Genomic DNA, 72,089 nt, shown 5'->3' with positions numbered 1-72,089 from the left:
CACAATCATTGTCAAATTGATCTGAACTCCCTTGGTTTTGTTGACCTCTTTGTCTTCTTTTGTTCACTAGCATGTTGACACCCTCCATAGCATTTACTTGGCGCGGATTTTGAACTTGTTGCAACTGTGTCTTTGCTAATTGGTTCATTGTAGTTGTCAGCTCTACTATAGCCTGCCATGGTCATGTAGCTCTTTGTGCAAGTGAGTGACCGTGGGTTGACCCTGTGGCACATTGGCTTTACTTTGCCAATCGGAGGACGTGTCAGCCATCTCGTCAAGAATGTCACAAACCTCATCATACGACAGCTTCATGAAATTGTTCCCAGCAAGTTGGTTCACTATGCACTAGTTTGTTATGTTAATGCCCCGATAGAAAGTTTGTTGGATCATCGCCTCAGCCATATCATTGTTGGGACATTCCTTTACCATGGTTCTATATCACTCCCAAATCTCATGTAATGGTTCGGTGGGCTCCTGCTTCAAGGCTAAGATCTCATCTCTTAATGCTGCCATATGCCCCGGTGAGAAAAACTTTACAATGAACTTATCCGCCAACTCATCCCAAGTAGTGATGGAATGGTTGGGAAGTCGCTCAAGCCAATCCAATGCCTTCCCTCTAAGTGAGAACGGGAATAGTCTCAACCGAAGTGCATCCTCAGACACATTAGTTGCTTGCTCCCCCAACAGGTATCCACGAAACCCTTGAGATGTTTGTAAGCATTATGATTGGAAGCGCCCCTGAAATACCCACACTGCTTCAGCAATGTCAGCATCACATTGGTAATTTGAAAATGCCTGCCCGGATCCGGGGTGGGACAATTGTACTTGCATATCCTTAGTTGGGAAGCACTCAAGGAGCCACTCTTGGAGGTGGCGGGGGAGGGTCTGGAATATTATCATTGGCCTAGTGGCCTCGCCTTTGTCCTTGAGGTACAATAGGAACCTCATCATCAACATTGTCATGTACCTCCTCCCCGACGGAAGATCTCAAAGAGGTGGGTTATTTGCTGCCATTTTGTACCTGAAGTTGTGACACACATAAATTAGTAACAAAGAAGGAAAGAATAATACTACACAAAACTATTTAGATAGATAGCCAAAACTGTTAGCTCCACGGCAACGACGCCAAAAAGTGATCGGTGCCAACCCTGCACTACTACAAAGTAGCGAGAGTGGTCGAAGCAACTTTTACCCGAGAAGGTCGGGATCGATTTCCATAGGGAGATAGAAATGGGAATTGAGTTTCTATCTAAATTGGAGATGCGTAATTGCTCTTAATTGCACTTTTAATCATAGTTCGTTTTGCTATTACTTCTAAATTTATAATAATAAGATGCTAAATTAAGCTAAGTTAAGCTAAGAGTAAGATACTTGAAGGGTTGTCTAAATAGTTAAAAGGGACTAGGGAAGTGACTTTCTCCTAGGTGGATACTTGACGGATTCTCGAGTCTAAGGCTAGGTTGTCATGTTGGGGATTACGATATAACCAATGCACTGAGCTTCTCACTCTATACCTCTCGGTAGTATGAGTGATTTTGCCCTAATTGACTTTCTCAAGACCAATTGGGTATGATAATTTGTGCAAGCAATTTAGGTTCAAGTCGGGTATTAATCTCTAGGTTTAACCCTTTAATTGGGGATATTAATCTCTTGAATACGCCCTAATTTTTTGTTGGACTAATTTTTCTAGACTCAAGTTCTCTTTCTCAAGAAGAACCCAAGTCAAATAGGCATAAATTAGTGTTTGCAACCACTGATTCAACATTGAAACCATAAATTAGTCCAAATATCAAACACCCATAGACATTCAAGCCTTAAAACACAAGACCCATCAAATACCCACACTAGGGTTGAGCCACAATCCTAGCTAATGGGTTTAGCTACTCATGATAATAGAAGAAAACAAAGAAATAGATGAAGAAAAACCCATAATATTTAATTACAAGCTAAAACTTGAAGATTCAATGATAAAACTACTCCAAAATTACTCAAAATAGTTAAGAACTACTGGTCACGAGCGCAACCCAACGTTAAAATACAACTGATGACCTAAAAATGGGAAAAGAAACTATTGATACTAGGTTGAATTTTCTGGACAAAAATACCCCTACGGGGGTAGTGCGGTCCGCACAAAATCGAGTGCGGCCGCACTGAGGCTTCTTGGCTTTAAACTCTACTCTCTGAACTTGGCCACCGCGGGCCGCACAAAATGCACCACGGCAGTGGTGGCTTCTATTGCGGTCCGCACAAAAAGTACTGCGACCTCACTGGCAATGATTCCCCAAATTGGCAACTCTCTGAACTCCAGCTTTGCGGACCGCACAATATTGAGTGCGGCCGCGATGAAGCCAATGCGGTCCGCATAAACTGCTTTGCGGATGCATTGCTTGAGTGTCTGAAATGAGCACCTCTCTGAACTTCCTCACTGTGGACCACACAGAATGGAGTGCGGCCGCATTGGACCTGTTGCACTGTGCTTGGACTTGTTCTTGGCACTTGTGCATGTTTCACTCCTTTTTGAGCTTGTTTTGATGAATTGTCACCTTGTTGACCAAATCCTGCAAACAAGTACAACATGTAAGCCTTTGGAACTATTTTGTACACATTTTTAATGAAAACTCAAGTAAGAAGAAGTGTAAAATGCATCATAATCCCTAGTTATCACTCGCACCTGCGCCTTCTTGTCTGCATCTGTGCTATGCAGGTGCGTGAAATCCTTCACTCCTGCGACCCTGACCTTCTTGGCCTTGCTGCACTTGCGACCTTCCTCTCTGCTTCTGCGGGCTTGTACCTACGATGAAAATTCTGCAGGTGCGAATACACAAGCTGAGTCCAAACTTCAGCAGTTTTCAAACTTCAAAACTTGTTCCGTTAACCACCCGAAATCAATCCGAGACCCCCAGGACCTCAACCAAATATACCAACAAGTCTTATAACCCAATACGAACTTAGTCGAATCCTCAAATCACCTCCAACGACATTGAAAACATGAACTACACACGGATTCAAGTATAAAGAACTTTGAAATTTCCAAATTCTACAAACAATGTCAAAACATATCAAATCATGTCCGATTGACCCCAAGTTTTGCACACAAGTCATAAATGACACCACGGATGTAGCCTAACTTCCGAAAATCCAACCCGACCCTGATATCAAAAAGTCCACTCCTGGTCAAATTTGCCAAAAATTTAATTTTTGCCAATTCAAGCCTAATTTTAATACGGACCTCCAAATCACATTCCGGGCGTGCTCCTAGGTCTAAAATCACCTAACGGAGCTGACGGAACCATCATAATTCACATCCGAGGTCATTTATACATAAGTCAACATCCGATCAACTTTTCCTACTTAAGCTTCCAAATAAGAGACTAAGTGTCTCAATTCCTTCCGAAATCACTTCGGACTCGAACCAACTAACCTCGGTAAGTATAATACAGATTTAAAACATAAATAAAGCAGAAAATTAGGAAAACGGGGCTACAACTCTCGAAACGACCGGTCGGATCATTACACTATAAGTGACCAAATAACTAATATCCAAAGTTCTAACTTCCAAACCTATTTGACTACTCATATCGAAACTAAATTAGTTCTAACATCTTGAGTAGCAAGCCACAAGGCATTCTAATGATCTCTAGTAGTAAGCCACACAGTATTGGATATCTTTTCTCTCATATGATTTAGATTAATCTTGTTAGATACTAATATTCTAATAAGCTCTATTTTTGAGTCCCAACTTGATTAGTATATTTTCACTCGTATAATTTATATTTATCTTGTCTTTGCTTAATTTATTTTACGCTACCATTGAATAGCCGAATGACTGAGACAGTTTCAAAAAGTCTTATTTGGTTATACAAAATGGAATAACCGAAAAATTTGTATGGTATAAATTTTATAAAATAACCGGCTGAACCGAACCATTGACACCCCTAAGGTTAACCCATGAGATTATAATCTCACTTCTATATGGGATAATTGATCCTATTTTTTTTATGTAAGTTTTATCGTGATATAAGTTAATGCTTTCAATCAAACGCGAAATATCAAATTCTATACCGAGATAACCCCTTAGGGGTGATTTTGGTATGATGGATAAGAAAAAATAATCATGGAATAAAAATTTACTACCACCTTATCTCTTGTTTGGTTACTAATTCTGGGATAAGTTATACCTGTTAGAGGATAAAATAATAATCCCAGGATAAGTTATTCCAGGATAAAACGGCAATTTAATAATCCTAGGATTAATATAATATAACAAATAGTCAATAAGAAATAATACAAGGATAACTAATCCCAACATAACTAATCTCAGTATAACTAACTCCAACCTAACTAATCCCAACTATCACGACCCAAAAAATACTATAGGCCGTGAGAGAGTCCAACGTCGCCGTTGGGCAAGCCAATGGTGGACTATCAAAATAATTATTTATTTTATTACTTTTGAACTCATAAATTTGTATTAAATAAGGAAATCTATGCATTAGAAATCATAAGTACATACAATTAGTAAAATATAAAATAAAAATGTGTCAATATTAAGCAAAACTACAAACAACTACAAAAACATCCCAAAATCCGGTGTCACAAGTGCAAGAGCATCCACTAGGAAGTATAATAATAATAATAATAATAATACAACATATTCCTGGAATATAAGATAGACAAGATAAAGTAAATAAATATGATGGAGACTCGGTGTGCTACGGATCGTAACATGGAATACAGCTCACCACAGTATGTGTCTAGCCTAACCCCGGAGAAGTAGTGATAAGGGGTCAATATCGATACTTACTGGTGGCCCAATAAATAAAATATGGGAATTATAAATAAGTATGAAATACAACAATATCAAATTCAAGTTAATTCAAATAGTTGTCTACGGGAGATAAACTCCGCATATGCAGAAGCAAAGGAAAAGCGTCGATCGAAACTCGAAGCTTTCAAAATCATTGGGAATCGAAATTGAAGTCTTCCTTTTCATTCAATCTAACAATTTTTTAAAAAAATTCTTATTGAACCAGGAGATCTTCTCTATCCATCTATACTTTTTCGGCTATTTTGAAAATCATTTTCGATTTTAGGGTTTCAGATCTCCTCTATTTTCTATAGGTCTATTCAATTTTGAGTTCTTTTTGTAAAATTAATTGTTATTATCTCTTAATTTCGTTTTTTCCTTGATTTCTCTGGTTTTTTGAAAGAAAAACTGTCATCTTTTTTGATAATTTTGGCTTTATTGAACCTCAAAAATCTGATTTTCTCCCCCTTTCATTCTTTCTTCTTTTCCTCTTTTTTGCACTATTGTGTTAGACCAAATATCCCTCCACTATTTTTCCACCCTCCTTTTATCATGTTTTTCTCTTCTTTGCTTTTATTGGGGATCCACCAGTGGCAGCGGAGGCAACAACTTTTTTGGTTCTTGACTTTTGTTGTGTCTTTTAAGTAATACGTGGTGGCTATTGGAGACGAGCCAGGAGAGGGCGCGCAAACATAGGAGTGCTGCTAGGGTGAGTAGTAGTAAGGGGCTGTGGAAAGTTAGACGTGAACGAGCCAGGTGCTGGATTAGTGTCGTGTACATCAAGACGACTTCCAGGTTCTTTCTCGGGAGTTGGTACCTCCCATTTTCCTATTCTCCTTCCCCTTGCGTTAGTTAAATTGCTGCCTTTTTAGTTCGCATTAGTGTTAAGCTTTCTATTAGCTTCAACTTTTTTTCTCCTAGTCTGGTCCGTTTGCCTAGTGAGTGTGAGTGATTCTCCTTAGTCTATTGTAGGTATAGTGGTTGGAGTATGGGATGGTAGAGTAAGGTCATATCTTTGGGGAGGCCAGAGGGCAGGGTAGGGGTCAGGGGGTGGGACGAGAGGCAAGGGAGGTAAGGGGCACAAGGGTGCTTGTAGGTTGAGAATTGGGTCATGGAACATAGGTACATTGGCGGGTAAGTCTATAGAGCTGACGAAGATCCTACAGAAGAGGAAGGTCAATATAGCGTGTGTCCAAGAGACTCATTGGGTAGGTTCGAGGGCGAGGAATGCAGACGAGTATAAGCCGTGGTACTCTGGAGTCCTGAAGGGTAAGAATGGTGTAGGCATTCTGGTGGATATGGAAATTAGAGAGTTTGTGGTAGAGGTTAGGTGGGTGAATAATAGGTTAATGTCTATTAGGTTGGTGGTTGGAGAGTGCACCCTAAATGTCGTTAATGCGTATGCGCCGCAAGCAGACTTAGATGAGGAGATCAAAAGGCGCTTCTAGGAGGGGTTGGATGAGATTGTGCATAGTATTCCACCTACTGAGAGGTTATTTATAGGAGGGGATTTTAATGGTCATATTAGGTCGACTGAAAGCGGTTATGGCGAGGTGCATGGTGGATTCAGTTTTGGGGATAAGAACGCATGAGGAACTTCACTGTTGGATTTCCCAAGGGCGTTTGAGCTGGTGATTGCTAACTCTAGTTTCCCAAAGAGAGAGGAGCATTTTGTTACTTTTCAGAGCACGGTGGCGAAGACTCAGATTGACTATCTACTCCCTAGGACGCACGACAGAGGGTTGTGTAAGGATTTCAAGGTTATCCCAGATGAGACCAGTCGTGCCCCCTTTTTCTCGCGAAATTTGGTTTATGACATTTGGTGTGGGACAACTTGTTCCTTTTGGGAGCTGAGTTTTTGCAATTTTGAAGAGTCGCCACCTAATAATTTAAGGTGCATTAGGACACCAATGAGGTTCAATTCTAAGTTTCATTTGAATAACCAGAGATAGGGTAGCTTGAAATTATCCCAAGGGGAAGGTATTAGGCACCCCTCGGGATCCACTAGTGTGATTCCTGGCCAGACAGTTTATTGTGAATTTAGAAAATAGACAAGTATGGGCTCAAATATTAGGGGATTTAAACGTATAAAAATAAAGAAAAATTAAAAGAAGAGTTTTAAAAAAGGAATTTGCAAATAAAGGGAAAGGGGGTCCTAGGTTTATATTTAACATGGATCACATCAATGCGATACCTGCTATGACACTCCTCAAAAGAGGGGATACACGTGGTATGAGCGAACCGGTCAACATATTCATATCTACCCTTTCCACCCTGCTAAGGTATTAAAGTGTGGATTGGTCTCGATTACTATTGCATGCTATTACCCGTCACATTCCTATCAGTCCGAAGGAGCTTAGGACTACTATTCCTAAAGGGGAGAGATATTAGGCTGATTGGTTTCAAAGGGTAAAAATCTAAGACGACATACAAAACACATACTGCATGTTGTGGAAAGCATATAAATAGATAAAGGCCCATATACACCTCCTTAAAACAAAAAAAATACATGACTAGCATGACTTGCACATACTTTTTAGGTCTGATTAAAATACTAAAGATGAGGGGAGTTTCATTATTGAAGCAGATCTGTTTATTACATAACTCAGATAAGAAGTCCAAATCAGGCCTGCCTGCTGGTTGTAGCAATTAACAAAGGCGGATTCAGTTTTTTATGGTTATTACTCTAAGGCTTGCCTAAGTGTTTAGATGGGATCCTATAGGCATGATATCTAATTGGTTCAGAATGTGGCAAAAAAAGTAATAATTCAAAATGAATTGTTTGAAATCCTATATAGGCATGCTTGCTAAACCTCGTTAAAGAATAGATTATTTAAAACTGATTCAGAATAGGCTGATCTTAAATTGAACTAGTTTCAGATTCTGTAGGCGATGGTATCTACTATTGCTGATTTTAAACTATATGGACATGATATCTAATATTGAATGTGAATGGAAACGAACCAGATTTACTTGGGAATCCCTATAGGCATGATTTCTATATGTTACTGATTTCGATATTATGAACATGACACTTATTTATATCTGCTTAGAACCTAAAGCATGATATCTAAGTGGCATGCAGTATGTAAATAAGTCCTATAGGTAGGTTATCTAGGTGTGACATTGACCATGAAGAAATTGAGATAAACCCTACAGACGTGGTGTCTAAAAAATGCAGAATTGAACACAAAGAATTTAAAACAGTTATATAGGCATGCTTTCTACCCTTGAGCATACATAGCTACCCAACCCCTTTCACTAGCCAACCCCTAAATTTTTATTACATATTATTACAAACCAGAAATAATGAATTACATCAGAAAAGTACAAAGAAAAGTTACAACTAGAGGAAACCTGATTCTTGACTTCCTCTCTGAGTTATAGAATAAACCACCTCAAAATGCCATTGATCCAAAGCCTTTCTCGAACTTGAGTGTATTAGAGTTCCATAAGGGTCTCAATAGGACCCCGGGCAGTGCTCACACCCAAGTTACATAACCAAAATAGGGATGAGTGCAGTGTGGAAATGTCAGCCCTTATGTATCCAAGTTCAAAGGGAGCTCATAGGTCCCAAGGCAGGGCTCACGTAAGGAGGGCAAAACATAAGTTTAAGAAGATGGTGAAAGTGCAGAAACAGAGTTTCAAGAACTGAGGGAATAGAGGAGGGGAAAGGATGATAGGGAGACAACCATTAGCATTTTACAGAGTTAACAATTTCATACAGAGGGGTCAGGGGATTGGGAGTCCATTGCAATGAGCCTATACACTTAGGTATGGGATAACATTGGGCATGCACAACAATAGGAAGTGCTGACATGCATGTAACCCAATCACAACATATGAGATAAACATGAAGGTTATGATCCCAGGGGAATCAGGTTTGGGTCATGCACAACAATGTCCAATGTTGTCATGACCCAAACCAACCACAAGTATTAAACATATTGGGGTAGGGATTTAGGATTCACAAGTCATGATACATCAATTCAGAACAGGAAAAAAGGGAAGTTACAGCATGCTTTAATAATGGTACTGGGTTAAATACAAACAGTAGACAAGCAAGGATGAAAGAAACAATCAATAAGCATGTTATTATTGGTGTAGAAGCTTAATTAGAACATACTAGTAAGAAATGCAAATAAAGAGGAAAATAAACAAGTTTCCCACAGCCTAGCCTTGGCTTTCAACCGGCTAGGTAAGGCAGAAATATAGTAGTAACAAGGGAAAAAAAAAAGAGATTTAGTGGAGTGTGTGTTCGAACTCAAGTGTTTATGCCTTGTGTTCGTGTCCTTGAAAGAAAAGAAGTACAGGGTATTTATAGTTTTTTGAAAACGAGTAAGAGAGAGGTAATAAGCTACAAACATAGAAACAATCATAAATCAGAATCAATTATATAAGTTATTGCCTTTAATTAAGGGATCACTTGCTTAACGGGCAGTGACAGATTCAAAATAAGGAAGGAAATCAATTTGTCAGCAGGCTGACAGTTGCCATAAAAGAAGTAGTAAAACATTAAGTAAGCAATCGAGTCTAGGTACAGAAATACTCTAATTTTGGAAAGGATTCAGTAAGGCAAAACATGAAAAGAAATCAGTTAACCTTAACAGGCGAGTGAAATCAGAATTTCGCAAAGGAAAAGTTTGAAATCAGTCACAAGTTTGAAGATCAGTCAAAGAAGGAAACTCAACATATAAATGCATAAACACTATACATGCGAGGCCAAGCATGTTGGCAAAAGGAAATAACATACAATAGTAACACAAAATTCAATAGATAGCATCATTCGAAGCATGATAGTCTAGTAGGTCAAGTCACATTGAGCCAGTAGTGAAGAAAACATAGAATATCAAAGGCATGCGAAGATCTCACAGTAGTAGGTGAGGAAAACCCCCTTTTAATAATTAGGGTTTCAAGCATAATCGAGTTTTAGAGATGATAGAAAACCAGACTAAGAAGAATCACACAAAAGAATAAAAGGCTTTGAAATAAAGAACTTCAAATCGAGTCATGCACTTAAACGAACAGTCTCAGACTCAAAACCATAGAATTTTCAATAACAGTAGAGTTTTAAAAGAGGATAAATAAACAAATCAGACAAAACTCAAGCAAACAAGCATTCGTCTAATAAACAGTCAAAAGAAATTAGGGCTTTTAATATGCAAACTCAGGTAGAAGAACGATATGAGCAAACATAGCAAAACATGTCAAAAATCAGAGGAAAGTTTTGAAATAACTTAACATGAACCCTAATCGGAAAAGATAAGGGGTTTTGAAAGCAGAGTTTTAAAAAGAAACTTCGAGAAAAACGCTTAGAAGTCCAAAGCAAACATAGATCTGAAGCAGATCTAAGAGAAATCGAAAGAACCTTAGAGGTTAGGGTTTCAGAAGAACCCCAAGTGATGAGAAAGGCCTTGAAAACCATCGATCTAAGCAGGAGAGTCAAAAGTCTGACTCGAATAGCCATGGCTGGCCGGAGAAAGGTTAGAGATGACCGGAGAACAGTCATCGAGCAAATACTGGACAAAACCCTTTTAGGATATAGCCATGAGACCACATGAATGAACACGTAGGGGCCATGAGAGGTTGATACAGGTCTCTGATGACCTTGGAAGGCCATGGATTAGAGTGGATTAGGGTGGCGGCGACTAGGGTTTGATGTGGTTGTAGAGAGGATTTGGGAGATGAGGGGTTTCAGAGGCGGTAGATTATGAAGAATGAAAAGGGTTTGGGGGTCTTTGGTTTTAATTAGGAAAGGATTAATGGGAGTCGTTGATCTAAACGATCAACGACTGGGATTAGATGGGAGTCCGGGTGGGTCATTTAAATGGGTTGTGGGTCAGTTTGAATGGGAATTGGTTTAGGGTAATTGGGCTTCAAATTGGGTTCAATTGGGGTTCAAAATCGGGCTATAATTGAAATAAAATGGGGCTAACATTTAAATATCCAATTTTTCCTATTTGATTTATAAAAAATAGTAAAATATTTTTGTAAATAAATTAAAGGTACTAAAATGATTTATAGTACATAATTATCAAATTAAAAATACTGTACTTAATGTTAATAAATGTAAACGCAACTAAATCTTAAAAGAGGCTAATATTGCAATTATATGCAATTTGGCTTTAAAAATACTAAATAAATTTGTAAAAATATGCAAAAATTATCTTAGCTATATTTTGGCATAAATATGAGAATCCAATAAATGAATCACCAAAATGATAATTTTGGGAATTATTATTGGATTTTTTATGAACAAAATAGGAAAATAAATTGGTTGAAAATCTTTAAAAATTAAGGGAAAAAAATAAAGCATTTGGACATACTTATATATGCACACATATGATATTTTGAAAGTATTTTGCATATTAGAAAAATATATAGGGAAAAATTGGGTATCAACAAGACCCTCGGGATGCAGCATAGGCTCTTGGTGATGGACATCAGTATTATGATGAAGAGAAAGAAGAGGGCTACATGAGGTCAACCGAGGATTAGATTGGGATCCTTGACTAAGGATAAAGCTCAAGAGTTGGAAGAGAGGCTATCGGTTGTGGGAGCTCGGAGAAGCAGTGGGGATGCGATCGTTATGTGGTCAACAACGGTAGATTATATACGGGAGGCAGCGAGAGAGGTGTTGGGAGTCTTGAAGGGTTTTGTTGGCGGGCACAAAGGCACTGGTGGTGGAATGAAGTGGTCTAAGGTAAAATGGAAGCGAAGAAGGCGGCATACCTGAAGTTAGTAGAGAGCACATGCGAGGTTGAGAGGAATGCGAATAGGGAGAGGTATAAAGTAGCTAGGAAGAAGGCAAAACTGGTGGTCACGAAGGCTAAGACTGCGGCTTTTAGGCGTCTGTACGAGGATCTACGGGCCAAAGGTGAAGAGAAGAAGTTATTCTGGCTGGCTAAGGTGAGGGAGATGAAGGCGAGGGATTTGGATCAAGTGAGGTGAATTAGAGACGAGAACGGTAGAGTGTTATGGGAGAGGCCCAGATTAAGCGGAGACGGCAGACTTACTTTCATAAACTTCTAAATAAAGAAGGGGATCATGATATTGTGCTATGCGAGTTGGGGCATTCTGAGAGACACCGCGATTTTGGGTATTGTAGGCGCATCAAGGTTGGGGAGGTCATGGGAGCTATGCGTAAGATGAGCAGGGGCAGAGCTACCGGGCCCGACGAGATCCCGGTAGAATTTTAGAGGTGTGTGGGTAGAGCAGGTTTGGAGTGGCTGACAAGGTTATTTAATATCATTTTCAGTACAAAGAGGATGTCGGGCAAGTGGAGGTAGAGTACGGTAGTTCTGTTGTACAAGAACAAAGGTGACATCTAGAGTTGCAACAACTATAGAGGTATCAAACTATTGAGTCATACCATAAAAGTGTGGGAGAGGGTAGTAAAAGCGAGGGTGAGAAGGACGATGACTGCATTAGAAAACCAGTTCGGGTTCATGTCAGGTCATTCTACTACAGAAGTTATCCACCTTATTAGGAGGTTGGTGGAACAGTACAGGGATAGGAAAAAAGACCTTCACATGGTGTTTATTGATCTGGAGAAAGCGTACGATAGGGTTCCTAGGGAGGTCTTATGGAGCTGTTTAGAGGATAAAGGGGTCCCGATTGACTATATTAGGGTGATTAAGGACATGTATGATGGAGCTAATACTCGGTTTAGGTCAGTGGAAGGCGACTCCAAGCATTTCCCGGTTATTATGGGGTTATACAAAGTATCTGCGCTCAGCCCATTCTTGTTTGCTTTGGTGATGGATGCACTGACATGCCATGTTCAAGAAGAGGTACCATGGTGTATGTTACTCACTGATGACATTGTTCTGATTGACGAGATGCGGAGTGGCATTAATGATAGGCTGGAGGTTTGGAGACAAGCCCTTGAGTCAAAGGGTTTCAAGTTGAGTAGGACGAAGACAGAATATCTTGAGTTCAAGTTCAGTGCCGAGCCAAGGGAAGTGGGCGTGGACATGACGCTTGGATCGTAGGTCATTTCCAAGAGAGGCAATTTCAAGTACCTTGGGTCAGTTATCCATAGGGATGGGGAGATCGACGAGGATGTCACACACCGTATAGGGGTGGAGTGGATGAAATGGCAGTTAACATCTCGAGTCCTGTGTGACAAGAAAATGCCTCCGCTACTCAAAGGTACATTTTATAGGGAGGTGGTTAGGCTGACCATGTTGTATGGGGCTGAGTGTTGGCCAGTTAAGAATTCACATACCCAGAAGATGAAAGTAGTAAAAAATGAGGATGTTGAGGTGGATGTGCGGGCACACTAGGATGGATAAAATTAGGAATGAAGATATTTGGGAGAAGGTGGACGTGGATCCTATTGATGACAATATGCGGGAAGCGAGACTCAGATGGTTTGGGCACGTTTAGAGGAGGAGCTTGGATGCCCCGGTAAGGAGGTGCGAGCGGTTGGCATTGGTGGGTACGAGGAGAGGTAAAGGTCAGCCTAAGAAGTATTTAGGAGAGGTGATCAGGCGGGATGTGGCAAGACTTCAGATCTCTAAGGACATGGCACTCGATAGGAAGCTGTGGAGGTCTAGCAATAAGCTTGTGGGTTAGGAAGTAGTTAAGCATATTTGGTCTACTAGTGTGAGGCTAGGCTGATAGGATTTAGTCTTAGACTAGTAGTGGTCAGTGTTGTGTTTACACTACTCTTCCGTTTTCATAGTGTTGGGCCTTATTTACTGGTCATTATTCCTGCCTTTTATCTATTTGCTAGTTTTGTGGTGTTGTTTTTATTTCCATGATGATGTTGATATATTGTCTCTTTTTGTCTTTTCGTCTTCTTGAGTCGACGGTCTTTCAGAAACAACCTCTCTACCCCATCAGTAGAGGTAACGTCTGCGTACACACTACCCTTCTCAGACATCACTTGTGGGACTACACTGGGTCGTTGTTGTTGTGAAATACAACAATATCGATAGAATAAGAAACAGTAGTTAATGTGATCCTTTAAAAGTATCATTTTTAAAATTCCAAATACCACATGTCATCTCAAAAAAGAAGAATCATCACGTAAATATCCCATCTCAAGTCATAAAGGGAATATCATGTAATTTCCAAGCCTTAATCAAGAGGGTAATATCGTGGATACCGGACTCCTAGCAATTTCACGCATAAATTATGTCGTGGTCATACAGCCCGATCTAGAATAGTGTATACACAGCCGAGGGTCAACTGACGCGAATCATAGATGCATCTCAATATACTTCTAAGGCATTCAGCCCGATCCACAAGAAGGGAAGTAACTTATTGAATTATGGGCCACATGTTTGCAACACAAGAACAAGAGCATAAAGTGAACATGACTTTTAACATCTATCAAATATCTCACCAAACAACTCAAGTGATATAGATTGGCCTAGCATAATCCCAAATCATATTTCACTTATAAATTCAAGTATTTAAACTAGCAAATTGAGTTAAAATAATTTAAATATTACATGATAAAGTCCTAAGTCTACCCAGACATAAACATGATTTTAGCTACGTTCGAACTCTCATCACTTCATGCGTATGTAGCACCCACAACTAGTAGCACATAACAATTTAATACCTACAGGGTAGTTTCCCTCTCACAAGGTTAGACATGGGACTTACCTTGCTCCGAAATTCCATTATCGGATCCAACGCCTCCCTAACACGTCATACCAATGTCGAACGATCCAAAACTTATCAAACAACGTGCAAACCAATCAAAATATACCCAAAGGACTCTTAATTAATCAATTTATAATAATTCCCAACTCCACTCGAAAAGTCAACAAAGTCAACCTCCAAGCCCATATGCCCATATTCCAAACAATTTCGAAGATAAACATTACCTATAGCAACACGAACTATAACATATAATTTATTTCCAATTTCATGTCCATTTTTGAGGTCAAAATCAAAAAAACCATATGTAGGTTTTCTTCTAAAAATTTCACAATTTCTAGCAAATTCCATGTTAAAATCCATATAGAATCCATGTATTTAACTCGAAATAAGTAGGAATAAATTTGTCACGACCCTAAGTTCCGTATGTAGAATGTCGTGACGACACCTAGTCTCTAATACTAGGTAAGCCTAACAACATGCAGAATAATTGAAGTACAACTTAGAATCTCAAAACTTCCGCAATTTCATAAATAAAATCTATAATTCAATATGTACAACTCCCAAAACCTGGTGAAATATAAGTCACAAGATCTAAGTAATAGTGTTGAACAGTCCTATACATCACTGCCTATAAAACTGTAATAAAATAAGGAAGAACACGATAGAAGGGGACTTCGAGGCCTATGACACGGGCAAGTGTACCTTGAAGTCTCCAAGGCAACCTCAACTCACTAATGTCAGGACTGATAGAAAGTACCTGGATCTACACAAAAATATGTGCAACAGCGTAGTATGAGTACACCACAATAGTACCCAGTAAGTGTCAAGCATAACCTTAGTAGAGTAGTGATGAGGTCGTGTAACGACCCGGGCGGTCATTTCGAGAGTTGTAGCCCCATTCCACCATTTACTGCTTATTTGGTACTTTATAGCTGTTATGTGACTTATTGGAGTAGTCAGGCCGGGTCTAGAGAGATTTCGAAATGAATTGAGACACTTAGTCTCAAGGTTAGAAGCTTAAGTTGAAATGGTTAACCGGATGTTGACTTATTTGTAAATGACTCCAAAATGAATTTTTAATGGTTCCGTTAATTCCGTTGGGTGATTTTGGACTTAGGAGCATATCAGGGCTGTGATTCGGAGGTCTATAGTTGAATTAGGCTTAAAAGGGCGAAAGTTGGAAATTTGAGAAGTTTGACTAGGAGTGGACTTTTTGATATCGGGGTCAGATTTTAATTCTAAAAGTTAGAGTAGGTCCGTGGTCTCATTTTTGACTTGTGTGCAAAATTTGGGGTCAATCGGACGTTTGAGGGGACGTCCGCATTTGCGTGGGAGTCACTGCGTTCGGGTAGGGTAAATTTGAGGGGCAGGTTAGTTTGTTCTATGCGAACGCGAGAGGATGGCCGCATTCGCAAATAAGGCTTAACTGGGACGATTTAAATGTTCAAAACAAGAGTTTGAGTTCACAACATAAAAAATGATTTAGGAGCTTGGTGGAAGGCAATTTTTGGAGAAATTTTCACGTAGGTGTTTGGGGTAAGTGATTCTTACCTAGTTTTGGTTAAAGTCCTTGATTATGCCTTTGATTTTAACATTATATTAGTGATTTGGGGTGGAAAATTGGAGAAAAGTTCTTATACTAGAATTTGAGGTTTTGATCGAAATTTTGGTATCAGATTTGAGTAATTTTTGTATGTATGAACTCGTGGTCAAATGTGTGTTTGGATTTTGTGACTTTTACCCGATTCAGAGACGTAGGCCCGGGGGCCGACTTTTGAGTTGACTTTTTGACTTTTGATTTAAAGCTTAGTATTTTCTTATGGAATTGATTCCTTTAGCTCGTACTGATTGTATCGAATTGTTTGTGGCTATATTCGAGGTATTCAGAGGTCGTTTCACGAGGCAAAGGTGTGTTGGAGTAGAGATTTTCTCGGATTATTTTAAGTAATAGTTTTAAATTTGGCTCTGAGGGTATGAAACCCCATATTATGTGTCTTGTGATTGGTTCGGATGCAACGCACATGCTACGTGATGGCCGTCTGGGCGTGCACCGTAGGAATTCTACCTTGGTCTATTCCATGGAATTGTGAAGTTGAATAACCTGTTGTTAGATGTATTCTCTCCATGTGTTATAGGAATTTGACTAGAAAATTGTGTTAGAAATCATGTTTAGGCTATGTGTTGGTACGGTAGGGACCCACAAAGGCCGTGTTACCTGTTGAATTATATGCTAATTGCTGCTTATACTTAGTCTCAGTTTTACTTGCATATCATATATTAGTCTCTATTGTTCTTTGTTGATACATTATATCATTTCTATTTTGTGCTGATTTTCATGATTACTGAGAGCCTGAGATACTGGAGAGGTTGATGACTGAGTGAGGCCGATGGCCTAATTGTGAGGATATTTATACTATATCACGTGAGTTGTCTGTGCAACACGTGAGTTGTCCATGCGAATTCAGATATTGATACTATAGTACGTGAATTGTCCGTGCAAATTATAGTATTTGGGCTGAAGGAGCCCCTCCGGAGTCTGTACACACCCCCAGTAAGCGCAGGTACCTACTGAGTGCGAGTACCAAGTGTTGAGTAAATGGGAGGGCTGAGTAACTGTTGCCTTAAGAGGATGCATTTGATTTCATTATTGTTGCACTTAGCTGCCGTGTATCATTGTCTTGAAATTTATGAAAGGTATTACACTCTCTTCCACTTGAACTTGTCATGAAGTAACTGTTTTGACCTAAATTGTCGAACTTGAAAGCATGCCTAACTTCCTATGTTGAAATCAATATAATTGAACTATAGTTGTGAATCTCGTCACTACTTTCAATTCTTTATTTAGTCTTGTTACTTACTGAGTTGGTTGTACTCATGCATCCTGCACTTCGTGTGCAGATCGAGGTGTTTTCTGACACGGTGGTTGTTGATTCTCTACGCAGTTGATCCTTTGGAGATTTCAAGGTATCTTCCCGGTGTTCGCAGATCTTGTTTCTCCTTTCCTATCTTTCCGCTTATTGTATTTAGTTTCGGACTATCATAGACAGTATTTTCCCAGATTTATGATGTTTAGATGTTCATGTACTCCGTGATACCCCAATGTTGGGAATTTCCACATTATGTATTGGGTTTTCTATCCCGTTTATGAGAACTTTTATTATTTAAAACTATTTTACTCATTTTCAGTTAAACGTGTTGGAATATTTTGAAAGTCCACTTGTCTAGTATCACGTTAGGCGCCATCACGACAGGTTAGGATTTTGGGCCGTAACAGGTCAGGTCAAGGCCCTACTAGAGATAATAAAAAATAAAACGAAAGATATAACGATATAATGATAATGATAGTTTAAACGAAACAATAAGGAATTTACAGAAAGTTAACAATACAAAATCAAGATAGTTAATACAACACGGAAGGAAACAAGGATTTACATGTTAAGGGAACATATAACCAAGACAAATACATCAAATATAGAAAGATCAACAAGGGCCACTACCGAGGTACCGCCTCGTAGTCCCAAATCATAAAAGTAACTCACAGTTTTTCCTTATATCCCCGCGGGAGCCTTATACCCATACCTTATACCACCATATGCATATCAATATCACAATGCATCACAAATCGTACCTCAAGTGCCCAATATGACAATTTGCCAAAGAAACCAAACAATGACAGAATTTCACAAAAAGGAGCCCACGGCTCACCCAAGATGTACACAAAGTCTCAATTGAAATCACGGTCTTTGTAACTCAATACCAACTTTAACAACAAGATACTCCACGGTTGAATAATGCATACGAAATAAGAGAACAAGGATTTCAACCAAACAAGTAGAGCAATTAGCAAGTAAGAGATAAGACAAGTAGACATGTGAAATTAGACTAAAAATATGAAGACTACAACATGTTAAAGTAACTCAATTAAGGCATGAAAGGAATTTACATAACTAAAAACCAGTAATTTTCTACATTTAGCCCGTGTACACACTCGTCACCTTGCGTACATGGCTTTTACATATCACAATTATCACAAGTAACACCAAATCCTAAGGGGAAGTTCCCTCACACATAGTTAGGCAAGTCATTTACCTCAAACCACTCTAAATCAATCAACTAGAAGGCCTTTCCCTCGATTTTTCCAACTCCGAACTGCTCGAATCTAGCCAAAACAATTTCATAATGTAAATATAATTGTGGGAAACTAATTTAAATAATGAAATTACGATATTTGCAAAGAATAGAAAAATCTCCCCAAAAAGTCAACTCGGGCTCGCGTCTCGGAACCCGACTAAAATTATAAAATCTGAACCCAATCAATATCGAGTCCAACCATACAAGAATTATCCAAATCCGACCTCATTTTGCCTTTCAAAACCCAAAAACGTAGTCTAAGAAGTTCTACCACTTTTTCCCAATTTTTCCAACTCCAATCCTTAATTACATGACAATAATAATGATAGATTAGTGAAATTTAATCGAAATTGAGATAAGAATACTTACCCCAAAAATTCCTCTGAAAAACCCTCGAAATTTCGTCTCCCACCGAGCTCCCAAAATCCCAAAATGAAATAAGAATCAAAACCCTCAAAAATTCCCTTTTCTGCCCAGCAATTCTCGCTTCTGCGAGGCCTTAGCCGCATATGTGGCTCCGCACCTGTGGAATTTTCATTGCAGGTGTGTCCCTCACTTAGGCCCCTGAAAACTCGCTCTTGAGGACACCCTAAGCGCACTTGTGCTTGCGCTTCTGCGGAAGACCAGCCGCATTTGCGCATCCGCTTCTGCGCACCACTAACTGTACCTGCGTCCCAGCTGGCCATACTCACTTTCACTTCTGAGGCTCGAGGGCAGCTTCTGTAGTGCCGCACATGCAGTCAAAAGTGTGTAGGTGTGATTGCATCAGAACCAGCAATGGTTCAACAATCAACCAAGGTCCAAAATGATTTAATTCCGATTCGATCACATCCGGTTCCCCCGGGACCCCGTCCGAATATACCAACTAGTTTCAAATCACATAATGGACCTGCTGGAGGCCAAAAATCACATCAAACAACGTAAATTCTACGAATCGCAACCCAAATTCAAGCCTAAGCAATTATGAACTTCCAAATTTCGAAACTGATGCCGATTCATACCAAACAACTCCAATTGACCCAAAATTTTACACACAAGTTATAATTGACATTACAAACCTATTCCAACTTCTGAAATCGGGATCCTATCCCGATATCTATAAAAGTCCACTGATGTCGCCCAAGTTCACACCTCAAATTGGGGTTGTGAATTGGTCAGTGCAATTATAATTACCCAGCTAGGAGTCGGGATTGAATCCGCAGGGAGCATAGATAGGATTAGGGATATACTCGAACTAAGCGTATAATGTGTCCAAAATGCACTTCCACATACTTTATTATTTTTGACTACTTCTAAATTAAGCTATTGTTTGCAAATATAAAACTAGAGAATGATATTTTTGGTGTTGTTTTTCAAGTTTGTAAAAGATCTAGGGCTGTGACTTCCACCTAGGTGGTTGCCTAACGGGTTGTGGGCTTTAGAGCGAGTTTCGTTGGTCGGGGCGTAATATAGAAATCAACACGCAATTACCCACTCAATACCTCTCGGTAATAGAGTGGTTTTACCCAACTTGGCTTTCTCAAGTCCAAATGGGTAATTTAGAAAATAGTTGATAGATGCTCAAGTCGGATTTTACTATCTCTAGATTCAAAGCTTTAATTGGGACTATCAATTTCTTGAGTTCACCCCAATTTCTTGTTAGCCAAGTTTTTCTAGACTCAGTCTCTCTTTCTTAAGTAGAGACAAAGTCAAATAGGCTTGAATCAATATTTGCAACCATTAATTCTACAACTAAAGCAAGAACTAGGCTAAATATTATACACCCAACCATAAACAAGCCCTAAATCAAGCACCCATTAGGTACCCACACTAGGGTGGGGTCACAACCCTAGCTAGAAATTTAGCTACTCATAGATGAAAATGAAGAAATTAAAGAAGAAATGATAATTAAACTCATATTGCAAGATTAAAAGACAAAATCCTAATGTTTAATTACTAATGTAAGCTAAAGTTACTAAAACTAGTAAAGAAAAACGGCTACATATATTTTGGATATACAAAACTTAACCTAATTTCGTCAAAAAGACTATTTATACACAACTGGAAATTTCGGACAAAAATGCCTTTTCGGAGGTTCTGTGGCCGCACAATTCTATGTGCGGTCCGCACTTGTTCTTCAGCCTTAGCAGGAGCTTGGTCTACAGCCGTATAATTTGCATTTCACTTTTTTTGCGGTCCGCACAAAACTGAGTGCAGCCGCATAGGGCCCTTCTGCGGACCGCACAAAATTAAGTGCGGCTGCATAATAATTGTGCAGTTCACATATCCTTGAAGTTCGAACTGGGACTTCTCTGAACTTGAACTCTTTGGTGGCTTCTGTGGCCTCACAATAATTATGCGATCGGCAAATTACACTAGACCTTTGACAGGATACACTTCATCTTCTGTGGCTGCAGAGAGAATTCTGCGGTCCGCACATTATGTTTTTTTCCTGCTTTTTGCTCATGAGTTTACTTCACTCCTTTTTGAGTTGGATTTAATCTTTGTGGCTCATTTCCCAATGCTCCTACAATTAAGCATATTTTATCAGTTTTCAGGAATTCACTTAAGCACTTTTGGACCAAAACAAAACTAAAAAGGCGCTAATAAGTAGTCAAAATATCAACTTATTATCCACTCCAGGTGAAACTTCCCAAAAATCCTCCAATTTCCAACTTTTGCCAAATCACGCCGAAACGACCTACGGACCTCTAAATCAACATCCGGACATGCTCCAAAGACCAAAATCACCATACGGAGCTTTCGGTACCATCAAAACTCCATTCCGGAGTCGTCTTCACACAAGTCAAATTACGGTCAACTCCTACGATTTAAACCTCCAACTTAGGGACTATGTGTCCCATTTAACTTCGAAACTCACCCGAAACCAAAACTAAACACCCCGACAAGTTACATAACCACAACATAGAGGAAGCATAATTTAAGGGATCGGGGTTAGAATACTCAAAATGACCGGCCGAGTCATTACATCCTCCCCTATTAAAACAAACATTTGCCCTCGAACGAGTATAGAGACATACCTGAAGTAGTGAAAAGATGAGGATAACGGCTACACATATCATGCTCGGTCTCCCAAGTTGCCTCCTCGACTAGATCACCCCTCCAATGAACTTTAAACGAAGCAATGTTCTTCGACCTCAACTTTCAAACCTGCCTATCCAAAATGGCCACCGACTCCTCAACATAAGACATCCTTGTCCAATTGGAATTAGCTAAAGTCTAATACATGAGACGGATCGTCGTGATACTTAAAAAGCATAAAAACATGGAACACTGTATGAACTGGAGCTAGACTAGGTGGTAGTGCAAACCTGTAGACCATCTTGTCAAGAATCTCAAATGGTCCGATATACCTAGGGCTCAACTTGCCCTTCTTCCCGAACCTCATAACACCCTTCATGGGCGAAACCTGGAGCAAGAACCGCTCCCCAACCATGAATGCAACGTCGCGAACCTTCCAATCCTCATAACTTTTCTGTTTGGATTAGGCTGTATGAAGTCGATCTTGAATCAATTTAACCTTTTACAAAGCATCCTGAACCAAGTCTGTACCCATAGCCTAGTCTCACCCGACTCAAACCAACCCACCGAAGACCGCCACCGTCTATCATACAAAGCCTCATACGGAGCCATATGAATTCTCAACTGGTAACTATTGTTATAGGCAAACTCCACAAGCGGCAATAACTGATCCTAAGACCTCCCAAACTCCATCACACATGCATGGAGCATATCCTCCAATATATGAATAGTGCGCTCAGACTGCTCATCCATCTTAGGGTGAAATGTTGTGCCAACTCAACCCGTGTACCTAATTTATGTTGTAAGACTCTCTAGAATCGCGATTTAAACTACTTACCCCGATCAGAAATGATGGATACCGGCACGCCATGAAGCCTGACAATCTCGTGAATATAAACTCCCACCAGTTGCTCAGAAGAAAAAGCAGTCACCAATAGAATGAAATGAGCTGACTTGGTCAACCTATCCACAATCACCCAAACTGCATCGAACTTCCTCTAAGTTTGTGGGAGCCAACAACAAAATACATAGTAATCCGCTCCCATTTCCACTCTAGAATCTCCAACTTCTGAAGCAATCCATTTGGCCGTTGATGCTCATACTTCATATGTAGGCAATTTAGGCACCGAGTTATATACTCCATTATGTCCTTCTTCATTATCCTCCACCAATAATGCCACCTCAAGTCTTGATACATCTTCGCGACACCTGGATGAATGGAGTACCGGTAACTGTGAGCTTCCTGGAGAATTAACTCACACAAACCATCTACACTAGGAACACATAGCCTGCCCTGCATCCGTAATACACCGTTATCTCCAATAGTGACCTCTTTGGCATAGCTGTGCTGAACCGTGTCCTTAAGGACAAGCAGATGGGGGCCGTCATACTTATTACGCCTTGCAATATTACGTCAATATTATGTCTCGCAGTATTAAATTACGACGATGTTGCACCCTGTAGTACTGTACGTTGAATTTATCGTAAGGTAATTGACATTAGTCCAAGAAAAGTAATTATTTGGAGATTATATGGATTATGCTATTTTAAACAAATGGTGAGTAAATTTATGAAGGTGAGAGGGGAAACAAGTCAAAGAAAATAAATAATTCGTCCAAGTTTGGCATATTGGGATAAAATATGGGTTGAGCCTTAATATTCGATATTTATGGACTAGTGTCATACAAGGTACTACATGACCATGCTAGTAAGGTGTACAAGGTATGTTAAAAGAGAGTAGTATTTTCAGTAAGTTGAGATAATTCTTAATTATGCGGGTAATTGGTTAATTACCGGGTAATGGAATATTACCTAATTAATTGGAAATATATTGGATAAGTATTAAAAAGCATGAGGTGGCAGCCCCATGCAATTGGAATGACTCGTATCACAATTTTAAAGGTGGCATCTAAGTGTCATTTGCAATGACAGTTACATACAACTACAAAGACTTTAAAAGAATGGATTGTAGTCTTCATTGATTATAGGACTTCTTTCTAAATCCAAACACATTCAATAATGGATTGTAGTCTTTATTGATTATAAGACTTCCTTCTAAATACAAACAGATTCAAGAATGGTAAATTTCATTCCAACAAATAACCGACATTAATCTTGAAACAAAACAATTCCAACGAGATTTTTAGCACCATAGCAACGTGAGATTTTGTGATTCTAAAGGAATATGGTGCAACCTTTTTCAAGAATATCATACGGATTTTTCCCTACCCCAGGTATGTTAAGGCAATCACTTCTTTCTTTTTGGCATGATCCAAATAATACAAATGAAACGAGCAAAATACGCAACTTTTATAAATGACTTTATTCATAAAAATACTAGGGGTGTCTATATTCTTGATTCTCCATGTGAATTATTATTATATCTTTTGTTCGTGGGTCTCAGAAAAATACGTATTTGATAAAGTTTATCCGAAAGGTATATTGATTTTTATTGCATTCCGAGAAAATCCTATTAATGTATTTCTTATGCATTTCATGCATTTATACATGTACATTGATCCATAACCAGATGGCCTTATATACGCCTATATATATGTATATGGGATATGGAAAAAGTTATGGCGTTATATACGCACCACCACCTGATCAGCTGGTATACGTTGATGATGTTGCCCACAGTGGCTGAGATGATATGGTGGGATGCCCTCAGAGGCTTGATGATATTATGAGACATGATATTCATACGCATATACATGACACTATAATTATTCTATGATTTACAGAGTTATTCAGACTTACATGTTGAGTCACTTACTCTATATTTCCTTCCATATATGTTGGTACTCGGTTGAATAAGGTACCGGGTGCCCGTCGCAGCCCATCGGTTTGGGTCGTGACAATACTGACGCTCTTTGATACGATCATAAAGAGAAGATTGAGAAACCACACAAGCCAAAACTCGACCCGTCTCAGAAACATCCAGTCTAACAAACTGGTTGGCCAAATCCTAAACATCTAATGCTAATGGCATTTTCGTTGTCGGTAGATTTACTAAACTTCCCAAACTCTCCGCATTGCGACTCAAGGCATCGGCCACCACATTAGCCTTTACGGGATGATATAAAATAGTGATATCATATTCCTTAAGCAACTTTAACCACCTCCGCTGACGCAAGTTAAGATCCTTCAATTTGAACAGATGTTGTAGACTCCGGTGGTCGGTGTAGATCTCACAAGGAACACCATACAAATAGTGCCGCCAAATCTTCAAGGCATGAACAATAGCTGCTAACTCAAGGTCGTGGACATGATAGTTATTCTTATGCACCTTCACCTGTCTAGATGCATAGACAATCACCCTACCATCCTGCATCAATACCGCGCCGAAACCAATATGCGACGCATTATAATACACAATATAAGACCTGGAACCTGTAGGCAATAACAACACTGGGACTGTAGTCAAAGCAGTCTTGAGCTTTTGAAAGCTCTCCTCACACTCCTCGGTCCACCTGTACAGATCACCCTTCTGGGTCAGTCTGGTCACAAGTGCTGCAATAGGTGAGAAGCCCTCTACAAATTGACGGTAATACACCACCAAACCAAGAAAACCCTGGATCTCTGTAGCTGAAGACGGTTTAGTCCAACTCTGCACTGCTTCAATCTTCTTCAGATCTACCTTGATCCCCTCAGTCGACACTACATGAACCAAAAATACTAACGAATCGAGCCATAATTCACACTTTGAAAATTTTGCATATAACTCCTTTTCTCACAATGTCTGGAGCACGATCCTCAAGTGCTGCTCATGATCCTCCCGGATCCGGGAGTACACCAGAATGACTTCAATAAATGCAATGATGAAGGAGTCAAGATAGGTCTAAAATACACTATTCATCAAGTGCATGAATGTTGTTGGGGCATTGGTCATCCCAAAAGACATCACAAGGAACTCGTAATGATACCGAGTCCTGAAGGCAGTCTTTGGGATATCTGGCTCCCGAATCTTCAACTGATGATAGCCTGAACGCAAGTCAATCTTGGAGAACACTCTGGCACCATGTAGCTAATAGGTCATAAATGTGTGGTAATGGATACCTGTTCTTCATCGTAACCTTGTTCAACTGGCGATAACCAATACACGTGCGCATAGAACCATCCTTATTCTTTACAAACAAGACTGGAGCACCCCAAGGCGACATACTAGGCCGAATGAAGCCCTTCTCAAGCAATTCTTGCAACTGCTCCTTTAACTCTTTCAACTCTGTTGAAGCCATACGATAGGTTGGAATAGAAATGGGTTGAGCGCTCAGTAACAAATCAATGCCAAAATTGACATCCCTATCGAGCGGCAAGCCCGGAAGATCCACCGAAAATATATCTGGATAATCCCTCACCACCAGAACAGACGCCACGGTAGGAGTATCAGCACTGTCATTCCTCACAAAGGCTAAATAAGCATTACAACCCCTTCTCAACCATACAACGAGCCTTTAGAAATGAGATAACCATGCTAGGAACATGATCTAAAGCACCTTCCCACTCCAATCATGGTAATCATGGCATAGCCAATATCACAGTCTTGGCATGACAATCGAGAATAGCATGATAGGGGGGCAACTAGTCCATGCCTAAAATAGTATCAAAATATACCATATTGAGCGACAATAGATCGGCTCTGGTCTCAAAACCACCAAGAACAACTAACAATAATAGAATCTCCCACAGGTGTGAAAACATAGACAAGAGAACTCAAATTATCATGGGATACACCCAAATATGGAGTAAAGTAAGATGACACATAGGAATAAGTAGAGCCTGAATCAAATAATATTGATACATCTCTATGACAGACCAGAACAATACATGTGATGACTGAGTCAGATGCAACTGCCTCTGTCCTAGCAGGAAGAGCATAATATCTGGCATGGCCTCCCCCTCTAGGGCTACCTCTACCTTCCCGACCTCCACCTCTAGCTGGCTATGCAGGTGGAGTGGCAACTGCTGCGGTAACCATGTTCTAAGGACTCAATGGAACACGCGGAGCCCTAGTAGTCTATGGAGGTGCAACCCTCCTGAGTCTGGGGTAATCCTCACCATGTGACGAGTATTACCACACTCAAAACAAGCCCTTGGAGTACGTGGTTGTTGTGGCTGGCTCAGGCCTGGTCGGTTGGTCTGACCAACGAAAGCACCCCGTGTAGGAGGTGCACTAGACAATAACGGTGCATAATAGGGAGTCGAGGCCTAGGAGTGGCCGGAATACCGCTGGAACCTGGAACTACTGAATGAACAGGGCGACTCACACAGCCCCTACCATGACAAGCTACAATTGGGGCACGAGCACCAATATATCTGCCAGAATCTCAAGGCCTCATGGCCTTACTCTCTTCTCTCTCTCGAGCCCATATACCCTCCAACCTCCTAGTGATCTCCACTACTTGCTGGTATGCGATGTCCATTTCCAACTCTCAGGCCATGCTAAATATGATATCTGGGTTGAACCCCTCGATAAATCGACAGACTCGCTCTCTAATAGTAGCAACCAAGGATGGTGCATGCCTAGACAAATCACTGAACTAGACCACATAATATGACACAGTCATAGAACCTTGGTGCAACTACTCAAACTCTGCGTGCCATGCATTTCTGAGACTTGGGAACAAACTCCTTCAAGAACATATCTGAGAACTGAGCCCAAGTGAGTGAAGCTGCCTCGGCGGACTACCCAACTCATATGCTCGCCACAACTAATAAGCCGCTCCCTTAAGCTGGAATATAGTGAAAGCATCCCCACTAGACTCTACAATACCTATAGTATGGAGGATACAATGGCACTCCTCAAGAAAACCTTGGGCATCCTCTGACGCCAAATGGCTAAAAGTAGGAGGGTGGTACTTTTTGTACCTCTCGAGCCTGAGCTTCTCCCCCACAGAAGCTGCTGCCCTAACCTCGGGTTGAACTGGGGAGACCGGCTATACTGGTATGACCTTTGGAACTTGGTCAACCTGAACCCACTGCTTGGGGTACGGGCGGTGGGAGTCTATGCTCCTCCCCCGGCCTGAGATGTGGCAGGAGCAAGTGGTATCAACCTTGACTGAGCTAAAGTACCAAACATGCTCAGAAATTGGGCGAGAGTCTCCTAGAGTGTTGGAGCAGTAACAGGCGTTTCAGTTGTCTGCTCTCCAATAGGAGCTATTGGTGGCTCCTCTGTAGCAGCTCGTGCAGGTGATCTGGCTGCGCCACATGGACGTCCTCGGCTTCTACCACCGCCCCAGCCTCTCGCAGCTCTAGCAGGGGCGCGAGTGTCTAGTCATCAGATCCAGCTGTACGTGTCCACACCATCTGTGAGAGAATAGAAAGACAGAAATTTAGAATCCCGAAATCAACATATTTGCACGATAATGTATCAAAGAAATGAAGCTTTCCTAATGGTTCCATTACCTCCCGAAGATAAGTACATACGTCTCCATACCGATCCGCAAAACTCTACTAAATCTACTTGTGACTCATAAGACCTATCAAATTCCGTGTTAAAATCCATGTACTTAACTCGAAATAAGTAAAAATAACTTTGTCACGACCCCAATTCCCTCTGTAGGATGCCGTGATGATACCTAGTTTCTAAGACTAGGTAATCCTAACAACATGCAGAATAATTGAAGTACAACTTAGAATCTCAAAACTTCTGCAATTTCATCAATAAAATCTGTAATTCAATACGTACAACTCCCAAAACCTGGTGAAATATAAGTCACAAGCTCTAAGTAATAGTGTTGAACAATCATATACATCACTGTACATAAAAGTGTAATGAAATAAGGAAGAACGTGATAGAAGGGGACTCTGAGACCAGCAAATGCGAGCAGGTGTACCTTGAAGTCTCCAAAGCAACCTCAGCTCACTAATGCCGGGACTGATAGGAAGTACCTGGATCTGCACAAAAAGATATGCAGAAGCGTAGTATGAGTACACCACAATGGTACCCAGTAAGTGTCAAGTCTTACCTCGGTAGAGTAGTGAAGAGGTCAGGTTAAGGTCCTACTGGAGATATAAGAAACAAGATGAAAGATACAATGATATAATGAGAATGACAATGGAAATGAAACAATAAGGAATTTATAGAAAGTTAACAATACAGAATCAAGATAGTTAATACAAAACGGAAGGAAACAAGGGTTTACATGTTAAGGGAACAAACAACCAAGACAAATACAGCAAATAGAGAAAGATCAACAAGGGACACTACCGAGGTACCGCCTCATAGTCCCAAATCATAAAAGTAACTCACAGTTTTTACTTATATCACCGTGGGAGCCATTACATTTAATTTTAAAAAATTATTTTTTCCTGAAATAGCACCCCGCGCTTTAGCTCACCTTATCCCACTGCATGGCTTCTAGTAGTTCCTCTACTAGCCATGCATATCAAGCCCATCTTATTTCACTAAATGCGTTTTAACACCCAGACATTATACCACCGCATGCATATAATTATCACAACGTATCACAAATTGCACCTCAAGTGCCCAATATCACAATTTGGCTGAGAAACCAAACAATGCCAGAATTTCACAAAAAGGAGCCCACGGCTCAACCAAGATGTACCCAAAGTCTCAATAGAAATCACGGCCTTTTAAACTTAATACCAACTGTAACAACAAGATATTCCACATTTAAACAATAAATACGGAATAAGAGAAACAAGGATTTCAACCAAACATGTAGAGCAATTAGCAAGTAAGAGATAAGACAAGTAGACATGTGAAATTAGACTAAAAAAAATAAAGACTACAACATGTTAAAGTAACTCAATTAAGGCATGAAAGGAATTTACATAGCTAAAACCCGGTGATTTTTCATGTTTAGCCTGTGTACACACTCATCACCTTGCGTACACGGCTTTTACATATCACAATTATCACAAGTAACACCAAATCCTAAGGGGAAGTTCCCCCACACAAAATAAGGCAAGCCACTTACCTCAAACCACTCTAAATCAATCAACTAAAAGGTCTTTCCCTCGATTTTCCAACTCCGAACGACTCGAATCTAGCCAAAATAATTTCATGTTGTAAATAAAACTATGGGAAACTAATTTAATAATGAAATTACGATCTTTGCAAAGAATTGAAAAATCATCCCAAAATGTCAACCCGGGCTCACGTCTCGAAACCCGACCATAATTATGAAATCTGAACCCCCATTTGATATTGAGTTCAACCATACAAGAGTTATCGAAATCCGACCTCATTTTTTCCTTTCAAAACCCAAAAACTTAGTATAAGAAATTCTACCACTTTTCCCCAAATTTTCCAACTCTAATCCTTAATTACATGATAATAACAATGATAGATTAATAAAATTTAACCGAAATCGATTTAAGAATTCTTACCCCAAAAATTCCTCTAAAAAACCTTCGAAATTTCGTCTCCCACCGAGCTCCCAAAATTCCAAAATGAAGTAAGAATCAAAACCCTCAAAAATTCCGTTTTCTGCCCAATGATTCTCGCTTTTGCGAGGCCTTAGCCTCATCTCTGGCTCCACACCTGCAGAATTTTCATCGCAGGTGCAGCCCTCGCTTAGGCCCCTGAAAACTCGCTCATGCGGACACCCTGAATGCACTTGTGCTTGCGCTTCTACGGAAGACCAATCGCATTTGCGCATCTGCTTCTGCGCGCCACTAACCGCACCTGTGATCCCATCTGGCTAGACTCACTTTTGCTTTTACGGATCGAGGGATGCTTCTGCGGTGCCGCACCTGTAGACCAAAATGCCAGGTGCAATTGTACTTGACCCGGCAATGGTTCAGCAATCAACCAAGATCCAAAATGATCCAATTCCGATCCGATTCATATCGGGTGCCCTAGGGCCCCCATTCGAATATACCAACTAGTTCCAAAACACATAATGGACCTGCTCAAGGCCAAAAACCACATCAAACAGCGTAAATTCTACGAATCGCATCCCAAATTTAAGCCTAAGCAATTATGAACTTCCAAATTCCGAAACCATTGACGATTCATACCAAACAACTCTGATTGATCCCAATTTTTGCACATAAGTCATAATTAACATTACGGACCTATACCAACTTTTGGAATCGGCATCCGACACCGATATCAATAAAGTCCACTCCCGGTCAAACTTCCCAAATTCCTCCAATTTCCAACTTTCGCCAAATCATGCTGAAACGACCTACGGACCTCCAAATCAACATCCAGACACGCTCCTAAGACCAAAATCACCATACGGAGCTATCAAGACCGTCAAAACTTCATTCCGAATTAATCTTCACACAAGTCAAACTACGGTCAACTCCTACGACTTAAACCTCTAACTTAGGGACTATGTGTCCCATTTTACTCTGAAACTCACCCGAAACCAAAACCAAACACCCCAACAAGTTACATAACCGCACTATAGCATAGAGGAAGCATAATTTAGGGGATCAAGGCTACAATACTCAAAATGACCAACCGGGTCGTTACAAACTTACCTTCTGATATATGGCGAAAATGGTCTTCAAGAATCACTCCAAATCGCCCCACATGTGCTGCAAGAACTTAAAAGTGAAGAAATGAGCTCAAAATTCCGAAATTAGATGTTTAATACACCTGCCAGGACTTCTTCTTTTGCGATCACGGTTAACAAAAGTTCCATCATTGTTTTCTTCATCGCGATCGCGCCAAGAAGCCCGCGATCGCGATGTACAAATTGTGTTTTTTCTTCTCATAGACACTCTTTGGTATAATAGCTATAACCTTTTGTACAAAATTCCAAATGATACACAGTTTAATTTTCTGAAAATAAGATTCAAAGAACTTTTATTTTTGAATTATCTCCAAATTCCTTATAGATTACAAGATATAAGCTCCCAAAGTGAGACTAACAATAGAAATTCCTTGTTCGCAATCGCGACCCTACCTTCCGCGATTGCGATTCACAAGGCCTGAAATGCACTTTGCTCTTTGCGATCGCGGCCCAGACCTACGCGATTGCAATTCACACCCCTGGCATCAGATATCAGCAGTTCAAAATGACCTAAAAGTGGTCCGAAACCACCCCAAAACCCACCCGAGATCGGAGGAACCATGTCCAGTCATTCAAACAAGTTTATATACCCTATGTAAACTTGTCCAAAGGCTCAGAACATGAATTACAACATCAAAACCAAGAATTAAAGATCATGTTCAATTTCTTAAACTCTCTTAACTTTCAAACCTTCATCCTTCGTCGAACGCGTTCGAATAACACTTAGATATTCCGGATCACGACCAAACTTCACGCACAAGTTCCTATCAATAAAATGAACCTATCCAAGGTCCAGGAACGCCGCTCGGAGTCCAATAACACCAAAGTCCACTGTAAGTCAAACATAGAAAGTTTCAAAACCTTCAAAATGCAAACTTTTGATAATAAGCACTGAATCTCTCTCGGAGCATCCGATACTCAACCCGAACATACGCCCACGTCCAAAATCATCTTACGAACCTATACAACAATAACAACAACCCAGTATAATCCCACTTAGTGGGGTCTGGGGAGGGTAGTGTGTACGCAGACCTTACCTCTACCCTGGGGTAGAGAGGTTGTTTCCAAATAGACCCCCGGCATCCTTCCCTCCAAGAACTTCCCACCTTGCTATTGGGGAGACTCGAACTCACAACTTCTTGGTTGGAAGTGGAGGTTGCTTACCATCAGAGCAACTCTTCTTGTCATTTTACGAACCTATAAGAACCTTCAAATCTCGATTTCAAGGTCGTTTATCTAAAAATCAAACGTTGATCAAATCTTCCAACTTAAACCTTCTGAATTGAGAATTATTCCTCCAAATCAACTCTAAACTTCTTGAAAATGAAAACTAACCACACGTGCAAGCCATAATACATAAAGTGAAACTACTTAAGGTCTCAAACCGCCGAACGACGTGCTAGAGTTCAATGATCGATCAGGTCATTACACCAACATAACTAATCCCAACACAACCTATTTGTAAACCAAACGACCCCTTAATTCTTTGTAACTAAACGGCCTCTATGAAGATGCAGCAGTAGCAAAACAGAATCAGAATGGAACAGAATAAGCATAAGTACTACTAAAATAACATTATCTTCTGCTAACCACTGGTACCATGACTCACGCTTCTCTCTCCACGTGTCATCCGAAGCTTCCATTGACATCAGATAGGCCCAATCCCCTTCATTTTCCCAGATTACCCTTTTTATCTATTGTATTACTAGCATTTCTCGTGTCAGCATCGAACTGCGTGCCACCCCATTGACATACTAGTTGCATATAGTAAAAATTACTCTATTGCTGTGTTGTTGGAAAGTTGACGAAAAGAAAGGAAGAGTTAGCTAGCCATGGATCACGCAGCGGATGCTCATAGGACTGATTTGATGACCATAACAAGGTTCGTGTTGAATGAGCAGAGCAAATACCCTGAATCACGTGGTGACTTCACTATCTTGCTCAGTCACATTGTTCTTGGCTGCAAATTCGTCTGTACTGCTGTTAATAAGGTTAAATTTCTTTTATTTATAAATATTGTGGTACAGATGACTGATATGGCTAACTATAACTAATTTGGGATCAAGGTGTAATTCATTGATTCATATAGCCAATCCCAATTGAAGCATAGTTGACTGATATTGTTGTTGCTAACTTTATACATGTCTTTACTTCGATTGACTTTTTTTTTTCTTTGATTGACTTAGTGGGCGTTTGGACTTAAGAAATGTGAAATTCCGGGAAAACATTGAAATCTTTTTTCAAGTGAAAATGATATTTGAAAATTAGAGTTGTGTTTGACATGAATATGATATTTGAAAATTAGAGTTGTGTTTGACATGAATACAATTTGGAGCTGATTTTGAATGTTTGTAAGTGATTTGGAGTGAAATTTTTGAAAAATAATTTTTTTTTCAAAATTCCAAAATTCAGCTTAAAGGGAAATTTGAAATTTTCATGGCCAAACGCCGATTCCGAAAAAAGTGAAAAAAAATTTATGGCCAAATGGGCCGTAAGATTCTTGCTTAATCAAATTGTTTTTAGCTAGAAATTTGAGTCATGGTCAATTTCCTCATCCAATCATCTATGCACACGCGCTCGTCCGCGCGCACACACTGCTCTTCCGTAAAGGCAATATGGTTTTTGGGTTTTATTATAAGTATGATGGGTTGCCATTTTGCTTTCAAAAAGGATTTCTTTGCTTATGCTATGCATTGAAAATATGTATTCTTGCTATCAAGAGATCTTTTTATTTTTATAATTTTATGGTAATCCAGGTATGGCCGTGATATTCACTTTCAGGTTATCTCGTCATTGTCTTTGAGTTTGGGAGTCAGTATAAAATGGAATAACTCTTAATTTGTGTGAACATAAAGCTTATAATTTCTTAAGTGCATGGCCAGGAGGGTGAGCTTTTCTTTGATAAATTTGTTTTGCTTATAGCACTTAGTTAAATGGAGGAATGTCATTCTTCTTTCTCTCTTCTCTACTCGAATTGACTGCAGTTGGATAGGCCCAATAGCTGCTCTCTAACCTATCCTTCGTTAGTATGTTAATGGTCGAGGAAGAGGAAGCTTTACTGAAGTGACTCTTTCAGCGTGCACTTCAAACTAGTTTTACATTGTTTTGTTCTATCCTTACTTCCATTATTGATGTGTTTGCACTGTGTATACATCTTTTCAGGCAGGTTTGGCCAAACTCTTAGGGCTTGCTGGTGAGACTAATGTGCAGGCAAGTTGTTAGGAATGCGGCACTCATAGTGTTGAAGTGTTAAGTCTTTGTTTCTTATCAGAATGTTATAATTTCTAATTGAAGGGTGAAGACCAAAAGAAACTGGACGTACTCTCAAATGAAGTTTTCATCAAGGCTCTTGTCAGCAGTGGCCGAACAGTAAGACCCAAGACCCTCATGTTTTAGTGTACTGTGCTAAAATACATTCTCGTCTTGATATGAAAGAACTCAAAATTATACAGTGCGTTCTTGTGTCTGAAGAAGATGAAGAAGCTACTTTTGTGGAGCCAGCTAAGCGTGGAAAGTACGTATTATAGCTTTTCACAAGTTTATACTAAGGATTTTTTTTATTTAGGTTATCATTAATGTGATTGCATTTCATACAATATTAAAACAGGTACTGTGTAGTTTTTGATCCTCTGGATGGATCTTCCAACATTGATTGTGGTGTTTCAATTGGAACGGTATTATTCCACTTTGAACTATTAATTTTTCTTTCATAGGCTTTCAACTTGTATAATTTTTACTTCTTACGTGATGGCACAATGACAAAATGCGTCTGTTTTATCTAGATTTTTGGGATTTACATGATGAAAGATGCTCATGAACCAACACTAGATGATGTCTTGCAACCTGGAAAGAATATGTTAGCTGCTGGATACTGCATGTATGGAAGTTCTTGTACGGTACGGGAGTTACCTTTTATTGTAATAGATTTGGGAGTTGTTGGATTCCATAAAAAATAGATCTAAAAGTATACGAATAATTATATGAGTCCTATTGGAAACTCTTTCGAAGTATGAATTGCAATTACTGGTGACAATAATTTTTTCGGGCTCGGTTATTTGCAGCTTGTCTTGAGCACTGGAAAAGGTGTTAATGGTTTTACACTTGACCCCTCTCTTGGCGAATTCATCTTAACTCATCCAGATATCAAGGTAAAGTCACCCCGCAGCTATTTACTTCTGTTTAAGATGCAGACATGTCTCCTTACCTACTGGCTTGGTTGGCCACCCATTTCTGGATCGTGGCATGAGTACTCAAGATTGTCTTAGAACTTAAAGTTGAATATATCCCAGGAGGGTAGAGTTTGAAGGGAAACACTATTTCTAATCTTTAGATAATTTTAAAAGATTCTTTTGTGATACCTTCAGTTTCAATAAACGTCGTCTGTTAAAAGTTCTGTTAATTTCTTTCGGAATTTTCTTTATGTTATTACTTAACTAGTTAATCATTTCTTACTTGTTATCTTTCACAGATTTTTGATAATGCTGTAGTATTAATTTTGAAGTTGTAAAAACTTCTCGATTAAGCTATAGCTATCATGATGAGGAGCTGACTACAATAGTTGAATATTCATTCATCTCATATTTAACGATGTTTAAAATCTTCTCTTAAAATTGTTCTCTTTTTTGAAATTATTGAAAATTGGTAATCCTAAATTTCATTATAATTCTTAGTTATAGTATGATAATTATGTAATTACATCATAATAGAGCTATGTATTAAAATTGGAAAAATTAAGGTAAATTGGCCAAGGATGTTATTGGAAGAAAAAGGCACTCCGGTGCACTAAGCTCCCGCTATGCGCAGAGTCCGGGAAGGGCCGGACCACAAGGGTCTATTGTACGCAGCCTTAACCTGCATTTTTGCTTGTTGCTGTTTCCACGCTCGAACACATGGCAGCAACTTCACCGGTTGAGCCAAGGCTCATTAGAAGCAAGTTAGATTTCACTGTATAGTCAAATCTTACTGTAGTTGACTAAACAGACGTAAAAAGTTGCAAATAATCGAGTGGCTGTTGTTGACTGTATTACAGCTCCTTTCATACAATCCATGATAGCTTGTTTGTGAAAATAATATAATGGTTTACTATGTAAAATGTGATCTCTTGGTAACAATCCTACACAGCATGCCATTGTTTTAGCATAAAATTTATCCAAAAGAAAATCATTTTAGCATAAACAACATCCTGTGTCCTTTTCTGACTCTGAAGTTACCTCTGCTTAAAGTTAAAATTCTCTTTCCTCAACTGCTATTTGTGACCTTTAGTTCTTAGCCTCATTTTCTCCACATCAGTCATTCTACTGCTTGTCTGGATTTTGTATTTGTTTTCGGAACATTCAAATTATGATCTTCCTATTTGCTTCTACTTTCTTTTATGTTAATAGGATTGATGTTGCATCTTTTCCATTTAGCAAGATCTTTATTTTGCTTTGTACATGCAGATTCCTAAGAAAGGGAAGATTTATTCAGTGAATGAAGGAAATGCCAAGAACTGGGATGGTCCAACATCCAAGTATGTGTAATGAGTTTAATGATCTACATTTTCCAGTTTCTATGATGTCTTACTTTTATTTGAATTTCAGATATGTGGAGAACTGCAAGTTCCCCAAGGATGGTTCATCACCCAAATCTTTAAGATATATTGGAAGGTACTGGAGCTATGTAGTGTGAGACTTAAATTGCGCAGCTTCTTATGTGTATTTTTGTGGGTTTTAACCCCTGTGATTTCATTTCCTTCCATAAAAAAATGCAACTTCAAGTTCATTGTTCAGGCATTGAATTAACTTTCTAAGATGTACTTAGAAATAGAGATGAAAAACTTCTGGTGTATTGTCATATCACAGATATCAGAATGTGTATGATCTTCACCAGACATCTTGTATTAGAAGCTATGTTGCGCGGACTCTCCAAAATGTAGCCGCACCCGTGTCGGATCCTTCAAAAATACACTACTTATGGAGGATCCGACACGTATCCGGCCACATTTTTAGAGGATCCGAGCAACATAGATTAGAAGTACTCGAATTTTGTATGAACCAACTTATTTGTCCTGGCATCTTAATCAGGTGTCAACCATGAATGATTGCCATTTCTCTCGTCATATTGGGCAATATAATTGTGTTCGTCTGATTAATTAGTGAAGTAATGTGAAGCTGAAACTCTTAACATATACAGAAATCGCTAATGCTGAGCTGCTCAGAACAAAAGCGATTATGATCTATCTATTTTTCTCGTAGACATGGCAAAAGTGGAGACCAAGCTTCCGATACTTTTAGCTTGAAGTCTGATAGCCTGAGTGGTGTCATCTATTGCTAAGATGAGTGGCATTTTAAGAATCATTATGACCATCTTACAGCTTTATAAGTCAACTGTAGTTCAAACTTCAAAAATTAAAAGTTCATATGAAATGTGCAGACAGCGCTGAATATCTATCAAATACTTATAATCAAGCTCTTGACTGGTTTGGTTTGATTGAATGGGTTGGTTTAATCAAATGGCTCCTTATATTTTGAGTGAGACATGAATAGGTCTTGTGAATTCTGAAAATCGTGAACGGGTGTGATGTTGGTGTTTTTTAATTTCAATTGTTAAGATGGATTGCTCCACTGGGATTTGCATTTTGCATTTGTTTTTAATGGGCAGATGCAACAACTTTTGTTTCCATTAGACAAATCTGAGTAAATGAACTAATCATGTTCTGAGTGTGATCGTAGATGTATGTTAAATATAACCTGACATAAGTAGTTATTATCACCTCATTTTACATGACATCTGACTGTTGTCTCGCAGCATGGTAGCTGATGTTCATCGAACATTACTCTATGGTGGAATCTTTTTGTACCCAGCTGATAAGAAAAGCCCCAACGGGAAGCTGCGGTAAGTTATGCACATCTTTTGAGTTACAAATGGAACTTCTCAACGATAATGATCTGAAAGAGTGCAACTGAAACTGTATGAAACAGGGTTCTTTATGAAGTATTTCCCATGTCATTTCTGATGGAACAAGCAGGAGGCCAAGCATTTACAGGAAAGCAGCGGGTAAGGTTTCTGCATATTTAGTTAAACTATAATAGAAAATCAAACTGCAAGTTTGTTTTGATTCCACTTTCAGTCCTTGCCAAAAAATCCTCCTACGAAAAAGTGAAAAGTGTCGCGGAGCTGGTATTCTCAGCTCAGTACTATTATACCTTTCTTCTTTTGGACTTGAGTTTAGTGCTCGAGATGTCAAATGTTGTTTAGTTTTCTGAGTCAAGATTAAAGATCCCTGAAAAAAAACATCTTCGAGGGCTTAGATGGCAGTAATTGTTTTATATGGTCATCTTAAACAGATAAATGTAGAAAAAAGAACTTTAATGTAGTCAAAGTATGTCCCTTTTAACTACTAATATTACTTTTATGCAGGCACTTGACTTAGTTCCTAAGAAAATACATGATCGGGCGCCAATATTCCTTGGTAGTTATGATGATGTGGAGGAGATCAAAAGGCTTTATGCTGCTGAAGAGAAAAACTAATGGATGCACATTTACCTTTTCTCACTTGACAACTCTTGCTGGTGCTGATTACTAATTTTTCAATGTAGATCAAATTGCTCATTATAGTACAAAATCATCAAGGATGATTACAGTTCTATGTTGCACAATAGAGTATAAGCTACTCTGCTAATAATACCTGCATATAAAATGAGCTTGTCAAGCTGCTACGTGTTTTTATTCTATTTGCCTATTGCCACTTCATCAACGTGTGAAAAATTCGGGTCAGGGTCGAAAAATTCGAACAAGTTCAGGGCGCTGTACTGTTGAAAATTAACAAAGTTTTACTATTAGAACATTATTCTGTGGAGCAAGAAATTGTGTTCAGGATTTTTCAAGATACGAAGATGGTAGAACTTCGTCCAGAGATGGTAGATTTTGATTTTGAGGCCTCTATTACACATCTCTTCATGTTAGGCTAATGCATTATATATTATTTGTCCAGCTTATTACTCAGCCGAATCCTAGTAAGTAGTAATGAATGGGAATATGAAGCAGATCCTTATTTTTCATTTGCAGTATTCTCCTTTCCCTTTACTCGTTCTAGCATTTTATATCTACGATAATACAAGGTGTAAAGATTTTAAATTTAGGTAAAACCCAAAATTTATTATTATGAATTTAAAGAAGGGAGAAGCTTATCAGGCCATGTTTGGCCCAAAAAAGTATGTACTTGTTTTCTGAAAATTATGTTGTTTAGTTGTGACTAAAACAAAGAAAAATCACTAAGAGATGCAATAGAATGGATGAGATTCCTCTATCAATGGTTTTTTTTTCTTTTCTTAAAATTTTGAACAAATCGGAGCGACAAATGGCTGAATCTGGCAGCAAGGCCACTCTGCCACTTACAACACTCCGTCACGTATTTAAGTCATAGGACTTTTTCATTCTTATACACTATTTGAAACTTTATTACCCTTAATGTCCATGTTTAGCTAATTACCTAGCATAAACAAGTTTTATTTATAAAATATATACAATCCACCTTAAAAGGCTCCCAAATTCATTATTTGTGAGGGAAAAAAAAAAGAGAGGCATCTTACCTTTTTAATTAAATTATCTATAGAAAGTGCAGTGCTCTTAAAACGTATTGAACAAAATTTGAGATTAGCGAACACGTTAAATAGTATATAGCACTAACTATTTTTTGGATACTGATTTTGCAACGATTATTTGAAACTAGCAGAAGTAATAGATGCAACCTAATTTTAAGACGACTGATGAGAATAACAGATTTGTACTGGGTCGATTTGGAATTGTCCTTCAACGATACGATTAACGATCCTTAACGACTATCTATTTTACCTGTTTTTTTTTTTTTTTTTTTATTTTGGCAGAGGTTTAGTGATCTGCTTGATGTTTATAACGATTCCACCAGTGAGAACAAAAGAAAGGTAAGACTTCAAATCATTCTTTGTTTCTCTTATGAACAGTAAGTAGAAAAACTAATTAAAAAGGCTCCCAAGTATTGCCGCCCCTCTATTGATTCAGTTTGAGACGATAATACAAACAACAAAAGCTGGAAACTCTAATTGCAGTAGCAATTGCAAAAATGCAATAGTATAGCAACAGAAAATAATATTAACAAGAAGAAATGAAAATTACACCACCCCCTATTCAGTTTCTTAGTTGAGTTGATGTAATGCCCAAGCAGAAACTTAACATGTACCGGGGTGAAGGTCAATAAAATACGTTTATACAGTTGTTGCTAATTCTTCGGGAAGACAAGATATTAGGCTTCTCCTAAGACAAATGTACAGCAAAACCAGGGAAAGGTTAATATTCAAAATCAGATACAAATTTTATACCCAGTTAAATACAACTACAATATCATACAACTTAAATATAATTTTTATACAAATTTTATACAATATGTCTTTTGTATATTTGTATCTGATTTATACATAGTAAAACTAAATTTCATACAACTAATTATATATCATACAACTTATCTACAACTTTCATATATTATTTCTACCCAGTTATATACAACTACAATATTATACCACTTAAACACAATTTTTATACAAATTTTATACAATACGTTTTTTTGTATATTTTGTATTTGATAAATACATAGTAAAAACAAATTTCATACAACTAATTATATATAATACAACTTATCTATAATTTTCATACATTATTTTTACTCAGTTATATTCAACTACAATATCATACAACTTAAATACAATTTTTATACGATATTGTTCAACTTTCATACAATATTTAAATAAAAATATATATATAAACAACATAATACAATTTTTCTACAAATTTATTATAACTTTACTACAATTTCTGCAGTATAATGCATGTCATGTCTTCTTCTTCGAGTTTCAATCGGAAATTCAGCCAAAATCAAGTCTAATCTTCGCCAAAACACCCTCAAAATCGAGATATAAACTCCAAACCATATTTTCAATTGTTTGCAACAACACCAAATCCAAACAATGGTTTTTAAAAATTCAAATTCGAATTCAAAGCTTTATAACGACTATCAATGATGGAATTGCTGCTATTTTTCCTTAGCTTTACATTACTGAAATTAGGGATTGAGAGATAGAGAGAGACGTAGAGAGAATCTCAATTCTTTGCAACAATACCCAAATCAAACAAATAACCCAAATTCGAATTCAAAGCTTCAAAGCTTTTTAACGGTTGTCAATGGTGGAATTGTTGCTCTCTTGTGCAAGATACGTGGGGAGGGGTAGTTGGGATGTGGAGAAAGAAACGTGGGGGAGTGGAATACGGAGAGAGAAATATGGGGGGAATGGAATTTGAACAGTTACAGTGATTATAGAAATTGATTAATTATCCTTAAATCCTAAAATTGTACATAATTGATAATTTTGTATATAGGAGTTAATTAGAGTGAAACTTGAGCAGGAGAGGTAATAAAGTTTCTAATAGTGTATAGATATATAAAAATTTCTTAAGGACTTATTAACTTCAAGGCGGCCACTGCGGCTATCTGCCACAATGACTTAATCAACGACACGTGCGGCAAGCCTGTCCATAGCATTCAGTTCCAAGAATATCACTTATCCTTTTAATGTAACTTTCTTGGAGCAAAACACCAATTATAATCAAGCATAAAAAAAAGGAAAAAATCACTTTAAAAAAATGGAAAAGGAAAAGAAGGAAGCATTATTTAACTATGCTAAATTATTATGTTTTGGTGTATAAGTAAGTAATCTTTACCCTTGTATAGTGGGTACTAACAATCAGTTATTCAAATATAGAAAAGGTCTTCCCTTTCCTCTATTAACGGTTCATCCTTTCCACCAAAAGAACAAGATTGACGAAAAAAGTTCCGCTTTTCATACTTGTCGACATGGCAAATCTAACAAGTTTCCCCGTTAACAGCAAAAGAACAATCAATTACCATCTCCGAATTCAACAACCTCCATTTCTCATATTCTTAATTCTCCAAACTTCAAATTCACCTACACCGAGTACAAATTCTCAACGTACTCAGTAATTCGTACAAACTGAGAACAAAAAAATGTCAAGCGACAGTGACGAAGATGAGCTGTTACAAACGGCATTACAGGAGCAAGCACAGGGCAAAAAACCGCCAGGGCAACCGCCAAAGCCGAATCCGAGTAGCGGCAGAGGAGGTGCGACGCCGAACAGAAAAAGCACCAATGCCGTGCCGCAGAAGCAGAGGAAAGGAGTGGAGGAAGATGAAGACGATTCGGACTTAGAGATACTCAGCATTTCATCTGGTGATGATGTTCCTTCCTCTAAGGATCGTAAGGGCGTGTCGAAGAGAAGAGGTGCTGCAAGTGGAGGAGGAAGATCAGTTGGAAAGGATGATGATGAACCGTGGGAAGGTGGTGAACCTGATTGCTGGAAACGCGTCGATGAAGACGAGGTATCCTTACTTGCCTTATATATTTACTAGTCTTGTATCTAGAATTTAGACTCAGTTCGAGTAGGTTTGGCAATATTTTAAAAATACATTTTACTAAGCATACATAGTCAGGCCACTTGTTATGTAATTAAAGGTAAATATCTTGTCAAACATTAATCGATAACCTGATAAAATTGATTAGTGGCGGAGCCCAGTAGCATTTGCCCAGACCTTGTATATGCATTAAAAAATTCACCAAATATCTATAAATATATAATAGTGAACCCAGTTGTTATTGTACATTAACCATAAACTTTAAATCCTGGACCCGCCACTGAAACTGATAACTAACCTGAACCTGCTATTACAGGTTAAATTCATTGACAGTATAATTTACGCTGTCATTGTGTTGTGGGTATAATATCTGGTAGTAGCTTTGTAAGCTGATGCTGTGATTATGATTTCATGATGTTTTATCAAAAAGCTGTGGATCACTTAAACTTTTGTTTGATTTCTTTCCTCTTACGTGGGCAATTCTTGTGGTTTTAATACTGTTAGTTGATTTTACGACTGGTAATCTCAGCATTACTCTTTCTACATACAGTCATGTTTGTTATGGAGGAAATAATTTTAAATTGGAATACCATTTTATGGATGATGTAGAGTGTTTGGTTCAGTGTAGAGTAGCAATTTACCATGATAATTATTCAAGGAGGAGGATGTGGTATGACAATACTGTTTTGGTAATATTTTTGCATACTAAAGATTAACAACACTTTCTAAGTGTTTGTTGAAGCACGTGGTATGGAGTAAGAGTTGGAAAATTCATAAAGGAAATGAGTTCAGCTGACTATATTTTCCTGAAAATTATCTTTCATAGCAAAAGTGACTTTGCTTTATTGGTGAGTACCTGTTAGAACTATAGTTGCTTATTTACTATAAGAGATTTTTCTTTGCTTCGCATACATTTGGGGGTTGTTCATCTGAGGAATTCAGTTTTATTTTGTGAGCTCTTGTATATAAATTTCAGTTGACATTCATGTGGAGGTAGATAAATGGCTTCTTTATCTTTGTAAATCAGAATATGTGCATGAAATTTTTGTTTGGCCGGTACTGCTTAAAGCAGTCTTGATTGAATGCTGAACTTAAAGATCAAAACTTTTTTCAGCTAAGGCGTCATGTTAGGGAGATGAGGGAGACTAGAGCAGTTCCAGCCACTCAAATTAAGGCTGAGGAGGAGAAGATGGCATTGGCGAAGAAGGCACTTAACAGTTTGCAGTCTTTCCCCCGTGGCATGGAATGCATAGATCCTCTAAGATTGGGGTACCTATTATCATCTTACTTTATTTATGTATCTCAAACTGTTCACTGGTAATGTCTTGTGCTAACTGGGATGCTGTTTTGTACTGACAGGATAGTTGACAATAGAACGTTACGGATGATCAGTGAGCACTCATCAAGCTCCCCATCTGTAGGTGATAGGGATCATGTAGACGCCAAAACTCGTGGTATTTAATTTTTTCACCAAATTAGTTTATCATATTACAGCTTTCTTGCATCTCCTTATCCATTACAGTTCCCCCAGGAATATTCTTTTCATCAGCCTCTTTCAATAATATTTTGAATTGAACGTGCCATGCGATGATAATACGGAGATGAATCTGTATGACCACTTTCATTCATCTTCACTTTGTTGGATGCTTCTGGATTCAAGTGTGGGCACTTACTCTTAGTACTGTTGAGTGAACTTTCCTTATTGCAGTATCTTTTAGGCCTGTAGGTCTGCTCCCTCTTTAGTTCTTGTAGCTAGACAAATAGCAGGATCTCTAACTCACATGGTAGGGCATGTGATGCTTAGGCACATAAGCAGATTCAAGACAATTTTTTTTTTATTCCTTGTGTGGTGGATCGCTTGGGAATGATGTTCTGCTACCCTACTGGGAAAGATCATATTGTGGTTGAGGAAAAGGTATGGGAGGCTGCTATGTGATCTAAATCTATTTTCCTTGTTTTGCAGTGCACTTTGTATGTGCACTAATATGGCATTGGATTACTAGACAAGCCTGCAGGAGGATTCCCTGATTATATTATTTCGTCAAGTGGAAGACAGAAACGCAGCACGTTCACTAAAACTGTGCTTTGATGTTGCAGGGCATATTTTAAAGCGAAGCTGCCGAAACTATTCACAAATACTAAAGTCATATATGTTAAGCGATTCGCATACTGAATTCATACTCAATTCACGTTGTTTCTCTCTTTTTATTTAAAGCCCGAGCAATTTGCAGGATCATTTTGATTAACTATTTGTTTTCTATTTTCATTTACTGCTATGATTTCCTTCTATAGTTTCTCTATCTCAGGCAAGTTATATTTGATAATAATCAACTGCAATTTTTCACTAGATATTGCGTCAATTTTGCAGAGAGGTTGAATTATTTTTCTGAGAAGTTTGACCCAAAGTTATTTCTATCCCGAATCCACCAAGATACTAGTGCAGCTGACTTAGAGGCAGGTGCTCTTTCTTTGAAAACCGATCTTAAAGGACGTATGCAACAGAAAAAACAATTGGTCAAAGAGAATTTTGATTGCTTTGTATCTTGCAAAACAACAATTGATGGTGAGCTTCACATCTTGTTTGATACTTATGAGGTTTTCGCCTTACTTTGATTTACCATAGGAAGATCTAATTCTGACTTATGTTTTTGCCATAGATATTGAATCAAAGTTGAGACGCATTGAGGAGGACCCTGAAGGTTCTGGAACTTCTCACTTATATAATTGTATGCAAGGAGTCAATTCAATTGCTAACCGTGCTTTTGAGTCACTATTTGAAAGGCAGGTAAACAGGATGTGATGCTGTATTTATCAGTTCAATCTATTTAGTGAAGTAGATTATTGTAGGTGTGGGTGTTTTGCCTCCTCTTTTTTTGTTAGATATAAAAACTAGAAGCATTTTCCGTGTAGGCTCAAGCTGAGAAGATAAGAACTGTTCAAGGAATGCTTCAGAGGTTCCGAACATTATTTAACTTACCCAGTACCATTCGTGAGAGCATTAGTAAGGGTGAATACGACCTGGCAGTCAGGGAATACAGGAAAGCAAAGTCAATTGTTCTGCCTTCTCATGTAAGTGAAGGCGTAAATATTCTGCGACTTTTAAACTTACCAGTATTGGATTGTGCTTTCTGTTTGAAACTGTTGAGACCGATCTAAATCCTGCAAAACAAGTACACCTACACAAGATTATGCAGAAGTTTATTGCATCTATACATGTTCATGTCTGGTGCGTGAGGCCCTATGTTTCCCGGTCTTAGTAATCAATTAATCCAAGATACCTTGTGGTCATGAATGACATAGATACTCCAGGCTAGTAAATGGCTGTTGGCAGTGCCCAACTCTAGTAGGGAAGAAATCTTAATTATAAAATATAATTATAGAGTTTTTATATACATTTCACCGAGGCCCTTCCTACAATGTGCTTTTAAGCAAATGCTTACTCTTAACAATGTTTTATACTGAGAATTAATGCTTTTTCTTTATTTAACACATCTGTGTTCACCTCAATGTAAAGGAATAGGAACATCCTGAGTGCCTTGTTTAATGAGTCCATATTATATTAAAAAGGCAAAATACCTTACCCCCCAAACTTGGCACAAATTATTGATTACATCCTTGAACTATCTGTGGTCTTAATTACCCTCCTATACTTAGTTATTTGATACCTATTACCCCCTTGGACAATCTCATCCTAGGAAAGTGCATTCGCCGGCCACGTGGATTTTCCTGTCCATGTGGCATTTTTTGAAAAATAAAATATATTTTATACCTTTTTAAGTGTGTTACTTTTTTAGATAATCTTTTTCAAATAATATTTATAATAAAACTTGGTTAGAACTACATTATTTAGGCTAATTTTTTTTATTTGGATAAAAATAATAAAGTTATTGTTTTTGAATTTGACCAAATAGTCAAGGCATCTAAAAAGATATAAAAATACATAGTTTGATTTTTATTATTTTGACTATAATTTTTTATATAGCTCTAAATTATGGAGCTCTAAAAATATTATTTTTTACAGATATTACCGGAAAAAGTAAAAATACACAATTGAAATAAATAGTCATTACATCAAAAGGAGAAAAAAAAAGAGTGTACAATTGCAAGGTCATTATTTTGGCTATACCTTTTTATCTGGTAAAAAATAATGGAGTTGTAGTCATTTATTTTTACTGATGTGACTCGAAATAAAAATACACAATTAAAATAAATAGATATTATATCTAAAGAAAACAGATAACAGAAAATACACAAGTAGTACTCCATTATTTTTGCTAAAAGTTTTCTATTTGGCTAAAATGATGGAGTTCCAACCAAAATTTTTACAAATTTGCCCCCCTCCCCCCAAAAAAAAGAAAAAAAGAAAAAAGAAATATGCAGTTGGAACTAATAAACATTATATCTATAGAAGAAATTAAAAAGAATAAAAATTAGCATCAAGTCCACATTTTATGTCGAGATGAAGCAAGAAGAAATACATAGTTGTAACAAATAAATCATTATATATGACTATATGTAATTAAAAGTTAAAAACTAACCTACCTGTAAGTTGATATTTAATTTTCTCACTCCTACGCGCTTAAAAGAGAGTGCACCCACACTCTTTGCCACATCAACGTCCAGGGAGGTAATGGCTCTCAAAAGGCCAAGTTCAGGGGGGTAATTAAGACCACGAATAGTTTAGGGGTGTAACTAATAATCCGTGGCAAGTTTAGGGAGGTTTTTAGGTATTCCGCCTATTAAAAAATATATTTTAAGATCTCCCTTGTTTCTGGCTAGTGCAGATTGTTTATGCTCGTTGAAATGTAGATTCTTTGGGTAGGCATCTTTCATCACATGGGAAAAATTCTTGATAGAGTTTCATGGTTTTGATGTTTTTAGTTTGATTTAGTATTAAACATGTCCCTTGACTTTTATATGATGCTTGACACCTTGAGGTTATCTTCTGATTATTATTTAAGCTTCTTTGTTTTTTTTTTTTTTTTTTTTACTTCTTTGCACATAGATTCTGTTTTTGTTGTTGTTATTTTTGTCATCATTATTCGCAGCTTTTGCTTTTGTTTTAGTCACTATTTATTTTATGCATTTTCTTCAGGTAGGTATTTTGAAGCGTGTCCTTGAGGAGGTTGAAAAAGTTATGCAAGAGTTTAAAGGCATGCTTTACAAGTCTCTGGAAGATCCTCATATTGACCAAACAAGTGTAAGTCAGCCTTTAGTTATTTTTCCAACTTGAGTTCGTCTTTTTGAATAAAAGAAGATATGGCAAGTGTAGGATGGCATCACAGTGGACTGTTGGTTCTCTAAAAGTCTCCATAAGGAGCTGCGTCAATATTGCAGTATAATGGTGAAATAGTCAAAGGACCGAAGATCTCAACTCTGTCGTGTCTCTGGATTTAAAGCAATAAAATTTAGCCCTGGGTTTTCAATACGTTTTTACAAATGGTTTGCTTCCCCTCCCTTAACAGATCCAAATCTGCTTTGATAACCATTGAGCGGTTTTGACTATTCTGTTCCACAACTATTTTTCTTATTCATTTGGGAGTAACATTTATCTGGAGGGGTACAAATTGCCTGATGAACTTGTAATTCGAAACATAGCTTGAGAAGCTACTATTTGAGATCAGGTTGTAGATCCACCACAGAATGATGGCCCTTGTGTTACCGTCGACTTAAAACAAGAGTGGTTTGTGATACCTTACCTTTGCTAGAGGAAGAATATATCTGTGAAACGAGTTCCATGTGTTCCAATCCATATATTCGCTTCTTCCACCCCCACCTAATTAGTTGTGCTTGATTGGGATGCTACTATATGACAAAGAGCTCGAACTTGTTCACTTGGCTTATAGCGGTTATTGTCTTTCTGCTACTCCTAGTGTAGATAATTTTTTTCTTTTTGCGTCTGCTTGCAATTTACCTATTCGTCAAAATGCCTCAAATATATTCTTGCTAGGTTATCTAATTTCAGAATTTTTTAAGGAATTTGTTTCTCTTCTGCAGGGAATCAGTTGGTATTTGCCTTTCTGACAACTTGTTAACTTATAATGGCTTCTTTCCAAATACTTGATATTACCATTGTCCATGCAAATGATAGATTTTCTTATATAATTGCTTTATTTGCAGTCTTCATCTCCATTTGGGCTTGACTTACATACCTTGGCATTGGGTGCAACCTTTTAAATGCTGACAATTTTACTTACCTATTAGTTTTTAGAAAGTTCTGAGGTTTCTCAATGTATAATTGTTACTCATGTGGTATTCCGTAATGCTTCTTGTAGCTTGAAAATATAGTGAGACTCTTGTTGGAGTTGGAACCTGAATCAGATCCTGTATGGCACTACTTGAATATACAGGTGAAGCATCTAAATCCAATATTATCCTTTTTGATTACATATAATGGTGTTATGCTTAGGGTGGACCAGTTGTAACATCAGTACTTATAGATTTGTTCTCTTTGATCTCTCTCCTCTTCACTTCTATGCTTTTCATGTTTGAGAAATTTGGCTTTTCATTGCTTAATTCTTATAGAAAAGGAAAATGCAGGGTAGATCATGAAACCCCTCTTCTCTTCCTAATTAATAATGATTGGCATTTTTCTTTCCTTCTTTAACACAGCGTAATAGTATCTCCCCTTATGGATGTGGTAAATATTGTCTAGCTTTATGAATAGCACTTCGTTCTGACTTAAAAACTGCGGACATAATTCTGCTATTTCGCAGAACCACAGAATTCGAGGCTTGGTTGAGAAATGCTCTTTAGATCATGAAGCAAGGATGGAGAATTTACAGAATGAGATGAGAGCAAGAGCTTTATCTGATGCAAAATGGAGGCAAATTCAGCAAGATCTGAACCATTCTGTAAGTATGATTGCCTGTTATCAGAAAGCCGTTGATAATTAGTTCAACTTCAAATTAATGATTCTCATTACATGTTACAAAATGATGATCAGTCAGACATTGACTACTCTGTATCTCCTGGTGATTTGCAACCATTAGAGATGATCGGTGAACAAGGTGATGCTCTTAGAGGAAGATATATACGTAGGTTGACTGCTGTTATTATTCAGCATGTACCTGCCTTCTGGAAAGTTTCCGTTTCAGTTTTCAGTGGGAAATTTGCAAAGGTAATGAGACTCCCTACCCCCTGTAGTCTATTCATCAGGTTGGTGCAAATATTCTAAGGATAAGATTAAGATATCCTCTGTCATCTACCAAGTCAGTGAGGACCAAATAGCTTCGTGGAGTAAATTTGATGCACTGATGCACTTTTAGAACAAAGTTGTTAAATTAGTACTCGCCATATATAGTTGATCTCACTTTTGATTTTCCCCTTAAATTTGTTTTCTCAAAATCCATTACTAGCGTCAATTTTGGATCACATTACTCTGACTAGCTTGTCTACTCATTACTCTGACTAGTTTGCTAAATTGGACATATTTCTCATTCTTTCATCTTGTCCAATTTAAATCAGATTGGTTGATTTGCAAGTTTCTAGGAGAACTCCAACTCTTGAGAGTATGCACAATCTTTGAAGATTGAAAAGCCTAAATGGTTTTATAATGTAAATTTTCTAAGCTTAGATGTGGGCATTTTAAGATAGACACTGTGATTATTTTATTTTACTTGGAGGTTTGGATGTCACATGCTGGGTTGCTTTGTACTATGACGCGAACATCTATGATTAGATAGCTGAAATCTGATGCTCCATTGCCACACTGAATTTTGGTTGTGTCCAGCTGTGACAGCCATCTAACTGTTCCTTTTGATTATAATTTCTCCGTCATTGTTTTTGTAGCGTTTGGTAACTTCAAGTAGTATATTTCTTGGAATAGGTCAAGATGATTACCATTTGTTTCTCGTACTAGAGAAATTTGTTGCTTCTCCAATTTTTTGGGGATGTGCATCAATGTTGCAGTCTTTCCTATTAATATTTATTGTTTGCTTCCATTTGCTAGATTTTAGATTTTAATGGTTCTTTTTCCTGTAAATAGACTTCCCAAGTGTCTTCTGATTCAAATGTCAATGTCTCTGCAAAGAGAACTGAAGAAAAAGCAGGAGACGGAAAGTACTCAAGTCATTCTCTTGATGAAGTTGCTGGAATGTTGCAGAGTACTTTATCAGCTTATGAATCCGAGGTAAATGCTTCCTCTTGATGGCTGGAGAGTAAGTTGCCATGGGTTATGCTTACTTTTAGACGCAGGTGCACCTATTTGTTTCCCTTTTCTGGCTGTTGATAGAGGAAGTTGTTTTTGACACTACCACTTTGGTTTATTATTCTTCAATTTTGAGGCCGTCTAGTGTTGGTCTTTATCTTCTATCTTTTGTATTACTCTCTGGTGAGACGACAGCACAATTTTTGCCACAGAACAAATTTAACCACTGCCTAATTCAGAACATATTCCTGATATCAACAACAACAACAACAACAACCCAGTAAAATCCCACAGGTGAGGGGTCTGGGGAGGGTAGTGTGTACGCAGACCTTGCTCCTACCCCGATAGAGTAGAGAGGCTGTTTCTGGTAGATCCTCGGCTCAAGAAAACGAACAAGACAAAAAGAGACAATATATCAGTACCATCAACAGAAACCATAGAAATAATAATAGCATCATAAGAGCAAGAAAATAGATGAAACGCAATAATCATAACCAATAAATAAGGCCCGGTGCTATGAAAAACGGACGAATAGAGTGAACACAATATTAACCCCTAGCAGTCTAAGGCAAACCCTATCAGACTACTACACCCGGTACGAAGAAGAAAAATGTTCAACTACCTCCTAACCTACAACCCTAATGCTCGACCTCCGCACCTTCCTATCAAGGGCCATGTCCTCGGAAATCTGAAGTCGCGCCATATCCTGCCTGATCACCTCTCCCCAGTATTTCTTAGGCCGCCCTCTACCTCTTCTCGTTCTCACCAAAGCCAACCGCTCACACCTTCTTACCGGGGCATCGGGGCTTCTCCTCCGCACATGCCCTAACCATCTGAGCCTCGCTTCCCGCATCTTGTCATCTATAGGAGCCACGCCCTCATTCCTAATCTTATCCATCCTAGTGTATCCACACATCTACCTCAACATCCTCATTTCTGCACTCTTATCTTCTGTATATCAGTATATGTGAGTTCTTAACCGGCCAACACTCTACCCCATACAACATGGCTGGTCTAATCATCGCTCTATAAAACTTACCTTTGATTATCGATGGCACTTTCTTGTCACACAGGACTCCAGGTGCTAACCTCCATTTCATCTATCCCACTCTTATACGGTGTGTGACGTTCTCGTCGATCTCCCCGTCCTCCTGGATAACCGAACCAAGGTAATTGAAACTGCTTCTCTTGAGGATGACCTGTGATCCAAGCCTCACGTCCATGCCCGCTTCCCTCGAGTCGGCACGTAACTTGTACTTCAGGTATTCTGTCTTAGTCCTGCTCAACTTGAAACCTGGGCCTATCTCCAAACCTCCACCCTCTTGTTAACACCGCCTCACGTCTCATCATTTAAAACGATGTCATCAGTGAATAACATACACCATGGCACCTACCCCTGAATATGTCGTGTTAGTACGTCCATCACCAGGGCAAATAAGAACGGGCTGAGCGCAGATCTTAGATGTAACCCCATAACAACTGCGAAATGCTCTGAGTCGCGTCCTATTGTCCTAACCCGAGTCTTAGCTCCGTCATACATGTCCTTGATCGCTCTAATGTAAGTTACTGGCGCCTTTTGCCTCCAGGCATCTCCAGATAACCTCTTTAGGGACCTTACAACAACAACGACAACAACCCAGTATAATCCCACAAGTGGGGTCTGGGGAGGGTAATATGTACGCAGACCTTACCCCTACCCCGAGGGGCAGAGAGGCTGTTTCCAGGAGACCCTCGGCTCAAGACAGCAACAAGAGACGATACATTAGTACTATCAATAGACTTATACTAAAATAACATAAAATAACAGCAATATAAGAAATATAGGAAATACGAAAAAGATGGAAGGTATACTAATATCCAACAGATACATCCCTGTATCAGTAGCTGATCAGTAGCATCCTAAGATTAACTCCTAATTGGCTAGTCTCACTCTAGTGCGTTGTAGAAATATCCACAACTTCCCCCTATCCTACAACTTTAATGGTCGAGCTCCACAATTCCCTGTCAAGGGTCATGTCCTCAGTAATCCTAAGACGCACCATGTCCTGCCTGATCACCTCTCCCCAATACTTCTTAGGTCTCCCTCTATCTCTCCTCGTGCCCACCACAGCCAGTCGCTCACACCTTCTCACCGGTGCATCAGTGCTCCTCCTCTGAATGTGCCCGAACCATCTCAGTTTTGCTTCCCGCATCTTGTCCTCCATAGGGGCTGTTAGAGATAGCTATGTAAATGTTAGAGATAGCTATGTAATTGTCCCACATTGGAATAGGAGTAGTATCCTCTTTGTATAGAGTAGCTATAAATAGCACCTCTTGTATTGCATCACACACAATATCAATATACCATATTTTCTCCCGTGTCTTCTCACATGGTATCAGAGCTATCGTGAGAGATTTATCGCTGTGCATAAATTCCAGCGATTCCGGGAAGTAAAATCAGTCATCGGAACCCTTTTTCTCCGGCGACTTTCAAAGTTGTTTTGCGTCTGCTTTGTCTCGGTCAGTGTTGTGCACAAAATCCAACACTACCACAAGAGTAGTCACTGTCCGGCGACCAAATCCCAGTGAAAATCTCCGGCGCTACTGTAGCTGTCTAAAGAAAATTTTCCGGCGAAGTTCCAACGTTGCGTGGGCCACCTTCCGGCCATTTTTTGGCGACGACTCTTCAGGACAGATTGTTTCCCTTGCAATTCCGAGCCTACCCATCCAGGTTACACCAAATTCCGACCATTTTTTTATTTTTCCGGCGTGAATAGTGATTTCAAAAAGTTGACTTCCGGCCATTTTTTGAAAAGGTTCCTTCAGAACAGTTGGGTCTTCTGGTAATTCCGATCCTACCCCTACTGTTTTTATTTCATTCCGACCACTTTGAATATTTTCCGGCTGCAACAGTAACTTTCCAACTGCTACAGTAGTTTACTATTCTGGTTCAGTGTTCCTTACTCTATTTTCAGTGTATTACAGTTGATTATTTCTCTTATTTGGTAATAATTTACAAGATGTCTTTGGGAATTGATGTTTTTGGGTCTAAAAGCATGAGTTCTGGAAACTCTAATGTTATGATTACCTCGGAACCTTTAATGGGAGGTTCAAACTACTTAGTTTGGGCTTCATCTGTCGAGTTGTGGTGTAAAGGTCAAGGTGTGCAAGATCATCTGATTAAACAGTCTAGCGAAGGAGATGAAAAGGCGATAGCGCTTTGGGCAAAAATTGATGCTCAATTATGTAGCATCTTGTGGCGTTCTATTGATTCTAAGTTGATGCCTTTGTTTCGGCCATTCCAGACATGTTATTTGGTTTGGGCAAAGGCTCGTACGTTATACACTAATGATATATCTCGCTTCTATGATGTGATATCACGGATGACAAACTTAAAGAAGCAAGAATTAGATATGTCTACTTACTTGGGTCAGGTACAGGCAGTCATGGAGGAATTTGAGACATTGATGCCAGTTTCTGCTAGTGTGTCAAAACAACAAGAGCAGCGACAGAAAATGTTTCTAGTTCTTACACTCGCTGGACTTCCTCATGATCTTGATTCAGTACGAGACCAGATTTTGGCGAGTCCGACTATTCCTACAGTTGATGAATTATTCTCTCGATTACTTCGCCTTGCTGCAGCACCAAGTCACCCAGTGATTTCATCACATATACTTGATTCCTCTGTTCTTGCATCCCAGACAGTGGATGTTCGGGCATCTCAAGCTATGGAGAATATACGAGGAGGCGGTCATTTTGGGAGATCTAGACCCAAGTGTTCTTATTGTCACAAACTTGGACACACTCGCAAAATGTGTTATTCCTTAAATGGCCGTCCACCCAAAAATGCCTACGTTGCTCAAAGCGAGACTACAGGTAACCAGGGCTTTTCTGTATCTAAAGAAGAATATAATGAGCTCCTTCAGTATCGAGCAAGTAAGCAAACATCTCCACAAGTAGCCTCAGTTGCCCAGACTAACACTCCTATTGCTGGTAATTCTTTTGCTTGTGTTTCCCAGTCTAGTACTCTTGGACCATGGGTCATGGACTCAGGCGCTTCTGATCATATCTCTGGTAATAAATCACTTTTGTCGAATATTGTATATTCACAGTCTCTTCCTACTGTTACTTTAGCCAATGGATGTCAAACTAAGGCACAAGGAGTTGGACAAGCCAACCCATTGTCTTCTATCACCCTAGATTTCATTCTTTATGTTTCTGGTTGTCCTTTTAGTCTTGCACCTGTTAGTCGTTTGACTCGTGCCCTCAATTGTAGTATATATTTTATTGATGATTCTTTTATTATGCAGGACCGCAGTACGGGACGGACAATTGGTACAGGTCGTGAATCAGAAGGTCTTTACTACCTTAACTCGCTCAGTCCTTCCACAACATGTCTAGTTACAGATCCTCCAGATCTAATCCACAGACGTTTGGGACATCCGAGTTTATCCAAACTTCAAAAGATGGTGCCTAGTTTATCCAGTTTGTCTAGATTAGATTGTGAGTCGTGTCAGCTTGGGAAACATACCCGAGCTTCCTTTACGCGTAGTGTTGAGAGTCATGCAGAGTCTGTTTTCTCCTTGGTTATTCTCGTGTTCAGAAGGGATATCGTTGTTATTCACCCGATCTTCATAGGTACCTTATGTCAGCTGACGTCACATTTTTCGAGTCTAAACCTTTCTTCACAACTGATGTCACTTCTGCTAACCACCATGACATATCTGAGGTCTTACCTATACCGACTTTTGAGGAGTTTAGTAATCCTCCTCCACCTTCAACCACAGAGGTTTCACCCATACCAACTTTTGAAGAGTCCAGTGTTATCCCTCCTAGTTCCCCAGCCACAGGAACACCACTCTTGACTTATCATCGTCGTTCGCGCCCTACATCAGGCCCATCTGGTTCTCGTCCTGCACCTGACACGGCTCCTACTGCGGATCCTGCTCCTAGTACACCGATTGCACTTCGAAAAGGTATACGGACCACACTAAACCCTAATCCTCATTATGTTAGTTTGAGTTATCATCGTCTGTCATCTCCCCATTATGCTTTTATATCTTCATTGTCCTCGGTTTCTATCCCTAAGTCTACAGGTGAAGCATTGTCTCATCCAAGATGGCGACAGGCTATGAGTGACGAGATGTCTGCTTTACATACAAGTGGTACATGGGAGCTTGTTCCTCTTCCTTCAGGTAAATCTACCGTTGGTTGTCGTTGGGTTTATGCAGTCAAAGTTGGTCCCGATGGCCAGATTGATCGACTTAAGGCACGTCTTGTTGCCAAAGGATACACTCAAATATTTGGGCTAGATTACAGTGATACCTTCTCTCCAGTGGCTAAAGTGGCATCAGTTCGCCTTTTTCTATCCATGGCTGCAGTTCGTCATTGGCCCCTCTATCAGTTGGACATTAAGAATGCCTTTCTTCATGGTGATCTTGAGGATGAGGTTTATATGGAGCAACCACCTGGTTTTATTGCTCAGGGGGAGTCTCGTGGCCTTGTATGTCGCTTGCGTCGGTCACTTTATGGTCTAAAGCAGTCTCCTCGAGCCTGGTTTGGTAAGTTCAGCACGGTTATCCAGGAGTTTGGCATGACTCGTAGTGAAGCTGATCACTCTGTGTTTTATTGCCACTCTGCTTCAAGTCTATGTATTTATCTGGTAGTCTATGTTGATGATATTGTTATTACGGGCAATGATCAGGATGGTATTACTAATCTGAAGCAACATCTCTTCCAGCACTTTCAAACTAAGGATCTAGGCAGATTGAAGTACTTTCTAGGTATTGAGGTTGCTCAATCTAGCTCAGGTATTGTTATTTCTCAAAGGAAATATGTGTTAGACATTCTTGAGGAAACAAGGATGACCGGTTTGCAGACCTGTTGACACGCTGATGGATCCGAATTCTAAACTTCTGCCTGGACAGAGGGAGCCACTTAGCGATCCTGCAAGCTATAGGCGGTTGGTTGGTAAATTAAATTATCTCACAGTGACTAGGCCCGACATTTCTTATCCTGTGAGTGTTGTAAGTCAGTTTATGAATTCTCCCTGTGATAGTCATTGGGATGCAGTTGTCCGCATTATCCGGTATATAAAACGGCTCCAGGTAAAGGATTACTGTTTGAGGATCGAGGTCATGAGCAGATCGTTGGGTACTCGGATGCTGATTGGGCAGGATCACCTTCTGATAGACGTTCTACGTCTGGATATTGTGTTTTAGTATGAGGAAATTTGGTGTCCTGGAAAAGTAAGAAACAGAATGTAGTTGCTCGGTCTAGTGCAGAAGCAGAATACCGAGCAATGGCTATGGCAACATGTGAACTAGTCTGGACCAAACAATTGCTCAATGAGTTGAAATTTGGTGAAATCAGTCGGATGGAACTTGTGTGCGATAATCAAGCTGCACTTCATATTGCATCAAATCCGGTGTTTCATGAGAGAACTAAACACATTGAGATTGATTGTCACTTCGTCATAGAAAAGATACTCTCAGGAGATATTACTACGAAGTTTGTGAGATCGAATGATCAACTTGCAGATATTTTCACCAAGTCCCTCACTAGTCCTCGCATTGATTATATATGTAACAAGCTCGGTACATATGATTTATATGCTCCGGCTTGAGGGGAGTGTTAGAGATAGCTATGTAAATGTTAGAGATAGCTATGTAATTGTCCCACATTGGAATAGGAGTAGTATCCCCTTTGTATAGAGTAGCTATAAATAGCACCTCTTGTATTGCATCACACACAATATCAATATATCATATTTTCTCCCGTGCCTTCTCACAGGGGCCACGCCCACCTTATCTCGAATATCTCCATTCCTAATCTTATCCATCCTTGTATGCCTGCACATCCACCTCAACATTCTCATCTCTGCTACTTTCATCTTCTGGATGTGTGAGTTCTTAACCAGCCAACACTCGGTCCCATACAACATGGCAAGCCTAACCACTGCTTTATAAAACTTACCTTTTAGTAACGGTGGCACTTTCTCCACACAGGACTCCCGTCGCCAACCTCCACTTCATCCACCCCACCCCTATACGATGTGTGACATCCTCGTCGATCTCCCCGATCCCCTGAATAACTGACCCAAGGTACTTGAAACTACCCCTCTTAGGGATGACTTGAGAGTCAAGCCTCACTTCCACTCCCGCTTCCGTCGGCTCGGCCCCAAATTTGCACTCGAGGTATTCCGTCTTTGTTCTGCTCAACCTGAAACCTTTAGACTCAAGGGCATGTCTCCAAACCTCTAGCCTCTCGTTGACGCCGCGTCGTGTCTCGTCAATTAGGACTATGTCATCAGCAAATAGCATGCACCATGGCACCTCCCCTTGAATATGATGCGTTATGACATCCATCACCAGGGCAAATAGGAAATGGCTGAACGCAGACCCTTGGTGCAACCCCGTAAGAACCGGGAAATGCTCGGAGTCGCCTCCTACTGTCCTAACCCGAGTCTTAGCTCCATCATACATGTTTTTAATCACCCTAATGTAGGCTACCGGGACCCCTTTAACCTCTAAGCAGCTCCATAAGACCTCCCTAGGAACCCTGTCGTACCTTGTCATACGTTTTTTCCAAGTCAATAAACACCATGTACAGATCCTTCTTCCTATCCTTGTATTGTTCCACCAACCTCCTAATAAGGTGGATAGCTTCCGTGGTAGAACGACCCGACATGAACCCGAACTGGTTGTTGGATACAGACACCGTCCTCCTCACCCTCACTTTCACCACCCTCTCCCAAACTTTCATGGTATGACTTAGTAACTTGATAACCCTATAATTGTTACAACTATGGATATCACCTTTGTTCTTGTACAACGGTACCACCGTACTCCACCTCTACTCATCTGGCATCCTCTTCGTTTAGAAAATAACATTAAACAGCCCAGTCAGTCACTCCAAGCTTGCTCTACCCACACACCTCCAAAATTCTACCGGAATTTCGTCTTGGCCGGTTGCTCTGCCCCAACTCATCTTACGCGTAGCCCTCACGACCTCCTCAACTTTAATGCGCCTACAATACCCAAAGTCTCGGTGCCTCTCCGAGTGCCCCAACTCACCTAGCACAATATTCCAGTCCCCCCTATTCATTCAGAAGTCTATGAAAGTAAGTCTGCCATCTCCGCTTAATCTGAGCCTCCCCCATTAATACTCTACCGTCCTCGTCTTTGATGCACCTCACTTGATCCAGATTCCTGATATCATAATCCAGATTAAAAGGGACTAGCTCAGATCTCATTGAAAGATAAAGACAAACAGGTAGTTAGAAATGACTTTCCCGCAAAATATGAAACCTCGAGATGATTTCAGGAGAAAAAGATCTGTTGGTCTATGGCATAAGTTTATAGACAACTTTAGCTCTTTTACTTTTTTTAACGGAATGTAGCATGTCTTATGTGAATCTCTATATCCATCCCTCTCTATTTTGGCCACTCTCTACTTGATGTGATCATTTCTAATCTTCTCCATTCTTGTATGATTTTATTCTTATCTAAAAGAACTGCATTTTCACAGCATTCATCTAGTGGACAGTTTGGTCTTAGAGGCCGGCATTCACTTCAGTGTATATTGCTGTCTTTTGCTTTACTCTTTTTAGGCATCTTCATACTGCATAGAATTCGACACTCCATTCAATTGTTCTATCTTAGAGCTTGTTTGGCCAAGCTTCTGGGAGGCCAGAAGTTTTTTTTTTTTATCAAAAAAGTACTTTTTGGAAAATTTAAGGTGTTTGGCCAAAATGAAAAAGTACTTTTGAGCAGCAATAAAAGCAGTTTTTCTACTTTTGGGGAGAAGCTACAAATTCTAGCTTCTTCCAAGAAGCAGAAGTAGAAAATTAATTTGTTCAAGACAAAATAACCTTACAATAAATTTATATTTTCTAAATTATCTCTCAGTAATTTAACATTTCTCTTTTCCTTTTCCTTTTTTATTTTTATTTCTACTGTACATTTCTTCTCTTTTTTATTTTAATCAAATTTTTATTCTCTTTCTCTTATTTCTAAAAGTAGATTTTAGATTTATATTGAATGATGTATTTTGGCATATTTGAATTATCATTTAAACAATAAGTAATACCAAGCACTCAATGTTATTGATTTGGAATAACTATGTTTTATATTGATTAGAATTTTAATTTATATATTTACTTTACGTTTTATATTTTAATCGAATTCTTTTATAGTAAATATTAAAATTATTTTTCTATTCTAAATAATACTAATCATAAATTGAACCTTTAAATTTTAATGTCCTTTTTCATAATTGGACACTTAAAAGTACTTTTTTAAAAGATTGACCAAACATAATGAGCTTGCAAAAAATACTACTCAAATGAATTGGCCAAACACATATTGCTATTTTGCAAAAGTACTTTTTCAAAAAGCACTTTTCAAAATAAGCAGTTTTTGGCAGCTTGGTCAAATGGGCTCTTAGTTCTATATGTTACATCCTCGTCTATCATTTCCATTCTCCTTGAAGATTGATTCTAGATCTGAATTGTGTTTGTTTAGGCTCCAATAATTCCATCCAATCTCACTTCATCTTCGTTCTTGTGCAGGTTGAACTTGCAATGCATAGATTATGTCTTTGCTTCTACTATTCTAAACCCTTCTATACTGCTTTTTTGACTTCCCTACTAGTTTCGTCAATTAAAATAATATCATTTACAAATAGTATGCACCATAGAACGTCATCTGAAATACTATTAATTAGCTCATCTAGGATAAACAAGCAAATTCTTAAGGCAATTCCTTGGTTTACTCCCATGGTCTCTGTATCTCCTCTCTCATTGTTCTTATATTTGTGACCTTTAATTAATATTTATCTTTGATGGAATTTATATTTGTTGTGGACTCTTTTTCATGCTAAGCACCTATTCTTATCTCATTGTTCTCAAATTTGTGACCTTTCATTCATAGTTGTCTGTGATGATATTTATATATTTGATATGGTTTCTTCTCATGCCAAGCACCTATCAAAGAACTTTCGTGGTGCTCTATTGCATGCTTTCTCCTGATCAATAAATATCATGTGAAGATCCTTCTTGCTCTTGTTAAATGTTCTTCGTAGCAAAAATATAACCTCAGTTGTAGTTTTACTAGGCATAAGCCCCACTTGTCTCTATCACCCTTGTCTATGCCCTTTAGTTCTTTCCCACATTTCAACCTATGGTTCATAACTTTAACCACAATAGTATGTTGCAATCTTGAATTTCTCCTTTGTTTTTATCTAAGAAAATCAAGATGCTCTTTCTTCACTCGTTTGACATTTTTTCACTCCATAATATGACTTGGTTAGGCATACTACTGTGCTCTTCCTAGCCATTTCCATACTTCTACAGGAGTACCATCTAGACCATAGAATCTTTTAACCATCATATTCGTTCTTTTTAAAGAGGCATAATCATATGAATCTAGCTAGGCTTCCGTCTGTTCTGGTCGTATAATAATATGAATGTAGCTAAGGCTTCCGTCGTGTCAAAACTTGTTAGGACATAGACATTCTTGGTTCAAGTTTTACCTCTCTTCTACCTCTCTGATGCTAGCTTATATAGCTTATGTTTTCAATTTTTGTCAAATGAGTAACAAGTTGAAACTAGTCTTTTGTTGAACCAACCTTAGCTTTTTGTTACACCAACCTTAACCACCTCTTGTAATTTCCATTCCACCTTGTATAGTTCTTTTTGTCCACCAGTTTTTAGTCTGTTTTAGCTGTCACTCGCTTTGAAATAGATTTGGTGCTTTTTCTAGGAGATTGGATATAAGTTTTTGTGATGTATAGCCTGTTTGGCCAAGCATCTCAAGAGGCCAAAAGTGCTTTTTTTCCTAACTTGAGATGTTTGACCAAGCTTTTTTTTTTTTTTGCACTTTTTTTTCCTAACTTGAGGTGTTTGGCCAAGTTTTTTGGAGAAAAAAAGTGTTTTTGGGAAGAAGCAGAAGCAGTTTTGACTTTTCTTCTTACCTAAAATACCCTTAACAAAATATAGTATATACCAAAATAACCGTTAAACCTAATACTTAGGATATTAATGTATAAGTATTTCTTCTTATTTTTATAGTGACTTTAGGGGTGAATGCTTTTATAATTTTAATATATTTAATTTATATTAAAAAAATTAACTACTTTTTAATTTTGTTTTCATACTTTTCTTAAATAAAATGAAAAGATTTAATTATTGTCTGTAATAAAAAAAATTTAAGATTATTTATTTACTTATAATATTAACTATTAAGTAAATCTATTCATGTCCTTATTGTAATTTCATACTTAAAAGCACTTTCTAAAAAGTTTGGCCACACACAAATTAATTGCTCAAAAGTGCGTTTTAGAGTGATTAGCCAAACACAAACTGCTTCTCTCCAAAAGTACTTTTTTCAAAAGCACTTCTCAAAATAAGCTGATTTCTCCCACTTGGCCAAACAGGCTATTAATGTGTATTCATGCTTCTTCCTAATACAATGTTGAAATTGATCTCACAGGTTCAAAACACATTTCGAGATCTTGAAGAATCAAATATTATTTGCCCATACATGAGCGATGCCATAAAAGAGATATCTAAAGCATGCCAAGCCTTTGAAGCCAAAGAATCAGCGCCTTCAGTTGCTGGTATTTAATTTTCCAGGTTGATGTACGCTGTTGTTTGTGAAATGTTCCTGAGTTATTTCTCCTGTGATTAACAGTTACAGCATTGCACAACCTTCAGTCTGAGGTCACAAAAGTTTACATATTGAGGCTCTGTTCATGGATGCGGACTACAACTGAGAAGATATCAACAGATGAATCCTGGGTCCCAGTATCTATTTTAGAAAGGAACAGATCTCCATATACAATTTCTTCCTTGCCTCTGGCTTTCCGTTCAATTATCACATTTTCAATGGATCAGATCAATCTGTAAGTTAAAGATGTCACCAACTACACACCACAGTAAGCTGAAGGGTCTTCCCTTGCTGGCTTCTTTTCAGTATGCAAAATGCTTGTTCAATTTCCTTTGATGTTTGTCAGGAAGTAATTTAATTTAGCGTATATTATTTAATAATTCGTATATGTGCATCCAAATGTATGTGTCTGTGAAGCTATCAAGAGTGATTCAAGTATACATGGGCTCGCTCATCAGTACAAACAGAAAAATATACGTTAAAAGTAGATTCTTGTGTTTCCTCAGTGCTGTTGACACACACTCGTGTCCACGTTTCTGCTAAATAGGGGGGAATTTATTTGATTTGCATTATACCGTGGTTTAGTGATACTTACTATAAAGAGTTATGCTTATTGATACCATTAACTATTAAGAAAACTCCTCCTTGAAGGTTTATAAGTTACAAACAATTGATTGAGTGCATACATAATTTCTTGTAAGCAAAGATGTAGCACTGTTGTCTTCTTAAGTTGTTTGGGCACTGTAATATAGGCCTTCAGGAAACAGGCTTGAAATTTTTACTTGGAATGAAATTTGAAAAATATCGGAACTTTTGGTCGGTTGTTACGCTCTCATTTCTGCAATCTTGTTCTGTCCAGAATGATTCAGTCTTTGAGGAATGAGGCTATGAAGTCAGAGGACATATTCATGCAGCTTCAAGAAATTCAGGAATCTGTTAGACTTGCCTTTTTGAACTGTTTGCTTAATTTTGCCGGTGTGTAAAGCAGTTGATACCTTTTTCTTTTCTTTTTTAGTTGATACTTGATACCGCAGCATTTCAGTAGCTGATATTCATTGTATGATTGGAATATGATACAAATTTTTGCACTCTGATTAGGCCAGCTGGGGCACACTGGCAATCAGCTTCTGGACGAATATAATAGAGAAAGTTTGCATTTTCAAAACGGGCATGCTGAACCAGAAGAAAAATCATCGGATCCTCTTCCTGGAAGTATTGTAGATCCACATCGACAGTTGCTGATGGTTATAAGTAATATTGGGTATCTCAAAGATGAACTTGCTCATGAATTGTACAGCAAGTACAGACGAACTTGGCAGCAGCCTAGGTACAAAAATGGCTCTCTGGTACTTGATAGCTTGTAAATCAAGTTAAAATAGTACAAGTAGCTCTCTAGTACTGTATAGCTTGTCTATTTTGTTTGATTTTGTTCCGTCGAATATAATGTCAGAAGCATTGGAAACAATACACTCAGTGGTGACAGGACTAAGGGTACTTCAGTATATCAGTGTGTTGCAGAACTACATCCCAAGTTGGTTGCATAAAGAGTGGCAATTCAATGGGCAACAGGATTTTTTATGTTTTCCCAACAACTGCAATTGCATACTTTATATAAGATAACCATGGGAACTAAATTGACTAGTTAAGGGCCTGTCTCTCTTAACTTTTTAAATGGAAAAGTTTTTGCCCAGGAATTTGAAAGCTGTCTTTGAACAAAGAAGGACTTATGTGCTATTAGGACTTAAAATCTTCTCTTGAGTAGTTCTTTTCGGCAGTCATCTTGTATTTAGAGACTTTCACAAGATGATATTTTGTCGAGCTACCTAACATTTGAATTATCATCATACTATCTAGTGTTGTTAAAGGCCCACCTGAAATCGCTTCAGTCGTGAGGGTTAGTGCAATGCAGGGCACTTCATCTTGCTTAATATATGCTTTAGTACAGGCGCCACACGTACCTTAACATTCGTGTGCACTTTCTTGAATAGAAAAACAGTAAACAATAAAATGGAAAAGACAAAGTAATGTACTGATTGTTAAGGATGCATCGTGGGTGATTATTTTAGTGGTTAGGAATAGGAAATTAGATAATTAGAAAACAAAAGTAGTCTCTAATCTGAATTAGGAAATCTTTATTAGAAATTTAAAATTTCTTTGATTAACATGGTTTTCTTCATATGTTCCAATTTATTAAGGTTCTTTAATCATTTTATAGAATTGTTTGTATCCTTAGTTATTTTTTCTTGCATTAAATATTTATATTTTTTGTTTTGCTGTCCATTATGTTTTTTGTTTACTTTAGCTCTCGCTTTGTACTTAAAGCCTTAGCAGACACTTGGCGTTTTTCTACGTTTTTTTCCCTTTGCTGAAGCTGATACTGAAGGGCTATGCTACCTTAGGGGTAAGGATGAAGAGGATGGTGATATGCAAGATCTGATTACGTCTTTCTCTGGGCTCGAAGAGAATGTGCTTGAGCAGTATACTTGGGCGAAGGTATGAGTGATTCATATCTTCAGCAGACCAAAAGCTGTTATATACGTACTAAGATCCATACATATGTGTGTAATGTTTGCACTATTTCATCTATAATAGACATCCTTCTGTTTTGTTTCACTTTTTTCTTACACAATGTGTGTGACAGCCTACATTAGCTCCCAGTATACTTTGTGCTTGATATTGGTGGAGTACATTTTTCTAAAAGAACAGACGATCGCCTCTTAAACTTTATCTTATCCCTGAATGTTGATCACTAATTATACTATTTTTGGAATATTGTCAGACAAATTTGATTAGAACAGTTGGTGTAAACTATTTGTTGGAGGGTGGTATACAATGGGGTGCTGCACCAACAGTTAAGGTGATAACTCTTTCTCATTCTAGCCTTCTATAACAGAAAACGTTTTCCACCTGGAATAATAGCACAATTGTCTGTGTTGCAGGGAGTGCGAGATGCTGCTGTGGAATTGCTACACACTTTAGTTGCTGTACATGCAGAGGTTAGTTCTCCTACGCTTTTCTGGGGATATTGTTGCCCGCTCATTTATTTTTGGTGGATGGAGGATTCAATTGATTTATCTGGTGCAGAGATAAAAGTTTAAACCTCAAATCTCTATCTGTACATGGTGGCTTTCTTAGCAAAACTGCTCTTCGGCATTGCTCTGTCTAACTTCCTAACTTTGGATTTTCTCTTACAGGTCTTTGCCGGTTGTAAGCCTCTGTTGGATAAGACACTTGGTATTCTTGTTGAAGGCCTAATGGACACTTTCCTAAGCCTTTTCCATGAAAACCAAGACAAAGATTTTACGGTATTAGACGTGAATGGCTTTTGTCAGCTTATGCTTGAGGTCAGTTAAACTGCTAGTGCTTCAAGGAATCACCTTTCTGCTGTTAGACAGCTTCTCTTTGGATGGTGTAAATACAAGTTGGTTCTTTACTTTTGGTTCTTTGACTGCTTTTATATTGCTTAAGGGTTTTTGCCCTTTGCGGCAATTAGAAGCAGAAAAATACTTAAAAACAAAAATGCAGAGGCTTTTGTTTCTCTAGATATTTTTATGGACTACCAAAAGTTGATAGAATAAAACACGGAACTGAAATGGAGAGGTTATGCTCTCCCATGACTAAGTGGCTGGCGTTGACTCTGATAGTCTTTATGGCTTAATCTTGCAGCTTGATTATTTCGAGACCATATTGAACCCTTATTTTACACATGAAGCAAGGGAGTCTCTGAAAACTTTACAAGGGGTCCTCTTAGAGAAAGCGAGTGAGAGTGTGACAGAGACTATTGAGACTCCAAGTCATAGCCGTCGGCCAACACGTGGAAGTGATGATGTACTTCAGGATGAAAGGCAGCAAGGGACGTCTGTATCACCTGATGACCTGATTGTATGAATACTTCCTCTTTATCGACTTTTTTTTTCAGATTCTGGGACATGTCTTTTCTCCATGCAATCTGCTTAGACATAATTAGACATGCTATCACATGGTTCAGTCCAGCCAGCAAATTTGCTGTTGGCAATGATATTTGCCTTGCACCAAAAGTTAACTAGTATAGACATCATCATTAAAGTGTTTAGCCACCCTTCCTTGCATACCTTTGAATTGTTGGAAATTTCACAGGCTCTTGCGCAGCAGTATAGTTCTGAGCTACTTCAATCTGAACTTGAGAGGACCCGAATCAATACGGCATGCTTTGTGGAGTCAATTCCTCTAGACTCTGTCCCAGAATCAGCAAAAGCAGCTTATGCTTCTTTTAGAGGATCAATGGATTCTCCTGGTAGAGATTTTAGAGGATCTCAAAATATTGGACCAGCAAGCTTCTCCAAGCATAGACGTCGATAAATTATAGGTCTATTTTCTTTTCTCAAGGTATTTCCTCCATAAATCTTGTGCAGTTGTACTAAAGTAAATTTACAGTCTTTTCTTGGATGAGAGACATTTGGCTGATAATTTAACTATAGTCACAAGCCTCATTTTAATTTCAATTTTGCTGATAATGAAACCTTAATCACAAACTCATTATAACTCATTCCTGTTTCCAGGACGAGTTGAGTTTAACAGTACCAAGAATGTAAGATGATTGGCTGTTGGACGACAGTCTTATGTCCTGTGTATAGTGATTTCAACTTTTCCAGTGACCATCCCATATCTCCAGCTGCACAGTGGGGAAGCCTCTTCATTCGAGTTGTGAAACACATAAGACCATAGGTGACTTGACAAATTAATGTCAAGGTGTATCGCAAAAGTTTTCGTTCTATCCAAATTTAGCAAGGGCCATAGTATTGTATGGCTTCCAATTTTGTTTACTTTTAGAAGTCAGCTTCAGCTGCTTTGATCTAAGATAATCTTTTGGAGAAGGAATTGGTCTTCATTAGATCAGTATAATAATGATGGAAAAGCAAGGTATTTCTCTTTGGGAAATATGCTGTTTTAAAAAGCCCATTCAGTTTCTGTATTTTCTTGCCAGAAAATTTTGGTGAAAAGTGGGGAGTTACTTGCAGTTTCTCTTGTTTCATTATCCAGTTCATGCAATGATGCATCCTTTTTAAAGCTAGTGATGGTATTGAAGGTTCTATCTTACGTGCAATATGTTAGCAAACAGTAGGTTTGGATTTGCGCAATTTTTGAGTTTCATTTTTTCACTATCACTATGTTGAGCATTTAGAATAAAAGAAATGTACTCAGAAGAAGTGTCAAAGTTTTATGAAGCTACTTTTGTTCCATTAATTTAAGAGTTAATACCCTCAAACCCGCCTAAACTATACAATATTTGTCAGTTTTCTACCTAAACTATTGCTTGTACCCGAAAACCCCTTGAACTATATCCCCCTTCATAATAAAATTCCCCCGTCTCATTCTTACTAGCGCATATGATACACCCTCTAAATAATTTTTAAAACATGTCATGTGGCAATCCACGTGGATATTTAATTATGTTAATCATAAAAACATGCTTAATTAATATATGTTAATCTAATTACGTGAAGAAAAAAAAGTGAATTTTGTTACACCAGTCTGTCATTTACTCCTCTATTTGCATTCATCGGAGATGAGCTCTAAGTAGTGATTCTCTTCATTAATCACGGTTTCTACCATCGATTACTCTGTCTACTGTTGCTGCTATTTGAAATCGGGATTAAATTAGGGTTTTGTGATTGTCTGTTGAGATTTGTGATTTTTGTTAGTAAACAAAGACAGAGAAGAAGAAGAAGAAGAAGAGAAACAGAGAAGATGAATATATATTCAAATAATGAATTCTTTGTCCTAACTTCTTGCCTTGTTATTAGTAATTTATTTTCTCGGTGCTACTTTATTGGGGATTTTGTGTTCCTTTTTTCAAATAAATTTGGGTAAGAATGAAGGATGGATAAAACGAGAAAGATAAGAAATAAACTCAACAATAACAAGAGAGAATTTCATATAGATTAAGATGAAAAAATAGAGAAGAAAGGTCTAATATATAAAAAAAAAAAAAAGGAGAAAATATATGTTTTAAAAAAAAGAGGCTAATTAGCCGTTAGTTGTCGTCGGATAGGCCCATTTTAATGGTTATTATCACCCTTCACGCACTTTTAGACGATTTATTTCACATAATATGCCACATAAGCGACAGAGGGTTTTTATTATGAAGGGGATATAGTTCAGGAGTTTTTCGGGGATAGACGATAGTTTAAGTAGAAAACTGACAAAGATTGTATAGTTTAGAGGGTTTGAAGGTATTAACTCTTAATTTAATAAATTTGTTTCTTCGCTTTGGCCTGAAAATTTGGAAGTTTATACAAACCAGCTGAGGATCGTATATATCTTTTAGCTCAGAGGAACGAGGATTTTCTATCCTCTCCGGCCGCTGAGTTTGAACCAAAAAATTGTAGAAATATGATATTTTTTGGGATGGTTTTTAACTTTTGATTTTTGCTTGCCCCATGGATAGAACGTTAGGTCTAAAGACTACCAAATTGTCTACTTAAAGCTCGCATGTGTGATGTAGGTCACTGATAATTTGTGTCATCGCACTTTAATATGTTGCACTTTCTACTCTTTTTTTTTTTGGGCATATCGTAGTAAGGAAAAGAAGTGTGGGTACTCATTCGAATAGCTGAAAATAGGGGTGTACACCGACCAGGTTGCCTCGGATATTACAAAACTAAACCAACTATATCGGTTTGGATTGGTTCGGTTTTGTCGGGTTTTTCAATTTTTTCGGGTTTTTTTTGTTACGTGAATATTATTCAATCTTACTTTGTTAAAGTTATAGATAATGTTTTGACAAGTGGATAATATATGTTTACTAAAAATTAAAAAAAATAACAAATATATGATCTATTAAAATATTCTTATGGAAGAACTTTTTAGTAACATATGATAATTATTTTCTTACTCACCTCACAATAAATTTTCGATGATGTATGCTTTCAAGGTTAATTAAATTTAATAATTAAACATAAAAATCAATATGATACCTAAATAATGATATATTCTCTTTAATTTTAAATGATTGAAACACCACTTCAAATTCGAAAAAGATATAAGAAATCTTGACATATGAATATGAAAGAACAAAGAAATGATTGACGCATTTTAGTAATACTTAAGAAAGTGATACAACCCATTATTTAAAATAAAATAAAAAATAAATGCACTTCATAGTTCTATTAAATATTCCCATGAGAGGATCCCAAATATTTTTAGATATTTTTTAAAGAAAATTCTATATAAAGTCATAAAAGTATATATACAAATTATATATTTATATGTCAGTTTGGTTCGATTTTTTTATTCAATACCAAACCTAATCGGGTTTTTAAATCGATTAGATTTAGTTTTTCGATTTGGTGCGGTTTTCCAGTTTGGTTTGAACACCCCTAGTTAAAACTACTATAACACTAACTCCTATTTTTCTGCTTTAAGAGAAGCTAGCCTTCTAGCTCGTTTTATAGCATTGAAGAGAGAGATAGAACATTAAAGCGGGGACAAAGATTCAAGGTCATTCACTTTAAGGGATATTTGTGTACTTCACCCACACTACAAATGCATCAAAACTTGGCGTTGCATAGACCATTAGTATTAATGAATTGGGGAATCTAGAGATATCAACTGAGGTGTAGTGGTCATTAGACCACTAAGATATGAATTTGTGCACTACAATTTGAATCGTGACATCTTGACTATTGAATTGTCAGCTGAAGGACGAATAGTTTATTTTTTATGAGCAAACCAAACTAACAAAACAAAATAAAAGTCATAAAGTAATATAGCTTACAGACAAAAACCTAATCCAATTGTGGGTTTATCCTCTCTTACATCACATTGAAATGGACATGAGTACAATCAGATACATAAAATAAGAGGAAGTGGACTTGAGACTGTGAGAGTTGCATTAGCCATATGTCCACAAAGCCTTTCCTTTTTTACACAAATAACCGGCCAACTTCACTGTTCTTTCTCTAGCCGGTATACATAGATTATATATAGTTATGCACATATTATAAGTGAATTATGTATACATTATACACTCGCCGGCTATTTTTAGTTCAAGAGATTAGGTGATCGGTTATTTGAGTTAATTCTTCTTCTTTTATCCCAATTACAGTTTGTCATTTGAAGCCAACATGAGCTTTTTGCAACGTCCCTTTTACGCACAGCTGCTAAATGTGGTCTTTTTCATGTGCTTTTCTTTTGGTCCATTTGTTATGGGCCCAGTAATAGTGACATTTAACATGCACCTTCATTTTCACGGGCCTTACTTTTCAACTTATTACCCACTTGTTAATTTATGCTTTTCACCTTTTTTTTTTTGCACCGTTTTCCTTCCTTTTTTATTTCCTTTTTTTCATTCTTTATTTCCTTTTTCTATTTATTTTTTGTGCCGAAGCATTTCGAAAAAAGATCATCCTTATCTAGTAAAATCTTGAAACTGTATTATCTTTTGGTTATAAACTAGTCTTTGAGTAACAGTAAAGTTGTTCCCAAGTTCAAGTCAAGGAATTAGCCATTAAATGTTAGCGTTAGAGTAGGCTCCCTACAGCACACCCTTGGAATGCGACTCTTTCTCAGACCTGCATGAATGCGAGATATTTCATGCACCGAACTATTTTTTTTTCTTGCAAGTTAATAATTGGCATAATCTTGAACAAAACTTTAAGAATGCATTCCTCTAACAGCTTGCTTATCAATTTTTATTAGATATTGGCATGATTGTTTTTTCCTTTTACTTGTAACTGCATAGGAAAATTTGTGTAAGGCCATAAGGGGACGGGCTATATCACCAACATGAGAAAAAAGGTAAAACATTTCTAGGAAGATTTTGGTCCCTCTCCCACGCCTTTCTAGCAGCCAAAGCCATTTTCCATACCGCTGCCTATTCAGTTAAAAAAAAAAAAAATACAAGGAAAAGGATCAGGAGAAATGTTGAGGGAGAGTTCGTTAAATAAAACATGATTCTAGTTTTCTTGATAAAGGAAATATATTACAACCACATGGGGACTATAATTTTTTTTTAAATATGGAGAAAGGCGTTATATGATTCTTTTTCCGTGGAAATATGATGTCTTCTGGAATTCCCCTAAAAGTTATATAGAATATAATCCATCAAGATCATAGTGCTCAAAAGTTATAAACATTTTCTAACTTCTGATATTTTTTTGGTCCTATAAAACATTTTTCAATATGTCACTAATGAGGAATTCTAACATCGTACATTGCCTAGGAGATTCTAAGTGTTGACAAAATATATTATATAAAACTAATTAAAACTTTAGATCCTTGCACTTGAGCTGAATTGAACTATTTTATGTCCAAAATAGCTAATGCCTTATCTTCCACATGTATTCTGTCATTCTGAGGATCATCTACTCTCTTTTTTTGTGTGTGTTCTTGGGATCGTCAATTCAATACTCTATTTTCATATTAGTTGATGATTTTATTTATTGTTTATTTGTACACCCCTCCGTTATAATCTGCATCCAAAATTTCTACCTGATCATACTCCTGAAATAAGTAACACTCCTGATTAGATATTAAAGAAAAGAAAACTGAACATACATACGAAATATCTTGATTGTTCTAAGAATCGAATTTCATTATTTATGATCCCTTTACTGAAAGGGAAAATAATTAGGGAATATAAATGTGATGAACCACTTATTTTAAAATGAATTCTCCGTTCCGAGGCCTTAAAAACTTCTTTTCAGCATCACCTCGATATGCGTGTGCAGTCCGGGCGCGTAGCCGGGAAGCCATTATGTGAAATCAGTAAAAGAAATGATGAATTTTGACCTTAAAATGC

The 72,089-nt window shown here is 38.2% G+C and overlaps 2 protein-coding genes across 3 annotated transcripts; both read left to right on the top strand.

Annotated features, from left to right (window-relative positions):
- Positions 1-32,658: 32,658 nt before the first annotated feature.
- LOC107819136 (fructose-1,6-bisphosphatase, cytosolic) lies at positions 32,659-38,786 on the top strand. The gene is made up of 12 exons (XM_016645222.2): positions 32,659-33,065; positions 34,237-34,284; positions 34,369-34,443; positions 34,527-34,588; positions 34,682-34,748; positions 34,857-34,970; positions 35,136-35,222; positions 36,513-36,583; positions 36,654-36,719; positions 37,861-37,947; positions 38,034-38,109; positions 38,473-38,786. The coding sequence occupies exons 1-12, from the start codon at positions 32,907-32,909 to the stop codon at positions 38,581-38,583; spliced, it is 1,023 nt and encodes a 340-aa protein (XP_016500708.1). The 5' UTR covers positions 32,659-32,906; the 3' UTR covers positions 38,584-38,786.
- A 2,995-nt stretch (positions 38,787-41,781) lies between these two features.
- Positions 41,782-67,527, top strand: LOC107819135 (exocyst complex component SEC5A-like). 2 transcript variants are annotated; one of them, XM_075240697.1, is made up of 22 exons: positions 41,782-42,478; positions 43,626-43,780; positions 43,871-43,965; positions 44,880-45,074; positions 45,169-45,296; positions 45,422-45,580; positions 47,607-47,711; positions 48,787-48,861; positions 49,228-49,365; positions 49,458-49,631; positions 50,499-50,642; positions 62,132-62,258; positions 62,333-62,543; positions 63,168-63,283; positions 63,407-63,635; positions 64,708-64,801; positions 65,088-65,165; positions 65,248-65,304; positions 65,503-65,652; positions 65,975-66,190; positions 66,425-66,673; positions 66,847-67,527. In XM_075240697.1, the coding sequence occupies exons 1-21, from the start codon at positions 42,107-42,109 to the stop codon at positions 66,644-66,646; spliced, it is 3,240 nt and encodes a 1,079-aa protein (XP_075096798.1). In that variant the 5' UTR covers positions 41,782-42,106; the 3' UTR covers positions 66,647-66,673; positions 66,847-67,527. The 2 variants fall into 2 exon arrangements, with proteins under 2 accessions (XP_075096798.1, XP_075096799.1); XM_075240698.1 differs by having other exon boundaries at positions 45,422-45,584; positions 47,611-47,711.
- The last annotated feature ends 4,562 nt before the right edge of the window (positions 67,528-72,089 follow it).

The sequence above is a fragment of the Nicotiana tabacum genome, chromosome 20 (assembly GCF_000715075.1).
Source record: "Nicotiana tabacum cultivar K326 chromosome 20, ASM71507v2, whole genome shotgun sequence".
NCBI classification, from domain to species: Eukaryota; Viridiplantae; Streptophyta; class Magnoliopsida; order Solanales; family Solanaceae; genus Nicotiana; species Nicotiana tabacum.
Note: the sequence above shows the minus strand (reverse complement) of the source record. Positions and strands in the feature narration are given on the sequence as shown.

Bases quoted from the DNA above. Each gene is read 5' to 3' on its own strand.
- LOC107819135 (XM_075240697.1), top strand. From the start codon at position 42,107: ATGTCAAGCGACAGTGACGAAGATGAGCTGTTACAAACGGCATTACAG. The intron at 45,297-45,421 runs GTAAACAGGATG...TTTTCCGTGTAG, and splicing joins AGTCACTATTTGAAAGGCAG to GCTCAAGCTGAGAAGATAAG. The intron at 65,653-65,974 runs GTCAGTTAAACT...TTAATCTTGCAG, and splicing joins TTTGTCAGCTTATGCTTGAG to CTTGATTATTTCGAGACCAT.
- LOC107819136 (XM_016645222.2), top strand. From the start codon at position 32,907: ATGGATCACGCAGCGGATGCTCATAGGACTGATTTGATGACCATAACA. The intron at 34,749-34,856 runs GTATTATTCCAC...TGTTTTATCTAG, and splicing joins GTGGTGTTTCAATTGGAACG to ATTTTTGGGATTTACATGAT. The intron at 34,971-35,135 runs GTACGGGAGTTA...GGTTATTTGCAG, and splicing joins TGTATGGAAGTTCTTGTACG to CTTGTCTTGAGCACTGGAAA.